The 70537-nt window shown below is 51.9% G+C and overlaps 1 protein-coding gene across 2 annotated transcripts; it reads right to left on the minus strand.

The window, feature by feature from the left end:
- Window positions 1–4211: 4211 nt before the first annotated feature.
- PIGQ (phosphatidylinositol glycan anchor biosynthesis class Q) lies at window positions 4212–34728 on the minus strand. 2 transcript variants are annotated; one of them, XM_042828142.1, is made up of 11 exons: window positions 34661–34728; window positions 31917–32608; window positions 26796–26927; window positions 25494–25614; window positions 19850–19976; window positions 18760–18913; window positions 15749–15860; window positions 13971–14051; window positions 12907–13021; window positions 8910–8971; window positions 4212–4837 (listed from the first exon to the last, which is right to left on the minus strand). In XM_042828142.1, the coding sequence occupies exons 2-11, from the start codon at window positions 32579–32581 to the stop codon at window positions 4685–4687; spliced, it is 1722 nt and encodes a 573-aa protein (XP_042684076.1). In that variant the 5' UTR covers window positions 32582–32608; window positions 34661–34728; the 3' UTR covers window positions 4212–4684. The 2 variants fall into 2 exon arrangements, with proteins under 2 accessions (XP_042684076.1, XP_042684075.1); XM_042828141.1 differs by lacking the exon at window positions 34661–34728 and adding an exon at window positions 34148–34491.
- Between the last annotated feature and the right edge of the window lie 35809 nt (window positions 34729–70537).

Consider the following 70537-nt stretch of genomic DNA (forward strand, 5'->3'; position numbering starts at 1 on the left):
CGGCGGGCGGCGGCCGAGCGACCCGCGCTGCTCACCTCGCGGCCGGGCGCCCCGGTGCCGGGCCGGGCCACCGCCACCACGGCCGCAGCCTCCGCCTGGCGCCGCCGCGCAACGCCCGCTCGGCAACCGGAGAGGCGCTGCCCGAGCCCCGCCCTCCGCTCGCGGCGCGCTATTGGCTGAGAGACACGTCATCAGCGCGGCCCCGCCCAGACCCGCCCCTGATAGGGCGGGGCCGGCCGAGGAGACCGCAAACTACAGGTCCCGACGTGCCTTGCGCGGGGCGGACGCGGACTCGCGGGGCAGCGTCGGAACGGAGCATGACGGGAATGTGAGGCTGGGAGGGGAAGCGGCGTACGGAGCCCGCGGGTTCCCCGGGTTCAGGCTGGGCCGGACTGGGAAGCGGCGCCTGGCCTCGCCGTGGGACCGTGGAGCCGTACCCCAGATCCCATCTGCTGCCGCGGGTCATTTCCGAGCAAACACGCTTCACTAGCAGGAAGCGGGGCACGGAGCACGGCCCGGCTCTGCGCGGAGTGACGCTCACGCGCGTCCCCAAACCCCAGTGCACAGAGCGGGGTGGGATTCTGGTGGGGCTGCCCGCACCCGGGGAAAGGCTCGGGACCGGGGTCGGTCCGGGTAGGGCGGTCCCATCGAATGCTCCTCTACGGGGAGCGGGGTCACACTGCGAGCGGGGGAACCTGCAAAGGAGGGGGAGGGATGAATGCGTCTGTCCTCGGCCCACTGAGGAGCCGTGGGCACCAAACCCTGTGTGCCAGTCTGGAGATGTGCACGGACCCGCCCCTGCGTGTCCCCCCCTCGGTGGTTCCAGCATCCCTCGATGAGCTCGAGCTCATTTGCTGCCTCGGAGCCACACCATCCAAAGCCCCTTGGGAGGGCTCCTTTAGACGAGGCTTTGTTAAAACAGCGTTCCCGCAGCCACTGAAAATGCATGAGGAAGCACGGAGCGCTGGGCTGGGAGCCGCAGCCCTGATACGCCCATCAATCCACCGTCCTCACCCTGACATCCTCACCCAGCCCTACCTGGGGTGGGTCACCCCAAATGATTCCCAGTACCTGCTCAGTTAACTTCTGCAAGTTAACATACGGGTAAAACACACATGCAGTGCTTGTTTTCTTTGGGAACGATGAGACATTCACACGTGCCAGCAGTACGAGGCACAGCCCAGCCGATGGATCAGGGATTAACCTCCCAAAACTATAAACAGAGCCTTCAGTGCAGTGTAATTACTGAGATTTCCTTTCAGCATCGTCACATGCTTTGCTGGTTAGGAAAGGAAAGTATTTCTCAAAGGCAGAACTTCCATCTAGGATGGAATTTTACGTGCACTGAGTTACATTTTCCTTCACAAAAATCACGCCTGTGTGAAGAGGCAGAACAAGTGTTGTGCCAGCACTGGGAACTGTAAGATGGAATAAATAATAAAGGCAAAATGGGGTATTCAGGAAAAAAAAAAAGGACAAAAAACTGAGCAAGATTATCATCTTTGAATGATGGCTGGCAAAGCCTGCTTGTCGCCTGCTAGAAGGCGTGTGTGGTGGGAGGCAGAGAAGACCTGAAAGCTTTTACTGCTTCTCGTCTGGGGACTTAGCTGGATAATGTGAATCTGAGGGTAAATCAGTGCCACAGCCTCACCAGCAGTCTCTTCCCCAAGGAAATGCCAGCACTGGGCCAGTTTGAATTGCTGTGGAAGACGATGCTAATCATACCTTGTAATTAGGGATGACGTGAGGTCAAACGCTCCCGAGCAGGATCTCTGCTAAGTTGTTGTAATGTCTCAGCACAGCATCAGAAAAGGATGGAGGAAAACTATTTCACGTCAGTGACTGGAAAGGAAGAGGACAGACATGGCACGTGTCCAGCAGAAGAAACTCACAGGCTCAGGAACCATCATGGATAAGGACATCAAGTCCAAAACAGTAAGCAGTGCAGGCACCCGTCCTGCATGGCACTGGAGAATGACGCTCACTGAGAGCCCTTAATCCCCAGCTGGGCACCCAAGGCTCTCAACCCACGAGATCCAGGCTCTGGAGATTGTGCAGAATCTTTTTCCCTCTGATATCTCGCCACCCCTGGTGTCAGTATCAGCCCTCAGGAACAGACCTGGGGTTGGAATGCCTAATGTGTTTGGCAGGTCCCCAGCAGGAAGGTCACATTTGCTGCTTTGTGCTGTCCTCGGGGCTTTCAGGTCACTTGATCCCAAAGGGCAGCCAGGATTAGAACCATCCTGAGCTGTTTTGTCTTACGGATGAATTTGAAAAGGCAGCATATGAGGAACATTATTTCCACAATATCAAAAATAATGAAGTTTCCCTCAGCCTTTAGTGAACTAAGCTATGCAGGCATGGGAGGAAATAGAGGAATGTCATTGAATTACTCCAGTGGAAACATGAGAGGGGCTAAAGTGTAAACCTGCTCTGCTGTGCACCAGGTCAGGATGCCTTTCCACCACTCTGACTTAATGCTGAAGGCAGATACATTACTAAGAGCCCACTGAATGGATCACAATCCAGCCTTACTCAAACCTGGAGTAGAGAGAAATACTCAGGCACTGATGCTGAACAAAATAAAATAGTGGACAGTGTACAGGGCTGTTAAGCACTGATCATTAACGTTCCTTGATGGAGGTGCTCCTCCTTAAGCTCTGTTCCAGTTTCTGCAGCCAGCGATGTCCCACCCAGAACCAGAGGGAGCAGATGGTGGCTGGGGGACTTTGTGCCACGGGGATGAAGGAAACACACCATCACAGGTAGCAGTACCTGTTAATGCTGCCTCCTCTGGTGATGTCCTTAAGAAAGCTGCAAGCCCTCGGCAGCTCCTGTGTTTGCCTGCTAAGGAAAGTCCGGACCAAACACCTACCTACAGAGCTCCATTTTCTTCCCATCATGCTGCAGCTGCAGAGGCAGTGCTGTCAGAGGCTGTGAGCAGCCACAGGCAAACTAAACAGACCTGGCCATGGACAACTGAAAGCGTCCGACATCCCTGCAGCCATAACCCCTGCTCTTCTGTGATGCATCCAAGCACAAGGATGAGGCACGGGGTTGGAACAGGAAACGTATCCTGCGAATGGAGGTGCAGATTGCCAGCACACACACCCTCCTCAACAGTCCTCAGTTCCCTTGGACAGAGCTGAGGTCCCCCTGAGACCAAGGAAAAGAGGGCAGACCCAGCATGCCTCTCTGCTGCAGTTACTGCAGCTGCCTGGGAGCGCAGAGCAGCAGCGGGTGCAGTGATACTGCATTGTTGTTTCAGCCAGGGCAAGAGGAGCAAGCAGACCTGGAGAGTGTGTGCTTTTAGGCAAGGACTGTCTGCACACCAGCAAAGTACCCAGCAGGACATCACACTCCTGTGCACAGAAGCACTCTCCCCAAGGCAGGAATAGCTTGCTTGAAAGGGGAACAGACATCAAAATGAGCATGCTGTCAGTACAGGATGCAGGAAAGCCAGCTGCTGCTGCACTGCAGAGCTACAGTTCAGTGCAAAAACACCCTCCTATGACCAATGTGTCCACAGGTCCAGAGAAAGAAGTGGCTTTTAATACTTCATCTGAAATAACTTAAAAAAGGCTTTGACTACCAGAAAGTGCAAAAGATGAGGCAGCACATGAAGAGGCTCCCCTTTGTGTCCTGAGAAGCAAGGGGTTGTACTGACCCTGCACAGTGCAGCACATGCTTCCCAAGCTGCTTGAGCTGCATACCACCAGGCTGCTGCAGTCCTCTGGCAGAAGCTGCAGCTGGGCTCAGCTGGGCTTTGCAAAGCTGCCTTTGCCTTAGACTGCAGCTGAAGGAAAGAGCCCCAGGCTTGGCAGGGTCCCAGGCTCTCAGCTGCCTCAGCTTGCTGCTGTCAGCTCGGGCAGTTTGGGGTTGTGCACCCTGCACTTCCAATTCTGCTGTCAGCTCAGGGCTCAGCTCTCCCCACATCACTACTGGCTGCTGAAAAACATCGATGAGACTTTTTGTCTCTCATGTAGGTACAGTCAAACAGCAGCATTTGTTTCTGGGCCTGCAGTACCATTGTTTCTAAGCTCAGTACCCGTGCTGGTGCTGCATCCAAGCCCGATACAAAGGAAAAGAACATCCTGCAAACCCAAATAATCCCACTGTGCAGCCTTCAGCGTGTGACCAAAAGCTGCTCCTCTGTGCTCTGATCGCAGGCCAAAGCATTCAGAACATCCTTTGGTAGAACACACCTCCACACTGTGATTTAGAACCACCAGAAGGGCTGTTTTTAATACGGCTCTGTGAATTCACAACAAGATGTACACAGCATCAAATGCTCAGGAGGTACTTCCTTGATTACACTGAATGCTGGTTCCATGAGGCACTGGTGGTTTTAACCTTTTGCTCCAAAAATAATCATTAGCCCCTGGTGCCAGCAGGCAGACATCTCGGGTAGGATGAACACTGCATTAACAAGAAACAGCTTGGAAACCAAACCAGCTCAAACACACAGTAGGGGAAATGGAAAGTTGAAGAATAATATTTAAAAATATTTGTCTTCAAAAATTCAGCCCGTCCCACGTTACCAAAATGTAATTAAAAGGATCCAGCAGCTGCTGGCTCTGAGATACCTTTGGTCCAAAAGCATTAGGAATCAATATGTTTTTCTAACCAAGTCCTACAGTCCTGGCTCTTGTGGTTGCTTTGTTTTTTGTTTTGTCTTGTTTTTTTACTCCTCTTTCTCTCCTTTGTGTTTCCAAGGGTAGATCAGCTCTCCAAGGAACAGCTTCTTGCAGAGGGATGCCCAGGAATCCTTGGGGTAACAGCTGTAGGTCGGCAGCCTGTATGTCTGTACCACATTGCCATATGATAGAGGGTTGATCTGTGAGAAGAAAGAGAGACAGCAGCAGTGAAAATGCCCTGAAGCAGGAGGGACAGGGAGACGAGGCAGTAATTGCAAGTTCTGTGCAGCACTGCCTCTGTTAGAACATCACACAGCTACAGAAGACGTCAAACTCCCTCCCTGCTAGTTAAAGCTATTTAGCCCTGAAACGTTAACAAACCAAGCCTGGCAAACAGTATTATTTGAACAGTTTTCAAGCAGAGCAGCAGATGTAAATGTCAGAAGGATTTGAGCTGCTCACCTTACAGTGAGAGGCAGGACTGTCACCTTGTTGCACTAGCAGCTTGTAGTGGCTGGAGAGATGGGGGGCTTCATTGCACACACCAGTACTCCTTTGGGCATGCACTGAAGTTGTAGCAACTTCTCCATTAAATGTCAGTTAGAATTTCCCTTTTAAGGTGCCAGCCCCCAGTCCACAGCTGTTCTTTAAGCTGAACCTTTCTCAGCACTTGATGGAATCCTGTCCTAGCAGAACAGGATGGATACAAAGCAATACCAGGCAGGGCTGCTCACTATCATTTTAAAATAAACCTCTTTGGCTGAATTCATAGCTTTTCAATGCAACTTCAATCCCTGCCCCAAGAAGGATCTGCCTGGAGTCCCTATGCAAGCTCACAGCCTCTGACTGAGGTCGCAGAGTTTCTGTATTGGTTCTTTGTATGATGGGGACAGTCAGACAGATGGAGAGGGGAACACATCAGATCTTGGAAACTCTCATTCCAGTGAAGTATTTTTTGGGGCAGAGAGAGAGCTGAGGTGCAGAGGAGCCAGTCTGGACAAATTCAGATGCATGGGAAGGATGCACAGCAGTAGACTGACTTTGAAAAGTGAAGATGATTACACAGTAACAGTGGTGTCAGAAAACAGACTGTGAGAGGTGCCAAGGCAAGGAGACGTACAGAGCCTCGGGAAGTCTGGACAGAGGAGAGAGATGGAAGGAAATCCTCCTCTATAAAAGGGTCCAGGTATGCTGGAACCAAGCAAGCAGCTGCGTGATTGAGGAAAGAGGTGAGAATGCATGGTGGAAAATGCAGCCACAGAAAGGACAGGGGCAATAAAAACACACACACAGACACTGCTGTTCCAGAAGCTGAATTTTTCTTTTGTCCACTGATGAATGACCAGTTTTCTGGGAGTTTGCTTATGCCACCAGCCTGCTTCAGCTCTCCTGTGCTCATGGAGAGAGAAGGGATGAATGATGGGTGCCTGCAAAGATGGAGCTTCAAGAAAGAGCAATTAAGCAAAGAGTTCTTTAGAATTAGTCTCAGAGACCTTTATCAAATGTGTTTCAAAGAACAGAAGGCGGAAAATGCTTGTGCTCAGAAGCACCCCTGTGAAGTTTAGAAGAAGGCCAGGGCAAGGCAATGAACAGACCCAGCACAGGGTCCAGCTGCGAGACAGTGACTCAAACAGATTCACAGGAAGCTGAATTCCACCCAAATGAACGTTTGTACCCAAAACCCAAGAGCTGAGCTCAACCCAAACTACTGCAGCTCGTATTTCAAACACAGCCTTATGGCCAGGGATGGACCACAGGGATCGACATGATAACCAACCTCACTGCACTGTGGCTGTGGGCAATTAGGAAAAACAGATGAGAAAGAAGGAAAGAGAGAAAGAAGGGAGGAGAGAAAGAAGGGAGGCGGAAGAAACCATCCCTTTCTCCCCAATTAGAAAACAAAACGTGCACACAAAATAAATAAATAAAAAACCCCAGCACAGTAAAACTCGAGCAATGATCACTGCCTGCTTCCTCAGCTCTGCACAGCACCATTGGAGGACAGGACGCCTCTGGCTATCAGCTGTGTGGGCTGGAAGGATGCACACAATGTTTCCCTGGGCAGGGAGATGATACCATTGGTCTGCTGAGAAGTAACATGTAACCCCAGCACAAGATATTTTGTCTCTCCTATTATAAATGGAAACAAACGAGCAAAAGAAAGGCAACTGCTTATTAGGGAAGCTGCACCATGAGTTCCTTTTTTGCAGCTTCTGTCCTTCAAAGTTACACTACACCCTGATCATACTCATCTGCATCCTTTGTTTCCTAAGGGAGCTGCTCCCTTTTGCTTTCCTCTTTCGCTTAACCCTTCTCAAAGCAATTGCTCTGAAGGATGACATTTCTGGCAGAAGGCGCACAGATGAATTAAACGCTCTGTGTGTCCTCACTGAGCTGAGCCACACTGCCAGAAATCCTTCTTGTGGACTGAAACGAATACTTTTAAACACTAATGAAAACACTCAGCTATGTCAGCTATGGAGAAAATCAAGCAGCATTTGGAATGGGAGCATCACCCCCAGCTGCCTGTGCCTGGACAGCATTCCTTAAATGTAAGAGTGACTACTTGGCTGAACCACAAGCTGAACACGAATGCTCAAACCCAGCATTATTGATTTCTCATCCATTACCAGTGCCTCAAAGGGCAGCTTGGATTGTAACAGTCACCTGCAGCTTCAATTACTGCAGGCATGGTCGCATGCATGTAACCATACTTTGATCACACATGGCATCAGAGGGCCACCATATGGGGAGGGGACACAGCCATCGTGATACTGCTACAAGGGAAAAACCACCGTGCAGCACAGATCAGAATTTCAGCATGTCACTTAAAAGCAGGCTTCTTAGATTTCCCTCTCAAAAGACCTATCAGAAAGCAGCACATTCAGCAGAATTTCTGACAGGAGCCCATTTTTCATTTCCACCACCACAAAGGGAGTAGAAAAAAGTGCCTTTACCAACTCTGTGCTCATTATTACTTGAGCAGAAGGCCAAAAGCGACATCCACTCCAGCGCTTCCACCTTTTGATAAGATGACTTATGCTATATTCTAGATAGGAAAATTCATCGCATTCATATGACTCACTGCCTCTGCTCCCTATCTCAGCCCTGCTATTTTTCCTCTGGAGCAGCTATCCACCTCGGCTCACAAACACACTGCTGCCAAACTGCTCAGCTGCTCCTCTGCTTCACCACTCGTGGCCACAGTTTCCTTTTTATGGAGTTTTTTGGGGAAGGAGAATGACAGATTTTGGTTCTCCCACCGCCATCCTACCGAAACGAAGTGGGAGCAGCGTGCCTTAAAAACACTCAATTTGCCCCAGCAGAACCTGCAGGAGGGATTCCCTTCTGAATCGCTGCTGGATGATGTGCGAGCTTGGAGCTGAGCTGACCTATGCCAAAATGGGGCTGGGGTTGGACCTGTGATGGAAAAAGCAAAAGATCTGGGAAGCCGTGGTTAATTCCATCCCACACACTCTCCCAACGTGCAAATGGTTTCCATAATTCCATCTCCTGACTCACAGACTTCCTTCCCAAGATGCAAAGAGCAACAACAGCGACCCTGAAATACGGCAAAGTCGGGAGAGTTTCACAGAATCCCTCCTGAAAGTGTAACGACAACCTCCCTGCTACCATCACAGCATTTCTGAGCAGAAGAAAACTGGTTTTTTATCTCTGGTGACACAGCGTGGAAACGCAGTCCTACAGAAGCACAGGTAGCCTTGTCCTGTGCGCCCTGACAGAGCAACTAAGGAGAACAGGGGCCCTTCCCTCTCTTGTCCCATCCACACACCTGTCCTGACTGCCTCATGGTACAACTGCAGCTTTTCAACACATCTGGAAGTGAAACTCTTTCCCTAGCCCTTAACCATCCTTCATTCCAGATGGTTCCAGCTGTCTTCTTCTGCTCATCTCAGTGTTCAGCAGTTATTAAGGTGCAGCTGCATGCAGCCACGAAATGTGGCAATACTGACATGGTATTTCATGTTTCTCAAATCTCTCCCACTTCATTTCACATCACACAAGATCCTACATTTTCTCCAAACAGAAGAGTCAGCCAAGGCACTTAGAAGGTGAGAAAGCAGCAGTTTAGAAGAGCGGAAAGCCGGCCAAAAGCACCTCCTTTGTTTCAGTATTTCACAGATGCAATCCTTGAAGCCGGGTCCTTACGCAAAGGGCACTAAGCTGTGGGACCAGTTCAGAGCTCAAAAAGAGGAAAGAAAGGATCTGGGGGTCAGCTGGAGGGCTTTTCCTCCAGCACACACAGCTCACCTGCATAAGGAGTCGAAGAGGTTTTCCATCCTGCTGCTCGAGGACTCTGAACTTCACACCAGCTGAAAAGAAACAGAACACAAAAACTAAATCCATGCTGGAGAAAGGCCCACACCATTTTGTTTAGCTTAGAGAAGAGAAAGCTGCAGGGAAACCTCACTGTGGCCTTCCAGTACTTGAAGGGAGTGTATAAACAGGAGGGGGAATGGCTGTTTGTGAGGGTGGATGGTGACAGGACAAGGGGGAATGGTTTTAAACTGAGACAGGGAGGTTTAGGTTGGATATTAGGAGGGAGGAAGTTTTTCCCCCAGAGGGTGGTGAGGCACTGGAACAGGTTGCCCAAGGAGGCTGTGGATGCCCCATCCCTGCAGGCATTCAAGGCCAGGCTGGATGTGGCTCTGGGCAGCCTGGGCTGCTGGTTGGTGACCTGCACACAGCAGGGGGTTGGAGCTGGGTGAGCGCTGTGGGCCTTTGCAACTCAAGCCATTCTGTGACTCTATGATTTGCTGATCAGCTGTTGGCTGAGTGCTCCAGAAACAGCCTTCCACCTTTCTGAACTGTTAACCCCTACTAATTTTCAACAGGAAGCACAGATATCCCCCAGAACGGCTTTGAGACTCATGACAAACAGTGTTTCTCTGAGCTCCATTAAAATCAGCCCTCTGAGTCCCAGGCTGCAACTGCAGTCCAGAAGAAAGCACAAAGCCCAGAAATCAGGCAGGCAGTGCTGCTGACTGCAGTAATCCTTGCCTTTCCAAACTTCCATCAGAACGGGAACTTCACGTGAACAAGAGGCACGGATCACCTTTGATTTGTGCTCATGGGGCTGCAGCACGTGTGCAAATCTCTTTCAGACTGAGCAAGGAGAGCAGCCAGCCCAGAGGCATTCAGAACATTTCAAAGCCACCACTGCCTATTAATCACAGCACTCATGTTTTTAACACACTAATAACCCCATCAAACCTGACACTTTCATATTCCCTCTTGGACTCGAAACAATCCCAATACTTTAAAGATAAATAAGAAAGATTCTGGGTTCCAATGGTGACATCCTGCTCATGAACATTTAATGCAACATGTCAAAGGATGGTAACAATTAGGGCTGGAGAGGCATTTTTCTTCTTTTCTTTCCTATTATTCCTTCCTACGGGTGAGAAGATGGGTCCAGAGTAATGAAGTGATCTGTCACAGATCAAACAGCAACTCAGGAGTACAAACAGAAATAAAACTCTTGTCTTTACAGGCTCTGCCACTGTGTAAATGGCTCTTACACATTTAAAAACCAAAACAGTTTCTCTTTTCCCTTAGCTCTGAATTGCTGGATATTACACGGTTCATTCTTCCTTTTGGGAGAGAACACTCTTGCCTGGTAAAGAGCTCTTCCCAAATCATGCAGCCCTTTTTTGTACAAGGCAGGAAGGGATTATCTGTTTATTGCTGGGTTACATTGGAACATGGACTCCTCCAATGGCTTCCAAAAGAAGTCTGAGTATGCTGGGTCTTGATGAGCAGATGTGCTGGAAGTGAAAAAGTCTTCAAAGGGATTCACTGAGTTCTGGCTACCAGAAAGCATCAGAGACATCCCCAAATCTTCTTTTCAAGCAGGCAGCTTGTCAGAGATACAACCAAACAGGCACTGGCCTTGCAAGGTGGGTGATGCAGCACTCTGGAGCCTTGTGCCAACATCAGGCCATTAGATCAGCAAATGCTGTTTCTCTAAGTCACAGTCACATGCTGCTCTTTCACAGATGCAAGCTAGTAATCTCTGGAACAGGTTATTTAACTGCTCAAAAGTCTTCAGTTCTTAACTTTATAAGAAAATACAAACAAATTTATTTTACAATGACCTACAGAGTACCACAACGCTCAGAAATCTGAGCAATTCACTGAAGAGATGAAGCAGGAAGACGAGGAAAACTCCAAATCACTCCAGCAGCAAAGAACCCTCAGCCTTCTGTCATTGCCAGCCAACTCCAAAGCTTGGGGTTCGGCACGTTTTTGTACACAGGCATCACCATGAGCACGAGAGAGCTCAGGACATGGCTCCATTTGCTTTGTTCCACACGACAGTGCACTGATGGTTGTTCGTGTTGCAGTAATTATGGGGGAACATCATGACGACAAAACCGTGCTGAGAATGACAGCATTTGCCCAAAGTTTGTGAACAGGCAAGAGGAGGATGGAGAAAATGAACTGACTGCCTGCTATCAGACACGGGCAGGCTGAGACCCCCTGGCCTCACTGCTGTGCCTTCCTTGAGGCTCTGTATCACCAGCACAGTGAACCATCCCAGCCAAGGAGCATCCCTTCAGCTGACACCTGGCAGGCAGAGCACAAAGGGTGTCACTGTGGATGTATTTGCACCGACTTTTTACAATCCAAAGTATTTCCCACCGCATAGAGGAAACAAAATGCGGATTTCATTTCTGGTGTGTGGACGGATCTTCCAACCATTCAGGCCCAGGCTTCACCTATATAACATTTTCTCAGTTCAGAAGCTGAGTCAAGAGACTTGGAAGCCAGCACTGAACTGAGATGAACTTAAACCCTTGCTGATAGGAAAAGCTATCCATTCACGTTGGTAGAACTATCTTGATGGTGCTCAAAATAATCAGATGCCATACATAACACAGGCAAGAAGATTTCTGAGTCTGAAAAGGGAAGCAAAACCTCAGCAGTGGGGACATGAAGCAACGCGTACTCTCTGAAGTCCTTTGAATCTGATTCAACTGCTCCATCTGTCACCACTCCAACGATATGTTTTTATTCTAGAGCAGGAACATAGGCTGCAGAAACTCTCAGAGATACCTCTTCATCGAGCAGGCAGCAGAGTACTGCAGCGTTTGCTTTCACAGAATGTGTAAGAGGAGCAAACAAATAGCCAGCAATGAAAGTTTGCCAAGCAGACAATCCACAGCCTGGGCAGAGGCTTTATTACTCCACAGAGGGTAGAACAAAACTGAGAAGTAACCCAAGACTGATGGGAGTACACAGCCTCACAGCTCCCAGTGCAATAAGATATCCTTCTGCCCTCTGACTTGCTGTCTGTTGGATCAGTTTCCTTCTGCAGTATTTCCTGCTCTCCAAAGACAGCCCTCAAGGGTTAAGAAGTTTCTGCCAGGAAATTGATAGGAACACGCTGAAAGCGCACATGGAAAAGCAACAGGCTTGGTAACATGGCTCAGCTCTACCTTCCCAGAATCAAACCTGGCACACAGAGCTGACAGCAGCTCCCAGCAGCTTCCTTTGCTCTTGATGAGTAGCCCTGGTCTGGTGATGAGCAAATTCCTTGTTTCTAAAATTCCTCCTGTGTGCTCTTATATTGGATGGGAGACAACGATTTAGACCAGCTTGATTTTAACTGGATTAACCACGTCTACTGACAGTTAAGCCCACTTTCAAATGATCCTTTACTCTGATACTAATCATGGCTCATTGCTGTCAAAAAGGAAACAACAACAAATAGCTCCGAAATGGTGATAGGTTAATCTCAAAAAGGGAATGATGATCTGAAAACCTGGCCAGAACTCTGAATCTGACCCAAACATCTCAGTGCAGGACTCCAGTTAACCAAGTCAGCACAGAACTGGAGCTCCACTGATTCACATTCTTTATGATGCAGATTTTCCAAGTACTTTTGCAATTTGTTTCACAGCCAAAAACGCCAGTGTTAACAGAAGTTTTACCTGATCTAGTATGCTGTAACAGGAATAAAAAATAAATGAATTGATTTAAATGGTGTTTGCTTGGGTGTCACTTTTATTTATCACAGGCTTCGTAAGGGCACTTCTGATTCTGATTCAGCATCAAATGCCTTTCCACTGACATCCAGCTCCTTGCAGCAGCTAGTTAAATGCATGGACAACCACATTGCTTATGCTCTGGGTCGCTTCCCAGCCCTCTGAATTTTCTATTCAGAAGCTATCAATTGCACCAAGACAAAATGCATAATGCAAAAACACTGAACTTTTGCATATGGAAGCGCTGAAGGACTTACCTGCCAGTCTGTAGGATCTGCACAACCGAAGGATGACTGAGTAAAGAGGCAGAGAGTCAATCAGGTCAACCAGCAAGTGGATCAGGCCTTGCACAATCACCACCAGCAAACGGAGCTAAAGAGAAACAGCTCAGTAAGCAGCAGGAGAGAGCAGCCCTGCAAACTCAGGAGTTGGCCTGCACTCTGACACTGTGCATAAGCTGAACTCTCCTGAGGTGAGCTTAAGAAGTCTAACAGTGCTGGGTATCCAGTGCCTCTATAAGGTTTCTTAAGGGTCTAACTGTAGCGAAGCCTCACGTTGGTGGATGCTGTGAGCCGTAAGGACACAAGAGCAATTCCCCTTTCAGCAGGCACAGTCAAAAAGGGAGATTTCATGCTCACAGTTCCACTGAACTCCATCACCCTGCATCAGAGAATGCAAATTTCCCTTCCCAGCAGTGAGCTAAAATGCTTTATTTCTGTCTGAAGAAACCCCACGTAGAGCATTTAAGCAAGAGCCAAGCAGTCAGAAATGAGCTTCCTGCTTAGCATTGTGCTGACTAAGGCTCCTTTTGTCAGACTGCATTTATTTTTGCTGTCAAGCCCATCTCAGAAGAGAGGGCTCATAAATGATATTGAAATCCTGTGTGAAGGCCACTGCGTGTGGAAAATACTGCTCCAGGCAGGCCATGGACAGGACTGGTCATACTGGAGAAAGAAAAAGAAGGAAGTCTAACCCTCTTAGCAAAGCCTGGTGGAGAGCATTTAACACAGCAGGTTAACTCCTTGAAGAAGCTGTTCTGGATCAAACTGGAGACGTGGGATGGAAAGACTGAAATGACTTCTGAGGGAAAGACAGGGGAACAGCGTGTCCTGCTGCCCTGCATTTGCTGGGAATTCCCTCTGGAGAAACACAGCCACGTACCCTGAATTCCACTTCCTTGGTCTGCACAGGCTGTGTGACAGCTCCTCCTGGACACTCACACAGATCTTGTGTTTTCTTTGTGGATGACAGTAAATGACGAAGACACCCTTATATATCCATATATCTCAGAAAACAGCTACCTTCAAGGGTTAAATCTTACCAGGGTGAACACCAAATAGTACAGTGCAGTTGTAGGCAGAAGGAACAGCAGGATGGTAAACAGCAGCGTGCCAATAAATAACTAGGGGAAAAAAGAAACAAAATCATCAGCAGAACAATGGCAAAACAAAATAAAAGTAATAGCAAATGCTGAAGCAGAGAGTTTGCAAGCCTCTTAACATTTTCTTTTAAATTCCCTACGTGACTAATTCTGCTAATATTTTCAGTAATTATTCTCTTTTTGGGCCTTTTATATGACTGTTTGAAAAGATCCTGAAAGCATTTGTTCCTTTATGAACAATGCTCAAGATTTCCTATTTTAGGCTGGCTTCCTTAGGAAGCAAAGTTTCTATGATTACACTGTTCAACCATGCCCTGCCTCTGTGAGTTTTAAAACCATTGGTCTGTATTTTACTGGGAAAAAAAGGTGGAAAGTTGCAAAGAAGTAGAAACTGGGTAGGGGATTCTATAGACTTTTTTGTTCCTCCTTGGTTTGGGAGAATTGGGTTGTAAGTCTTTCAATGGGCAGCAACTGGCCGGCCAAAGGACATCAAGGCTCTTGCTCTCAGTAGGTAACTGGGAGACAAAGAAGATAGTGACTGGGTAGGATGATGTGATATTTTGAGAGGAATAAGAAAAATCCATAGGAAAGCAGATGTCACTAGCTCCACTGCCCATGGAACTGGTTATTTTAGTGTCAGGTTGGCCCAGCTGGCATAAGCCAAACTAATCTCAACTGAAACCAACAGAGAAATACAGATTTATGATAAATAGAGACCCAACTCTTCAATTCTCTGTTCTGGTGACTGGGAGGACACAGGACCAGGGGGCACTGCAGGAAGAGAACACGGCCACGATGTGTTAAGGAATAAAACAGCCCTGTTGCAGAGGTGGATTGATGGCTCAGCTTCATGCACAGAACCAGACATAGATGACAACCTGACCCATCCCCTTCACAGCTGCTGTTTCTCCCCTCCTCTGTCACTCCATGCAGTTCCTTAATGTCTTCTGAAGACTTTTAAGGTCAGCTCTGAGTGTCTCATCCCACCCAAGCCAACAACACAGCTCCCGTGAGCAGCAGGATAGAGCCAGGAGGGCCAAACCAACCCTCCTCAGAGCACACAGGGAGAGCCTGATGTAAACCATCATCCTGACGGACACTCTGACTTTTCCATCACCAAGGAAAAGAGAAAACCTTCTGCTGCGGTGGTGTGAGAAGCCAGAGCTCATCTGCTGAACACAGAGAGGCACCTGGGGGTCACCAAACATCACTTTATTATTTCAGTGATGTTTGCAACAGGAGGTGTGGCCCAGCCCTCCTATGGCTCTGCCCAGCCTTCCTATGGCGTTGGAGGATTTCATAAGAGGTTATAGCATCTTACAAAAAAAAAAAAACAACAACTGCCTCTGCTGTTTGAGTGAGAAAGTGTGGGCCACCAGGCTCCAGCTTAATGTGAATGAAGGGGGGCTTTTTCATAGCAGCACTGGCAAGCCAAGTCAGTTCCTATGGCAACACTGCTGGGCACTGCCTCCCTCCCCCATGTCTACTCTGTGCTGAGAGCATCTGTAGCACCCACAGAGCACGGTGGGCACCCAGCACCTGCCACAGGGCACACAGGGAAGCATGGAGCGCTGCAAACCCAGGAGTCACACAGCCATAGGATGCCCCAGGTTGGAAGGGACCCACAAGAATCACCGAGTCCAATCTGCTGCCTCTGTAACCAAAGCAGCCAGGATCACGCTGCCTGCCTGCAGCAAGCCCTGATGCTGCAGCACTACCTGGTCCAAGTCATAGGAGCAGGAATCCACCCGCTGCCGCAGGACATTCCACTTCTTCCCACGGAACAAACGCCAGAGAGACGACAGGCCGTAGATCTTCAGGCAGTAGAGTCTGAGTAAAGAGAAGATGCCACACATCAGAGCTGTGAGCTCCTCAGCCTCAACACAAAGCAGCTGTCATCATGACACCCCGTGCCCACCCGCTTACTGATGTCACAGAACTCGGGTTGGCAAAAGAAATCAACCCGAGAACGACGCAGATAAAATGTTGATTGCTCAGTCAACCAACTGGGGCTGCCCCCTGGTACAGGCAAGGAAGGCTGCTGCTGGCAGTTCTGGACAACTGTGGGGCAACCACTGTGCCATGCCCCATGGCTACAGCCAGGCTGATTCCCTGCTCTTGGTGATGAAGAGGTTGGCATGCCCAAAGTGCCAAGTTCTGCTGGAGGTGGCCGCTATGAGCAGCCATTGCTACCATCCTCCCTGCAGCAGGAGCTGCAAGTTTTTTCCCTGCAGCCCACCTCTGTTTATTCAGATTTCCTCTCTTCCCTTCACTCCACCCTTTTCCATGGCAGGAGCATCCAAGGCCTTATTGCTTGTGCTTGAGTCAGCACCATTTACTTTTGCCTCTGCAGCACTGAGGTGAGGGGGAGAAATGGAGCACTGCACCTTCATCCATAAGAGTGGGAAAAGATCAACTGAATGGCTGCTGGCACCTCTACTGAATCCTTTTCCATGGCTTTAGTAACTTGGTACTATGACATAGGAAGGCTATGAACTACCTGAGGAAACAGCAATGGTGAGAGGCCTGAGGTGATGAGAGGTGAGAAGTAGAGACACCTACAGAACAACACAAAGGAAGAAAGAGTCCCTGGAAGGGAAAAAAGGGACAAAGAGCCTCAGAGAGCAGGAATGTAAGTAAGGGAGACCCAATCTACGGAGCAGAACAGAGCTTGGGAGAGCCTGACCTACAGCAGCCAGCCTGGTCAACCAGCCTACACAAAGCACCAAGGCTGCTCAGGCTTCAAGATGGCATTGTGAAAGCAGTGGCAAGGAGTCTTATCCCAGAGAAGAATTTGGTCTGAGGAACACCGGCTGCTTCAAGGATGAGGCAGGTGCCCAGACTGCACGGCTCAGTGCACTCATCTCCAGGCCAGAGGGTTCCCAGCAGGCTCCTCCAGCTTGCTGCTGCACACCATCCATGGCTCCTGCCTCTCACCCACATACCCTGCTTTGACACCATGCAGGTGGACCTGATGGAGCACCTGCCCCACCTTTGCTGCTGCCTGTGCACACATGCCAGCTCTTGTTTCACTGGAAAGTCTATTGTGGGTGGGTGCTCAGACTTCACCAGCACCCAACCCAGGAATTTGTTCCTCCAGCTGCAGGAAGGCAAGGTGTTGTGGTGATTGTGCTGATGTGGGTGAGCGGTACCCCGTCCTGACCCTCCATAGGGGCAGCTGACACAGCAGGGACAGCTGGGTGCCAGCAGTAAGATAACATTTAGCTGTTCCACACTTCTAACACAGCCCAGGCTGGTAGACTGGCTCCCTGCAGCTCACAACAGGAGAGCAATCAGCAGAGAAAATGCTTTTCCTTCTTTCCACTCACAAGCAGAAGGGACCAAGACCACTCCTCACAGCCCAAACGGAAATTCCAGAAAACTGGAGCTGTTCATGGAATCATAGAGTCAGAGAATCACAGCCTGGGTTGAAAAGGACCTCGATGCTCATCCAGTTCCAACCTCCTGCTGTGTGCAGGTCGCCAACCAGCAGCCCAGGCTGCCCAGAGCCACATCCAGCCTGGCCTTGAATGCCTGCAGGGATGGGGCATCCACAGCCTCCTTGGGCAACCTGTGCCAGTGCCTCACCACCCTCTGGGGGAAAAACTTCCTCCTAAAAGCAGGAAACCCCTTTTTCTCCTGCTGAGAAGAAACTCTGTGTTACCAACAGTACCGATCTCAGGTGCAAGTCCTACACTCACAACAGCACCAACTCATAAATTGTATCTCAATACAACCATTCCCTAAGCTGGCTGTAACTCAAGTTCTACCATTTCTTTTGTTGTTTGCAACATGAAGGCCTCTGCTCACAGCCTGCAGAGGAATGATGGCAGTTCTGCACTTTATCAGCCAAAGGTTCCCCTACTCATTACTTTCTCTCTCATCTTGGCAAAAGCAGCTGCTTTTCAGTGGTCTGCGTGATGCTTTGCTGCAGCACTTGTTAATGGAAGGCAGGAACAAAGCATGTTAGCAGGCACAATAATTCCAATGTGCCCAGCACAAGGCATGCCCCAAAGTCCTCTGCACTCCCACATGCTCCCTCAGAGCCTCTGTCCTGCTTTCAGGCAGCGGGGCCCTGCAGTATATCCAGAAAATGCCACCAGGATGGTGGCACAGCCATGCTGCACCCCCAGAGTTGCCACCCATGATGCAGACTGGAATCCCTGAAGCCAGGCAGAGGCAGAGACTTCTGGGCCTCTCCAGAAGAACAAGGGTTCATTTCTCCTCCTCCTCTCCTGTTCTGAACTGAGCAGGGTGCCACTGAAATGTACCGTGAAAGGTTAGGCTGAACTTGCCCTCCACCTATCACAGTTTTATTTTTCCAGGTCACTACCACAAGTCAATATTTAAAGATACAAAAGAATCAAAAGGCAGATTGTTTGCACTGCTGTGACTATCATTTCTACATGCATTAAAAATGCAATAAATTAACTTAAAGTGTGAATTCAAGAGTACTACGCTAGGATTGAATGCCACCAATATGACACTGGGCTTGGGATCGGAGTGCTAATTGTCTCACAGATTCCAGTATATCAACTTGTAAGTTTTGTGGATTCCTTGGTGAGGAATCAAGCCACAGCAGCCCCGTGTATCCCCAGTACCTGCTGTTTGCTTTCTGTATTTTGAGGGTCCATCTTGTAGCTGACTTGTATTATTGACTCCATCTTGGAGTCAAAGGTTCTTGCTTTGACTACAAACACGTCCAAGACAACCAAGAAGACGAACTCACCTCGCTCCATAGACATAGAAGCAGTAGATGTGGAAGGTCAGAAGTGCAATGATGTCAGAGAGGATGCAGAGAGCCACGGTCAGACCCAGACAAGCTGACAGACCAACGTACCAGAGGATCATCTCGATGAATGGGGACATCAGGTGAATGTAGCCTAGTGAACGTTGCAGTGTCAAGATTTCAGTGAGACATCTTCCCCGCTCACACTTTCAAAAGCCTCATTTTCCCTTTGTCCCATTTCTCCCCCCTGTTCAAACATTGCTCCAGAAATCATAGCCACCAATGGATGGCCATTTTCTGCTTAGGAGAGCCAGCAAAAGCTCTTTCCCCCTAGGCTTACATCCAAGTATAGCAGCTATGTAAGGACAGGCTCAGCTTCAATAGAGCAGTCACCTTGCTCCATACAGGATTTACTTCTTTAGATCTGCATTCAGTTCTAATCATATTTTTAACCATGCAAGTCAAGCTTTACTGAAGCCATCTCCTTCTCTACCTATTCCCACAAAAAACCATGACAAATGAATTCTGCAAAATAAAAATCTGGAGACATACAGTGTCTTTCATCACTGATGTGGAGCAAAGTCAATATAATATCTAAGGAGTTTGTTCCCATCATAACTATTCTCCTTCATCAAGACATTTATCAAGAATAACTGGGGCGTGTTACTTCAAGGAAGGAATACATAGAGAAGAGCTCTAAAATCTGTGTAGCAAGTCAGTGGTAGGACAGGTTTGCATTTGCATCCAGAGAGCACACTTCTCCTTCTGATCAAAGGCCATTTAGAGGGCAGAGCTGGCATAAGACCTAAAACCTTCTCTTGGACACTCAGTGCTAATGGCACCAAGTAAGTGAGGTCCACTGCGACTTGCACTTCTTGCAAAACATCAGGACAAGCACTTTATTTCATATGCATGACTTCCTTGTGTGGGAATCCAGCTCTGGCTTGAGTTCCCACAGCAGGAAGACTCACAGACAAGTCCGTACTTGCAAGAGTGCATTTTGATTCATTATTCACCTCTAGGCAAACATTAAGCACTTAGGAGGGAAGAGATGAAAAGGGAGGCTGAAATGTTGAACAATTGCACTTACTAATCCAGAGGTGGATGTGGTAAAGGAAGAACCGACCCAGCACCTGATCCAAAGCTCGGTTCATTTTCAGTCCAGCTGGTGCCCCCATCAGCCACTGGAGCAGGTCCTGCAGCTCTTCAGCTACACGCTGCAAACACAGCAACAAGCACTGAAACAACCTGAGATAAAAGATGTCCATCACACCAAACAGGTCCAGTGTATGGAACGTGATGCCCTCCACCAAATATTCTCACCACATCCTTCAAAGCAGTGGGCAAAAAAACCCAAACGGCTGCTCTGTAGACAATGACTTACCTTAGGAAGGCACCTTTATTAGCAAATGAGTTTTTACTGAACATGAACATAACAGCAGAGAGGAAGCTGAACTGCTTAAATGGTTCCAGTGCTGGCAGCATGAACTTGTGTTTGCTCATGGCCACGGCTGGTAGACTCACAGTGTGGATTTGTGGTGTACTTGAAATCCACGGCCAATGCTGGAGTACAAACCAACTTCATTCAGCAGACAACTGAAAAGTCAGAACTGAGGGAGTAATCCAACCATGGGGAAAGCAGTTGGGAATTAAAAGGGGGCAGCATGGAGTGTGCTCATGGACAAAACAGGTGATTTTTCAACGGAATAAACTGTGTGTGTACAGCAGAATAGAAAACACAAATACGTAAACATGGTTCAGTATAAACAGATTCCCTTCTACCCTGTGGGGCATTAGGCAAGATGAAACACAGTGTCCCTGGCATCCTAGGGAAAAAGAAGCCCTCAGTCATTGAGAACAAAGCTGATGGAGTTCATTCCCACATCGCTGAAGGCTTTGGCTCGCTCTTTCTGGTGATTTAATACCTGTTTACAAGGGTGGACAGTGGTAGGACAAGGGGGAATGGTTTTAAACTGAGACAGGGGAGGTTTGGGTTGGATATGAGGAGGAAGTTTTTCCCCCAGAGGGTGGTGAGGCACTGGCACAGGTTGCCCAAGGAGGCTGTGGATGCCCCATCCCTGCAGGCATTCAAGGCCAGGCTGGATGTGGCTCTGGGCAGCCTGGGCTGCTGGTTGGCGACCTGCACACAGCAGGGGTTGGAGCTGGGTGAGCACTGTGGGCCTTTTCAACCCAGGCCATGCTGTGATTCTATGACCAAATTATTGATGGACTTTCTCTCTGTCACACAGCAATGTGTGCCTGAACGACCCACCTACACTGAAATACATGGTGAAGTTCATTCACCAGGCTGAAAACAGTAACCTCCAGCAAGCAGATGGGAACACACCTGGAAGAAGGGGCCTCGCACACTGTTCCACAGAGACTGTGAATGAAATTCCACCTCTGAAAATCCCAAATATAACCAGGCCCACGTGAGCTTCAGTGCAAACTGTGCACATGCAGCAGAATCAAGACCTGAAGCGGATGTGCTGCAGCCTACCTTCCTACCTTCACAGGGGAAATGTTTTCCATGGACCAATTCCATTTTATTAACCAACTGGATCACTGCAATATGGGTTTGTGCTCATTTACTCTTAGTGCAGTGTAAAATTCAGAGCTCTACCTCCAATCTATCCCAGTTTCCCCTTACTAGCAGGACTGCCTATTTATTTCATTCACTTTCCCTCTGTCTCAACATCTCGCTGCGCGTCGGATCTGATTTGACCCCACAGATCTTACCTCCATGCAGAGCACCGTTAGCTGCTTTATAAATAGACTGGCTTTAATATTTAAAGCGTTGGATTTGTAACTTAGAAAAAGCATTTGAGGATTTTAATGAAATATTTAAATGCTTGAAAGCAGTCCTTCAGCAGGAAGGCTTGTTTTCCAGCACTGAATGCTTCTGGAGGTTTCCAGTTCCAGAGGTGCCACTGAATTCTGACAGTGGCACGTAGCTCTGGGAAGGTGCCCAAGCCTCCTGCTATTTAACTGGGCAGAGCATCTCCAAACACAGCCCTAAAGCATAACCTTGCAAGCTGTTTTGCAGCTGGATATTTTAGGACTGATCAATAGCAAGCAGAACAAGAAAAGGTGACTGGGAGCCTAACCCTCTCGTTGGCATGCATACTGAATGTGACCAGTATTAATAAAAGAGGAACAGTGAATTACATGGAAGTGGTTTCATAAAGGAGGGTAAGGACGTCACCAAAGCAGAGACCACAGCTAACATGGCTCAGATGAGGTGGCTGTGGAAATATTTCCTTTGCAGCCACGCTTTTCTTGTTTGTCTCCACACGTGGTGTGTGATGGCAGTGTGATACGGATGGAGAAAGACACGTAGCCCACTGGAGAGGGGCACTGGAAAGTGCAGCAAAAGCTTCCTGAGTGGAGCATCTAGTGCAAGGCAGAGCAAGCTGAGCCCAGGCACTCCCCACCGGGCACCTACCTGTGATTTCACCAATTAGCATCTAAGAATATTTTCCAGGCTGCATCCTCTCTGCTGGCTTTGTTTATGGATTACAGAACAGAACTGAACAGGAACTCACATCCAATTATCTCTAAGCCCCAGCAATACTTTTGGAGGCAAGATCTACGATAAATATTTACATGTTTCAAGGAGATTACAGCTTAAGGAAAAGAGAGATCAGTTGGGATGCAAGAAGTGAAGGAGGAGAAAGAGAAAGAGGGTTTGTAAGCAGCTCTTCAATTTAAATCCAGAAAAACGAAGCACTTTGAATTGGGTATTTTTGTGGAAGGCAAAAACTGGGACTGCTGATGGGAAGCCTGGTGGGAGGGAGAGGAAGGAGGAGTTGTGAGGGCACCCACAGAGAGAAGAGCGTTCGCATTTTCCATGCTTGGTTTTGAAAGCCTGCTCCAAAATCAGCCCTTTCTATTGCATGCAGCTACACCCCGGTTACTCCCTAGGTGTCTGAATCACATCTGCTTCAGTTACCAACAAAAGCAACTTGTTATTACAGTCAGCACAGCACAGCTCATCAAGCTGTGAAAAGTGGGAGCTGCAGTCAATTGCCAGCAAAGTGCTGATTTGGAAACCATTGTATCAGGGCTTGATGAATGATGGCTAAGGAACATGGCTCCATCTTCACGTCAGCAGGCTGGGCTTGTGAGCCTGGCAGTTGTTGAGAGTCAAAATAACCAACGTGCCTCTGTTTCTTCCCTGAGATGGAAAAGTCTAGGACTAGGAAAAAAAAGAAGTGCACTGTTTCCAACCCCCAGACAGCTGAAGGTTTATCAGTATTAATATCAATGAAACCAGTAAGGTTTTAGATTATATTTTGTCAAGATTAAAATCAATCAAACCCATAAGGTTAAAAAAAAAAAAGTTGTACCATATTATGACATGATTATTAATATCCATCTATCTATCCCATGTTCTGTTTATTAACATATACAGAGATGTAAGAAGGTCAATATCATCAGCAGGTCTGGGCCTCACCAAAAGCAGAACAGCAAAGAGCATCAGGGAAGAAAAAGGGAAAAGTAACTCCTTCTGCACATGGGAAAGTTAGCACTGCTGAACTTGGCAACACAAAGCACTTGAGAAAGCTCAAGTGATGGGAATAATGTGTACCAGATGGACACTCAGCAGCAAAATGGAAACCTACTGTTGGATGGCTAAGGGGAGATTTTGCTGTCATGCTGGAAAAGAAGTGGTGCTGGCTTGCATACCACATGCTGAAGTCATTGGTATATTTTGGGATTGCTCAGAACTGCATTTTTTAAGGCCTGCACATAATGCACATAAATCAATGCCCACCAAAGGCAGGAAAAGAACTCCAAGTGATTTTATGTCCACAATCTAATATGTTTGGAAGGAGAAAGCGAGGCTGGAAAGTAAGGGGAGTTAAGTGGCCTGAAATGATAAGCTTGGTGATGGAGCAGAGAAGAAAGGCACAAACGGACTGCCAGCCACCTGTACAGAGGGGAGTGAACTTCCAGGCAAGTAAGTAAGCAGCTCCTGGTGATACTGAGGTAACGAGGTCTACTTGTGTAGAAGGCTTGATGAAAATAAGTGACGTTACGATATTTGTGCAGAGTGACAGATGAGCTAAACTTCTGAGAGAGGAAAGAATGAGCAACTCTCACAAGCAAACCTGTCCAGGCCAGGTGCTGGGATCAGATACACCTTGAGCACAGAGAAAGCCCATCTGCCAAAGACACTGGGCAGATGGAACCCCTCCTGGAGCCACCTGTGCAAACAGGAACGCTGCCAAGAGCCACTTCCTTGCAGACTTGTTAAGAAATCAGATTTTTGAGAGCTGGACACTTGCAGTAATCCCACAAGGAGAGCTTTAGAGAACTTCAGCTTTTTCAGCTGAAATATCTGTAAGGTAAGCTGAAAAACCTGAAGATTTAGGAATAAGATGTAAAGAAGATCTTTAGTTTATAGCTCAAGTAGCTCAAGAGCAAACGTGTTGCAGAAGAAATGTCCTTCATACCCCATCACTGCTGCTGAATAGGGTCTGCATCAATCCCTAAAATGTGCAATCCTCTGAAGTTTGGCTACAACAAATAGCAGAAATAGCAGTAACATGACCCACAGCTATGCTGGATCTCCAGACACACTCCACACACACTCTCTGGAAGCACAGTGTGCATGAGAATGATCAGAGACATGTGGCTTGTGACAACAAGAGTGTGGATCCATGGACCAAACAGATCATTGTTGAGGGAACTACGATCTCCTCCCAAGAAAGACAGGACAAGTAGCAAAAAAGAAACTGCTGACGGAATTCTCTAATCAGAATAAAATTCCTCCCTGGAATTTCCCACTTTGCTGGAGAAAGAGCAAAGATGATGACCTCCAGCTGCCAGAAAAACCAATGGAAAGATCCACAATCTCTTCCAGAAGTGTAGGAAAAGTGGGCAGAGAAAGTATTAAGCTGTGCAGCTCTATGGCAATGCTTGACCCTAGCTACACATGTATTCCCAAGACACAGAAGCTCTAAAATCAGAGCTAACTTTACATTAATAGTCTGGCCTCCAGCCTCTGAAGTGCATTATCTGTTCCTTACTGCCACTAAACAGATATATTGGAGTGATGCACTTAAAGCAAGCCACCAGAAAAGCAGGATAGCATGAGTCATGCTTGTTCTTTGTGAATTTATGCTGATGCTGAGGGATCTCAGCGGGCAAGAAGAGTTATGTCTGAGAAGAGCACAGGACACAGCAAGTTTTTCTGGTTTACCATCTGCACATCAGAATTCTTAGGATTTCAGGTGTTTGCATCCTGTCTAGCTAATGCCTTTGGATTTCCCCATAATTTTCCTCTTCACTGGCACACTTGCATGCTTATCAAGTTTGACTTTTCAGTAGTTTATCAGACTCAGTGCAGGTTACAGCTGGCTTTTACCAAATACCCCATAAAGCAACAGCTTGAGGATACTTCTGTGAACTTGATAACCACTCCAACTTGCAGCTGCAGAACTCTGCCCAAGCCATAATTGTTACTTTGGGAACTAGAACAGCCCTCCAGTAAGCATCTAATTACTATTCACTGCACACTCAAAGCAGAGCTGTGTTCCTTCTGAGCAGCCCAGCAGGCTTGATTTGAAGATTTCACTGTTCTTGAGGAGACCCAATTTACATGACTTCGGACCAGACTCTCTGAAATCCTTGTGTGTAAGGCAGTGCCTCCTTACAGCCACCCCAGGCACCAAGAGCTGGTCAGGACCCAGAGAAGGTGAGAGAGGAATGGCTCCAGCCATACTTACATCAGCCACAGGGATGAGAGTGTCAGCAAGGTGACCGATCTGGTTCTTTCTGTACAGCCAGGACATTAGCAGTATCCCCAGAGCCACATCAATCAGCAGAGAGACAAAGATGTTGGCTTTCCTGCATGCAGGATAAAAAGAAACAACGTTAGAGCAAAAGGAAGGACAGCACCTAAGGTTTCAATGGCAGCTGTTGGCTTCACTTACATGCTACCTCTCTTGTCCCAGGGACACTAGGACAACTTAGGAAAGAAACATGGTACAGACATATTTTGACTTTCACTGACTTTTGACTTTCACTTTTACTTCTGTGGCTGAACACCGAGCCACTCTGAGCATGCCACACCATGAAACCTCTTTTAGCAAGGGAAGTGAATAGCAGGGCTGAAGCTACAAAGCAGAATGTTGGACAAGGTGTACATGTATACTCAGTGGGAATTCCACAATCCCAAGGGCACCAGCACTTGGAGGATCCCCATGGAGATCAGATGGCTTTCCAAAAGATGTAGTTCAGTTGCAGTCAATGCAATCAGTTGCATCCATGGGCACGTAAGCAACTCCAGCAGGGCTGCAGAACTGCCCCTGACTGCTAGTGGGTCTGAAGGAAATCCTATTACGTGAGTTCTTCAGGCAAAACAACCACAATTACATCTTCAAATCTGCTAATCTAAGTGTTCTCTGGTAGTCCATTTCCCCAGGCTCAGAGAACCACCCAGAACAAGACTCGCTGTGTAACTGCCATAGCACATTCAGTATCTGTGTCAGATCCCCGCCTCTCCTGTTCCACTCACTGCACTGCACGTTTGCTTTTTGTCACACTGACTTCCTCACTGCTTTTGGAGCCTCTGATCTCCAGTTACTGCATGAAAGGAGCAGGCAAAAGAGGGCAGCAGCTAAACCTTTCTGCTCTTTTGGAAAGTGCTGCTGAATAACGATGGCAGCTTTTGGTTAACCTTGGCAGCATGCATGCAAGCAATGAGCTTGTGGAAGTACTGACAGCAAGGCAGTATCCACAAGGGTGCAGTACAGGCTTTCCGTGGGCAAGATCCCAGCCGTCCTTCCCAGAAAAAAAAGCCCACGCCTGGCAAAAGACATAGGCAGGATAAAAGAGAGAACAGGGAAGATATCTGCAAAGTACCAAGGAGCAGAGCAAGGTAGGTAGCACGACATGGCACAGCAAGGATCCTGCAGTGCTGTTCTGTCAGCCAGGCCAGTCTCAGAGCCCTGTGGCAGGCGCAGGATCCACGGTTTGGGTTCTCCAAAGGAGAGGGGGCCATATGTGTCATTGTGTGCATTCCATACCTCATTAGCTGGGTCTGGTTTTGAGCCTTCTTGCTGCTGCTGATGACCTGGAGGTGCTGCAGGCGGTGGCCCAGCTGCTCACAGGTTGAGAGCTTGCTCCACAAGAAAGACAAAGGCCAAAACTTCAGAACCCTGCAGAAACACAACAGGAACATCCCCTTTGCCTTCTGCCTGCATACTGTTTGTACAAGCTCCATGCAAAACATTTAGTGTAAAGTGAGGGTTGTGTAACCAGAAACAGCACTGACATACTCAACGTCAACATCCACTTCAGGCTCAGAGGGGAGGCAATACTCACGTGTTGTTTTTTTCTTTGACTGAGAAGCAATGCACTAGATGATGCTCAGTTATCTTCGTTGCCACACAATGCACAAAAGAAGGAACAATTTGATTTGCACAGCCCAGAATGACACATGGGATACAGGTTTGTCAGAGAGTGCCCAGCAGCGGTGCAGTGACGCAAAGCACCACGGCTGCTGTGGGGAATAAACTGATGCTGATATAATCAGGATCACTTCTTTCCTGCCCACAACGGTCATTTCACTCACTAGAAATCCACCTCCACTTTCAGTTACCTCTTTCACCCACTCACTTGCACTGTGCTGGCACGCTCCTCCGGTTTACATTCCTTCCAAATGCTAGAATTATTCCTGGGATTCTGCTTCCCCTATGAAATTGGACAGCTGTTGGGACCATTAGTGAGTGAGGCCCGGAGACTTCCATGAACGTCTGCATGCCTCCCCTGGCCCCTCTGGGAGGAAATCAGCCCGCAGCATGGCAGCAGAGGCCTCCAGGACCAGCCTCTGCCTGCTGGTACATTTTACACAAATTGCAGCATTACAGCTGGTTCCAAATCCTGCTTGGTTTTGGTACGGTTGCTCTACCTTTCCTCCTCACACCTTCCCAAGCCCTTTTGTCCAGACTTCATGCAAGGTTCCTCACTTCAACAAACAGTGCTGAAGCCCTCATCCCCCTCCCCATTCAACTTTCAGACATTGATTCCAAAATGCACGCAGCATACTGTGAATCATTCTTTTTAACTTGAGAGTTACTCAGCTCTCCATCTCAGCCTCCCACCTTAGAGACAAATGAATGCACTGTTGTTCAGCTGACTTACTTCATCTAAAGCGATGGAGAAAAGAGCTCCATACAGGAGAGATGCAGCATGGGCACCTGTGCTGCCCACCTCAGAGACCTCTGCAGACCCACATAGGCTGTGGACCCTTCCTTTCCTTTTCCTTTTCCTTTTCCTTTTCCTTTTCCTTTTCCTTTTCCTTTTCCTTTTCCTTTTCCTTTTCCTTTTCTTTTTCCTTTTCCTTTTCCTTTTCCTTTTCCTTTTCCTTTTCCTTTTCCTTTTCCTTTTCCTTTTCCTTTTCCTCTTCCTTTTCCTTTTCCTCTTCCTCTTCCTTTTCCTTTTCCTCTTTCTCTTCCTTTTCCTCTTTTCCCTTCCTTTTCCTCTTTTCCTCTTTTCCCTTTTCCTTCCCTTCCCCTTCCCCTTTCCCTTCCCCTTTTTCTTTCCCCTTCCCTTTCCCTTCTCCTTTTCCTTTCCCCTTCCCTTTCCCTTTCCTTTTTCCTTTCCCTTTCCTTTTCCCTTTCCCTTTCCCTTTCCCTTTCTCTTTCCCTTTCCCTTTCCCTTTCCCTTTTCCTTTCCCTTCCCCTTTCCTTCCCCCTTAGTCCAGTGGCTCCAAGTCCCAACCTGGAAAACCTCTGCTACAGCACAGAATTGTTCCACTTGCACTCTTTCTTTGTCAAGTCACTACGTACACATTCATTTAAATAAAAATACAAACATGCTGCATAAAGCTTGATATAATAGTTGCAAGATGTGCTATGGAAACTCCCATCTGCAACAGTAATGAGAAAGAAAGCCAAAAATATTTCTTGCGTGGTCTCCTTCCCTATGCATAGCAACTCTGCATCGCCGTAGATGCTCCCACCTGTTTGTCACACAGTATATGCACTGGTTTTTCTAAGTGCAATGGAAAACCAAACCGTGCACATAAAATATGAATGATATATGTTTGCCTTATCTAAGCAGGAGACCTTTGGGGTACTTCCAAATAGAAGGAAATAAATTAACATAGCCTGCAGGAATAAATCTTCAGTTTCCAGTATTATTTCTGAGGGCTGAGGGATTCTCCAGATATCCCAAGGAAAGCAGTCTTTGGGGCCCAGATCACACACAGACATTACAGCCCCATTAAGCAGAGCCCCCGTCTTCTTTTTGCTCTTTCCTAGAAACCACAGGAACAAAGCCTCCCTTCTGGGTGAGGCATCAGACAGAGGTCCTGGTGTCATTAAGAGCATGGTAAGAGGGCTTTTAGAATAAACAAAGCACGGCATGCAGTTTATTACCCCAATACAAACCATCCTGCTGCTCCAAACAGCTCCCTGGAGCCCTGCCTGTGGTGGGGAAATTCTGCACGCTCTGAATGCTGAGCTGCACTGGGCACTGCTAAGCACAAGGTGGTGCTGAAGAAATGCTTTCATTTGAGATCAGAGCTCTGTTTGGTGAGGTCGGGTTGATGTCAGCGCTCACTTTCTCTGATTCCTAATGCTACCTCCCCATTTACCCAGCAAATATACAACACAGGGCTCTCCACAGCAGCTCCAGGCCTCTGCAGCCCGAGCAGATGTCACTGAACTCCTCCTCCTGCTCTTCAGATCCAACCGTCCCTTAGGATCACAGAGATCTGGGGACAAAAGTGGTACTGCAATAACTGCAGACAGAGAAGTTGTCAGAGCAAAGGGAAAAAGGAGACTTCAGAGCTGAGAACCCATCACCAAGCTGCCCATGGGAAGGACCTTCCTCTTCCCCAGGCAAACAGTGACCTGTCCACAAGGCACCCAAAACATGATGTGCCCCAGTAGCTCGTTTTCTCTAAGTCAAAGCCTGAGTGGCACAAAACCTTTGAAGTGAAAGCAGGCACCCAAGAAGCCTCACTGGGGAATGGCTCCGTTACCAACCAGTCCCATTTCAGGCTGCCTCTGCATGTGGTGCTCAGAGAGGTCTGGGCAACAAGGCCTCCTCCACTTCCTCCCCCAGGATGATCCAACCCCCACACAAACCAAGGAAACCATCCAAAGCAGCTCTCCTGGAGCAAGTGGTGCTTCAGGAAGCATCCCTGATCCAACAGCAACACTACTGCACAGGGAGGAGGGGAATGGTAGGACGCTTACACATGCCATCCTTGAACCCCTCTTGCACTGCAGATACTGGCACGATTCAGCTGTACTATACCAAGTGGTAAATGGAACTAAACTGCACTGAATGACTTAGAAGGTCGAGCAGAATCTCTGTCATAAATCAAGAGTGATACTTGAAACCACTGAAAAATATCATGCAGGTGCTACAGGTGAATAAAACAAAGCAGAAATAAACCTCCATCTATGTCCCAAGGTTAAGAACGAATTCAGCTCAGGTCTAAGCACAGCGAGCCTTGCATTCTGCCTGCTGATATGTGCAGCTGGCTGCTGGCAAAACTGCTGCTTGGGCTTCAAACATCCACACTGGGCTTAGTAAAAGCTGAAATTATAATGGCTGCTGATAAACACGCTGTGGCTTTCTGTGTCCAGCCTGCCAGGCTGCAAGGAACAGGCTCAAACTCCCATGTTATGCTTGGGCTATGGCCTTTTGGAGAGCTGTGAGGCTTGGGCTTAAGCTGACCATAAATCTGAATCCCGATGGGTCTGGATAGAAAAGGATCACCCTGCTTGTTAGCTGTTGAACACAGCCCATGCACAGCCAAAAAAAAGGACCCTTGGAGCTGACTTCAATACCTTCTATCCAATCACAAAGCTCTGCCTTCACTTCCACTTACAGCCAAGTGCATGGTCAGGTATCTTACAGCCACCCCAGCAGGCCCTGGTGGCTCCTGATTACAACAGGTTGTATTCTGACCCTAAATCTCTTCCAGCAGAGTAGTCCAAAAATGGACAGCTTTCCCCTCATGTACCAGTGCACATAACCCAACTGCTCAGTAAATCTCTGCATATGAAGAGCTGTGCTGTAATTTTTCATGACAGCATCATACAATTAGAAACCTGCTAAAAGAGTCTGCTCCCCATACCCTCAGGCTGCACTTGAGAAGATTTAACCATGACTACAGCAGTAGCTGTTATCCAAATCTGATCAATCAAAGTGTCCCCTTGCAGCTTGGAAGCTGATTTGCAGCACCCGCTCTGGCACGCTGGCACTCACCAGGCTGGCTGCTGGCTGACCAGCCGTGTTATTCAGCACTGGATGCAGAAGCTCCTGCCCTTCAAATCTGCTCAGAATTCCTCTTCAGAGCACATACTTGCCACGCATTACATTTCAAGCATCCTACTCAGTTTCGCCGTTGTCACAGTGGGATCCCACCAAGGCGTCACACAGACCAGCTCTGCCTGCAACCTCCTATGAGGTCCAAGAGGTGATGGGTTCAGACATACTATTAAATGATGTATTCAGTCAGTGAGGTTTCCACAGCAAACAGGGACTGAAGAGTCTCAGCTATCAAGCCATTAAGAAAACCCTCACATCAGTCTGCCAGCCACGTAATAGTTGGAAAACCATTTCAGCCGTGATGAAACTGAAGCGGGACTGAGGTACCCCTGCTGCACATGGGCAACGGCTCACTGCCTCCCCAGAAAACCTCCCCACACCTCCAGGTGTCCGAGGGTTTCTGCCTTGTGCTTTCAGTGGAGCTCCCCATGCTTTCAGAGCAGCTCTGCAGCAGCCTGTTTCCAACAGCAGGTTTATTCAGGACATTCTCAGCCTGCTGTTGTCCACAGAAGCTGACGTGTGACTGGTTAGCATGGGGTCTGCAGATGCGGTGGGACTGCCCAGGACGTCCACCAGACTGACCCACAACCTGCCACGGTTAGAGAGCATGAGAGGAACTGTGCCACAGTTGGCACTGCCTGTCACCATGAGCCCATCCTTTTGCACACTGGTGATCTCAGAGATCAGAAAAGTATTCCTCTTGGCTGCCTGCAAGGTACCTGAAACTAGAAGCAGCACCAAGAGACGTACTGTGACTAATACTGATGGAGTTTTAGCAAGAACCTCACAGTGTTCTGTGATGCCTACACACAAAAACTACATCTCCTCACCAGATGCAAGCAGGCTGTAGCACTCACCTGCTGTTGCAGACCCCAGAAACAAGTGAAAGCAGGAACGTCAGCAGCATGCAGGCAGGCACCGAGGCCTGCTTCATCAGCTCCACAATGATACTTGCTTCAACGCCATCCGACTGCCAGTGGGTCATCTTAATGGGCCCATCATCATATCTGTCTGTCATGAAGAGCACCTTGCTGCTTGCAACTGTGTTAAAGATGGCAGAGAGCTTGGAGGCATCCTCTGCCCCGAGGTCAGCCGTGTCCAAGGGAGGGTGCAGATGGGACAGCATGACTTTACGTTGGTCATAATACACTAAGATGATTTCTTCTTCTCTGTGGTTGTCAGACTGTTTCTGAAGGGTAGAACAGTTCCAGAATTTGCTGTTTCCCTCTTTGCTTATCTGAATCCATGGCTCATGAGAAAATATCGTCCCAAGGTCTTCCAAGAACTCACTCAGGCTCTCTTCTTTCTCCTGTTTGCTGTTGTTCCATGAGCCGAGCACAGAAATGCTGACCTTAGTCACCTGCTGGACTTCCCTGAGATATTGCTTCACCTGAACAGGAATAAAGGGGAAATGGACCACGGCGAGGATAACAGCAGAGCTCTGTTCTGGGATCCAGCGGCCGATCAAAATGCCGCTTTCTGCCGAGGAGCAGCACGAAGGAAAGAAGACCTTAAGGACCATGCCAGCAATCCCTGGAGGATGGGACACCTGCCAACAGACACAGAAACAGAATTTGGAGTGGTGATTACATGCAAGGAAAACATGAGCTGGCCAAAGTCACCAGCAAGGAGGTGTCCTGTATCACCCAGGAACCCAGAGCTGAACTCGGTAACAAACACACTGAACAGCCCTGGCCACAGCACTCACCCCCTCCTCTCACCTAGAAACAAAGACAAGAAGTTTGTTGCAAGCAGACTACAATGACTGACTGATCGAAGCTTACAAAGCAGCTTCAATTCATTAGATGCAAGATCCCAAACCAGGAGAGGCATCTCTGCTTTACCACTGCTCCGTACCTGAAGTATTTTTCTTGATGTCATTAAGAAAATACCTCAATGGCTTCGTAAGACTTTTATTAAAAGAAGCTTCAGGGCAGCTGACAATGTCTCTTTAAATAAGGTGAAGGTTTCTAACAGAAATATAATTGCTGTAAGGAGAGCGCTCGCACACAACAATCGGCATCTGGCACCCGTTGTCCTTTTCTGTCCTTCAGTGCTTTGTTAGAGATGTGAAAACTCCCCAGCCCCCGAGGCTGGCTGCTCTGCGAGGGACCCAGTCAGTCGGAAAGAGGAACAGAGTGTATTTATAACACAGCACAGAGGATGCACAGCGCGCAGGTCCCTGTGGTTTGCTTTCTTTCCTCCCTTTTTAATACAGGACAATTGATCGAGTAAATCTCAGCACTGGGCAATCTGCAGTGGAATGGAGTAGGCGATGGGGCAGCAGCAGAGGCATGTGGTTAAGCAGCTTCCAGGCCCACAGCCCTGCAAATATGGCTCACAGAGGAGCACTGAGAAGCTCACCCCAGGCATTCCCTCTATCAGGGTGCTCAGGGAGGTTCTGCTGCTGAGCACAGCATCTGCAGGTACTGGGAGCTCCGGCCCATGGGGAGAGCAGCTTTGGGAGCCTACAGAGGGAATGATGTCTCCTCCTCTATGACCAAGGATAACTGTAGAGATGTGGAGCCTGAGAGCATCTTGAGAGAACCTTTAATAATCTGTATTTTTTCCAAAGGGCTTCGAACCTCCAGCAGATTGGGAAGGGAAAACATATCAAAAGTAGAAAACTGGGAGGTGTGACATCCTGAGACTGGAAAGGTGCAGCACCGGGCATGGGAAAGATGAGGGAACTGCAGTCCAACTGAGAAACAGCATCACCAAACCCTAACAATCATTAGACCCAAACAGACTCAAAAACAGGACATTCTGCTTATCCACTCCTATTGACACAGCCCAAATGAGGGTGGTTTTGCTGTTTGGGGTGGAAAATCATGAAGACAAAGGACAGACACTCAATTAGAATAACGCCTGAAATGCACAGGAAAACAGTGAAAATCAGCTGCCAATTAATTAGACTGGTCCTAAAAAAGTCTAAAATAAAACCTGTCCCTGCATCACACATTTGTTTCTTTTGGAAAGAAGTTGCTGCTGTGCTGTTTGCACAAGCACCGTCCCTTTGCTAAGGGTCACATACACCCCAGGTAGAAGGAAATAAACCAGGGGCACGACTCCCACCTCGCACCCATACCTCTGCAGCCAAAAATCGAGCCCCTCCTGCTTGCACAGCACACAACCAGCAGACAGCGACAGGACGAGGGGGAACGGCTTTGGACTAAAAGAGGGATGATTTAGGTGCGATGGGAGGAGGAAATCCTTCACTCAGAGGACGGTGAGGCGCTGGCACTGCTGCCCGGAGCAGCGGCCGCCCATCCCTGGAGGCGCCCATAGCCACGGTTGGGTCCTGGGCAGCTGAGCTGTGGGGCTCAGACCACGGCAGGGCCTTCCTTTGGTGACAAGGCCATTCTACGCATGCCGGGCCGCTCGGGGCGCGCAGGGGACGAAGCAGCCCAAGCTAAATCCCTGCCCGGGAACCCCGAGCTCTTTCCGCCGGCCTCGGTGCCGCCGGGCCTGGAAGCGCAGCACACAACGGAACGCGCCCGCGTCCCGCCCGCAGCGCAGCGCTCCCCGCCGGCGGCCCGCAGTTGTAGCGCCCCCCCGCCCCGCGCCGCCCCGCGCCCCGCTCCGGCCCAACGCCGCCTACCGCTCCGCGCCGCCCGCTTCCGGGTGCCGGTTGCTCGGAGACGCCGCCTGCGCACCGCGCTGTGCCCGGCCGGCCCCACAGCTCGGCGTCCCGCGTTCCGCCCGCTGCGCTGCTCGTTTCGCCCCTCTCCCCAGGCCCCTCTTCGCGCTGGGTTTCCAGGACCTCGCCCCGCAGCACCGACCCGAGGCGTCCTCGCAGGGCTGGGAGCCGTGCGGTGTAACCCGCAGCTGCTGCTGAGCCCGTGAGATAAGCAGCGCCAGCGCTCGGTCCTGCTATCTCTCGTGGCCACGGCGCTCGGCTCCAGGGCCTCGTGGTGCCTCGCGGTGCCTCGCAGCCTCTCCCCGCACTCTGTCCCTGGCTTACCCTCCTGCTGACCAAACGCGATGGGAAGGGGCATCCAGTGGGGCGTGCTTGGGATGCGGGATAAGAGCCTTTGGCAGCTATGGGGCACAGATCACAGCACTGTGTGCACAATGGTGCACCCAGCACAGCCAGGCTGAGCGCCCTGGGAGCCCGGAGGCATCAGCTGCAGCCTCGGAGCTGTGGGGCAGCCTGCACTGCCATAAGCCGGAGCAGGAGACGAAAACAGCCTTCCCTGTGCCACCACACCTTGCTCTCTCTCTGCTGATAGCGACGTGGCTCCTGAACTCTGCAGCCCCAATGTTGTGCAAGCAATGGGACGTGCAGATAGGAAACGCGCTCTGTGCAGTAGTTGCTGCTTCCCTGTAGAGGTCAGGAATGTGGCATGGAATTTGTTACCTTTCTTTTAATGTTCTCCTGGAGGGTACTGCAAACTCAGCTCTGTCCTGGCCTTACCCCTCTGGCTGTGCTCTGCCTTGGACATCAGGGAGGCAGAAGCGTGGCCACGTAAAATGGGTGTGTGTGGGAGAGAAGGAATTATTTCATTGGAAAGACACACAGGAGGATGGTGGTAAATTTCCAAAGCACCAACTCACCATGAATTTTATAGAACCAGAGAATCATTCAAGTTGGAAGGGAGCCATAAGGACCATGGGTACCAACCCCTGGCTCCACACAGCACTGGCCAAACCCAAACCCTCTGTCTGAGCAGTATCCCATTGCCCTGGGGAGGCTGTTCCATGCCCACCATCCTATCTCAGCCCTTCAGCTACTCTGGTGGATCCAGGAAGGGTGGAGCTGAACCGTTGTCGCTGTAGTCCTTGTTTCTGCCATCTGGAAAAGCTGAATGGCAACAAGGTGGTTGAGTGCAGGGACAACAGGAGCGCCTTCATTTGCAACCCACCAGCGGACCCAAAGCTCAGCAGGGTTGTGGTGGAACCGGCCCCACTCTGAAGGTTGTCACAGGGTGCCCAAGGGCAGCCGGGGCCTCACGTGGTACTTGAAGACTTTCACACAGTTCTCACCTGTGTCTGCCACGAAGAGGTGCCCAAAGGGGGAGCAGGCCACGCCAGCCGGCCTCCGCAGCCCTGCGGACACCAGGCAGATGGGAGCCCCGCTCTCTGGGAACAAATGGACGGTGCGGTGCTGCTCGTCTGCCACCACCACACTGCCTTCTGCATCCACACACACCCCCGCCGGGTTGCCAAACTGGTGTCCATATTTGCTGCTGAGGGAGCAAACGAGTTTATGACTGCTCATGAACACCTTGACATCTCCGCACTCCTCGCTTACCACAAAGCCTCCATGGGGTGCCGGGCTGACGTAGCGAGGTCCCTGCAGGTTGGGGACTGAGCGAATGTTCAGTGTCCTGAAAGCATGGTCCAGTGCAAAGCTGCAGACTTGGCCTTGGGCGTAGTCTGCTACTAAGATCTTGCCCGTGGAGTCCACTCCAACACCCCTGGGGGAGCCAAACTTCCCGATCTTTATCCATTCTCCTTTGGAGGGGGTGGTGTGAGGATTGAAGACCCAGACAGCCCCATTTGTCATGTCAGCTATGGCCACCGTTCCTGCCCGAGTCACAGTCACATCCTCCGGCAAAAAGCTGCCACCTTCCCTCCCCGTTTGCCAGCAAGGCAGGGACTTCAGCACTTGGCCTGTGCTGCTGAGGACGTGCACCCAGGGAGCACCCTCGGCTGTCACATAGATGGAGCCATCCCGGGAGCAATGGATTCCACTTACACACCCGTAACGGCTGCCAGTGGGGTTGGGGATCTGTCGGACCAGCTCATCCTGACGATAGTGGAGGAGGTTCTTGATGTTGTCCAGGTCTCTACACAGGCTTTTGGTCTTGTCTGCCAGCTGGTGGACTTGGAGCTGTGTCACCATGCCCATGCCCTGCTGGCTGCTCAGCAGCGGGCCGGCAGTCTGGAGGGTGGTGTTTGACTTCAGCTGAAGGGTGTAGAGGGCTTTCAGAAGCTTCTCCTTCTGCTGGCTGGTCTCCAGAGTGGAGTCCATGATGAGACTCTCATCCCTGTTTAGAGTAAGTGGAAGGCCTATTACTGACCAATCTCTAGGGACATGCTCTGAGCTCAGGTGCTTGCTGAATACACAGGACCAAGGTGTTGGTGCTAGGCTGGATTCACGCCAAAGTAACAGAGAACAGCTCAGTCCTGCCCACTAATTATGTGCTCAAAATGTAAACAGGGACAATGGTACAAAAATCAAAGGGGAGCAAAGCTGGATCTGCAACCAGAACAGTGCATGGGCTTCAATGCCAGTTTGAGTGACAGATCTGTCCTGAGGGTTTACGCAGAAGGGACAGCCCTGTGTGTAAGTGCACTGGGTCTGAACTCCATCTCTCCGGTTCTTAAGATCAGCAGCTTCTCTCAGGTCCTTCACACTTCTTTACCCTATTTTCTTTAAGCCATATCTCCCCAAGCCATGCTCAGTCCCTGCTTGCACTGGCTGAGGATAACTTTTCCTCCACTCCTGTGTGGGTCAGATTTCACACCTGGCCAGGGCGTGTGTTTGCTAAGGGCAGCCTCTTTCCATCCAAACCAATGTATTCTGGAAACAGCCAATGCCTTAGCAGGAAGAAAAAGAGAGGTATTGCTCTGATTCAGCCTCCACAAACATTTCAGAAGTGGGTTACACCTTCTTTCAGATGTGAGAGCCAGCACAGCAACCACAATTTCTCTTTTGCCCACGCTGTTTTACAACCACAGATATGAAGGTTGGGTCCTGCAAAACCCAGAGTCTACAGCCCTGCTCTTCAGCAGAGAGGAGCTGCTAAGAGAAACGTGACCTTGCTGAGGATCCTGGAGAGGCAGAAGCTAACCTTGCTTTAAATGTTCTCATAATTATTGTTATAAAGGACACATTCAGCTGTTCTGTTTGCAAGCCACTGCTCCGCCTTGATTGCCCTGCGTCCCATGGCTGGCTGCTGTTCTACACTGCCTGCAAGAGTAATACTTCCCCAAGCCAGCACTGGAGGGTTGTGCTGGGCTGAGGCATACTGGGTGTATCCTTCCCAAATGCAAACACTGCAAATGTCTGAAACATCATTCCCCAAGTATCTGTAGAAATTCCAAATGCAACTACATGAGAGTGAGTGTGAATCTGGCTCCTGTTGGATCTGTGGCTTGAGGACAAATTTCTCATCTTCTTCCCTCAGTGCAGGGGAAGTGTGCTTCAGCCCCTGACAGCAGGGAGCTGAGAGATGGCACCAAGCCTTCCTCCAGCCCTCACACTGCTGATGCCATGGCGCATCGGGGTCTTCCTGAAGAACTGAGCAGAGCTCAAATCCAATAAACTGGCTTCCAGAGTTGGTAAAAAGCAAGTTACTAGCCAAGAGGCTAAGCTGCCAGCCACCACAACCCCAAAAACACAAGTGGACACTTTGCTGGCCGTGACCCCACCCCCAGCACAGCTCAGTGACTGTGCACAGCCGGGAGCCCAGCTCCTACCTCTAGTCTGGATGTCCTGGGGCTGCCTGTCCTTCCCAGCAATGCTGCCCTCCTGCTGGCTCTGTCCTGCTCCCTGGCCAGGCTTAGGGTGGTGGGGCTGATGGTGCTGTGTGTGTTGTTAGTGACGGACAATTGCCCTTGAATGTGGGTAAACACAACAGCTTCTTGTGCTGACAACCAGAAGCAGCAAGACAAGGGCTGGTGCACCCAGTTTTTATTCCCTGCTGGTCTGGTGCCCAGACAGAAGGTGTCTTTCTCCCAGGATCAGAGGAGGAAAGGCCCCAAGGTGCCCAGGTGCAGTGACAATTAAGGGCTTTAATGCAGAGCTTCAGACAAAGGGAGCAATATGCAGCACCTGAGTGAAACATCCTTTGGGAAGTGGGGTGGGGACACTCCCACACCTTGGGTCAGGACTCTTAACTTATCTCACTGCTCCTCCACCGCTCCCTGTGTGCTCCCAGCCTGGGTCACGTGCAGTTGGGTGCCCCAGTTTATGGGAGGAGATGGGGATTTTGGCAGGGGTCTAATGGAAACGCTCTTTATCTCCATGTCTCTCAACCATGGCTCCCTGCTGCTGTGCAAGGCTGTGTTCTGACTTGGAAGTAGCACTGATTGGTTCAAGCAAAGATAGTGAAGAGTAAATGCAGAACCGGTGAGGTCCCACCTGTAAGGCACTGCTCAGCACTGGATTTGCGTGGATTTTGGGGTCCACCCTGGCCAAGGACGAGTTCAAAGCATCCACCTTAAATGTGGCCAAGGTTTTTCTTGGACTTAATAATGTTTGTGTCTGTCCGTTACCCAGATGAGCCAAAAGCAATGAAGTTTGGATCAATCTCCCCCATTTTTCCATCTTATGGAGTGCTTGGAGGCAGTTGGGCCCTGCTGGCAGTAGGGGCTGCAGGATGGGGAGCTGCCTCCGGAGCCCTGGGCTGGGAGCTCCTGATTTAGTGCTTGGGGATCTTCTGGTCCTATCAGTGCATCCCTGAAGCTCACAAGGTCTGGAGGGCTGCTTCAGGCCTATTACCAGACAAAACTACAAAATAACCTGACATGACAAGCACTGGGGCCACTCCATCCAAGTCCCAGCAGGACATAGGCAGCTTCAAAAACCATCTCCCAGGGCAACAGGGTCTGACCTTTTGTTTCACTGTTGTGTGCTCCATCACCATGATAAACAAACACAGCCTGGCCCTGGGGCTCCTGTTCACCTTTCCAGGACCGTGCCTCTGTCACAACCCGTTTTGAAGCCACCCCTGGACCTCAGGAGGCACCTGTGTCGTGGTACAGCCCGTGCCCACGCCAACACTGGGAGCTGCAAGGTTCAAAGATGGGGGCATGGTCTGGCTGCCCACACTACAGATGTACCAGATGAGGAGAGCTTGGGTGCAATTCAGGTTTTCCCAGAGCATGGCACTGGCAGGCATTAGCACTGACCTTCAGCCCTTGGGGTTTTTTCTCCTCTTATCCCAGGCCCATGAGTTCTGGCCTGAGTGTGTACATGGAAAGCTCTGTGCCCAGCGGATGGGGCACAACACCTGCCTAGCACCATGCGTGTGTGCTGGGTGGCTTATCCCATGAGATTACTTACCTAGAGGTAGAGTTGTGAAAAAAAAATAACCCAAACTTACTTAGATCACATCTGCAGGGATGGGGGGAGGATAAGGGGAACGTAGATGGCCATGGCATCCATGGAGGGTTTCAGTTGCCTTGGAGAGATTTAGGCTGAAGGCTGGGACTGTTCTCAGACGGACTTGAAGAAGAACAGCAGTGTCTCAGACTGCTCTGAGAGCATTGGTTGGGAAACCCTACAACTGTCCTGCTCCTGGCCCCTGGAAATATGTTCACCCTGTGAGACACCAGAGTCCCCATTGTCAGCCACCTAACCTATGGAGAAGGTTCTGCAGTGTCTGATAGGGACTGAGCTCTTTTGGCAGAGCAATAGGAAAGCCCCATCCCTCCTCTTGCACAGCCTTTTCTCCCCCACGAGGCTCACCAGAGGATTAATCCTGTTTGGGACATCTAGCTCTCTGCTGTCTGACCAAAAGGGCCAAAGGCAGTGCAGATCAGCGCGCACTGGCAGAAAGCCCCTTCCCTGCAGGAGCAGACCCATGCGCTGCCCCTTCCTCATCTGTCCCCAGGCTGTGGCAGCCCAGTGCTGGGCCATGAGTGGCTCCTAGGGTGGCACCGGGCCCTGGTTCCCGGCATCATCTGCATCCCCTGGAGCAGAGGGAGGCCCACGAGAGGCCTGAGGGAGACCTGCTCTCACTCTCTCTCTTGCTCACGCTCTCGCTTTTGCTCTTCCAGGCTGCCCTTGGGGACCACGTGCCCCCGAGCCAGACCGCGGCTCTCCTACATACTCCCAACATCACTTTCAAGTACTTAAACCCTCCCTGCTTCGCTCTCTGAGCCTTTTATTCAACTCCAAAGCCAGAGTGGTTCTGCCCTGGGCAAACACCCAGGGAACTAATCTGTTCACATCCATTCGGAAGTATCCAGGAGCTGGGAAAGGAAACCTCCAACTGGAATAATGGATGGGCTGGGGAAGAAAGGCAGCAGGGAAATGTTGTCGGCTTTTCTACTCTTTTTTTTTTCTCCCACATAACTGAAGAGGTTGGCTGCCTCCCCCAGCTCACAGTTCAGAAACCAGCTCCTTGTTCCCTCCTGCTCAGACAGAGCAGCTCTGCTGTAGGTTGTCTCAGCAGCTTCACGTATCTGCTCAGAAATCTCCTTGCCGACCTTGGCCCTTCTTTAGTCCACGTTCGGTAACTTTCCACTGCTCCGAGCTCTGGCCTGCCCGTGTCAAGTTAGGAGAGAACTGGTTGTGCTGGGCAGGAACCACTTCTCGTGCCCAGCTGGTTCCACCTGGGATCCCACCGCTATGAATGAGTGCCCAGCATCCCTACCACAATGCACATGGTCCTACCATGGCACAGCCTGCATGGCCATCCAGCAATGCTCCAGGCCCAGCTCATTGAGCACAGGGCTATGCCTGCCTCTGCTTCTTGTTGCTGGTCCTCGTGATCAAGACACCATGGCTGGAAAAATGGGTTGGGATGCAGCAATCCCACCCATTGCATCCCAGCTCTGTTCCCAGAAACCCTGGAGCCACGTCCTTGTGCCGGAAGGTTGCAGAGCCATAACTTCCTCCTGCACAAGTTACCCTGAAGCTTTGTCCCTTGCCTGAGAGAAGCCTTCCCTGGGGGGTTGTTTATTAGAAAACTTCAAACCTCCCCCCCCTCCCTTAGCTGTCCTTTGCTCTTGAACCCAGAGGAGAAGGAATACCTGAGCAGGAGCAGCTCTACCCACCCAGGGTAAGAAACCCATAAAAGCCGTGCAGCTCCATTGAGCAGGAGCTTCTGGTCTCAGTGCTGAGCCAAGGACCTGCTGTGACCCAGCGTCTCTCCGCCACGCAGAATCGACCAGGGAGGAATTCAGCCTCATTCAGATGGGTCCTCCGGGGAGTGATGGGATCGAGCCTTGGCACTGCCAAGGAACTCGGGGGGATGTATGAGCAGGGAGGCTTTAGTCAGCCGTGACAGAGGAAGATGGCTATCGGGTGGGCCGGCTGCAAAGGGTGGGTAATGGCCAGCCATCAGATGCCTTTAGGGTGACCAAATAGCCGTGTAATGGGCCCCGCGCTGGAGTGGGCTGAGGGCCCCAAGGGCACAGATTGCAGCCTGGATAAAGCACCCTGGTAGTTCAACTCCCATCCATTATTTAAATGCAAAGGTAAATGCTTCCACCTTTGGAGCTGGAACAGTGCCACAGGCTGCTGCCTCCTGGAGGCACTCATGGCCATTGCAGGAGCGCCAGGCAGCTACAGCAGGCAAGGATGGGGTCTGTCCCCTTTGCGGGGTGCCACAGGCACCACTGGGGCAGGGAGGCTGGGTGACACTGAGGACGTGGGACTCAATCCCACACCTTCCCTTCTGCTGCTTCCCACACTGGCACTCTGGAGCAAGAGATGCTAGCACCGTCTTGCCAGCTCTGAAGACAGGGACAGCCAAACTCACCGTCCCCATAGCAGCTGGCTTCAGTCATAGCGAGGGGACAAACCCTCAAAACCCAGAGATGCACGGGCACTGGGATGGAGAGCCCAAGTGCATGCCCTTGGCATCAACACAGCAGACAGCAGCAGCCCTTGGAGGTTTTTCTTTTTAATGGTTTGGTTTTCGTTTTGTACATTCGTAAAACTGTGAACAATAAATAGTGTGTGGTTGGCCTCTACCTCCTGCCTGCCCCCCGGCTTTCTACAGAGGCAGGAGAGGCCGTGAGTGATGCAGCAAGGGCTGCGGGCACCGGCTGCCACCCCAGGCACCGGTGAGCAGGGAGGGGTCCCAGATGGGGGAGGTGGGATGGAGCCAGGGACTGGTGTGGGGAGGCAACCCGTGCTCGAGCAATACATCAGCTAAAAGGGAGAAAGGCAGCACTGTGTGGTGCTCTGGGAGCTCGGCTCCTTCACTGGTGTCTCAGACGTCCAGGATGCCCAGGATCTGCTAGGAAATGCAACGTGCTGCTTGGGGCAGGGAAGAGATGGGGCTCTGGAGTGAGCAGGGGGACCCAGAAGTGCTGTTGTTCCTCAGAGGAGGTAAGGGATGAGTAAGCAGGGATGGACAGCACAGAAAAACAAGACTCCAGCCTCTGTGTGCTCTGCTGGGGCAGAGCAAGGGTCCTGGCATGGAAGAAGGCATGGGGGAAAGAGCCCTGAGATGGGGAAAATGGGGTGATGCTGTTGTAGGGGAGATGTGTGGCACTGAGGGAGACAGGAAAGGGTGGATTGACAGGAGGGGCACAGAGCGGAGAGAAGAGGCTGGAGACAGGTGGATAGGCTGCTGGCAGTGGGTAGTGTGAGCAAGGTGCTCGGTATGGAGGGGGCTGCTGCGCTCATAATTTTACAGCATCTGAAGATCACAGCACTGTTCAAACATGGAAAAAAAGGCCCAGCTCCACCTCTCCTGGGCTCCAGAATCAAGGATCCTGAGCCCAAGCTCTGGGGTTTCTTGTGGCTGAGTCTCATGGCCGCCACTGGTCTGATGGAGCCAGAACAATGCTGGGAAGCAGCAGGACATGCCTCATCAGGAAGACCTGGAGCTGGAGCTGTGGAGCTGAGCTCAGCAGTGCTTTCCTTCTCTGCCCCCCTCACTTCTCCAGAGAGACCTTCGGTGACCTGTGTGCTCTGAGCAAAGTCCTTGAGTGAGAAATAACCCCCTTTGACGTGGTGGAAACCTTGTCCAAAGGGCCGTCAGGTGAGAAGAGTCAGCTTCTTCTGTTGTCTAGGTCCATCAAAGTACCTGGGAGGCTGCACATGGGGCCTTGCCTTCTTGATACTCATGGTAGCACTGTCCACCTTGTGCCCAGAGAAGTGCCAGAGCCTCCCATGCTGTGCTGCACAGGCCCCTTATTGGCGGCTTTGCTGTCCTGTTTGTCCTGCCATCCCCACCCCTCAGCTGGGCTCTCTCTTTGCAATCCCAGCCACAAGTTTGAAGGACCTTGTGCTAAATGTGACCCCACCATTTCTTGAACAGAGTGTGTGGATGAAAAAGGGCTGAGGAGAACATGTTGTACCCACCATGGCGGAAGGAAAACCATGAAAACCCTGACCCAGGCACGGGGACTTCTCGACCCCAAGCAGACCCTGCCCAACATGGTGGAAGGGGACAGACTGATGGTTGCTTGGTGTCATTCCAGCTTGGGGCAGGCCAAGGAGCTGCATATCCCAAAATTCTTTTACAGTTGTCTTCAGCATCTTTGTGTCCTGAGCAGAGGAGCTCGCAACACCACCATCTCACCCCTTTTACAGTCCTACCTACCATCATTTGGGAGTTTAGGACTAGCGGGCAGGAGCTCTTAGGGGTGGTACCCTGCAGGAACACGGGCTTTTGTGAGGAGCATGCATCATGTCTGCATGAGGAGAGGCCAAGGGGACAGAGGAAGGGAAAGTCATTTCTGTGTAAAGGCAAGAAAAAGAGCCAGACGCTGGAAGAACGATGGGCAGGAACGCATCCCCACAGCCCAGCAGTACCCATGCATGGCAATTCCTCTGGACAGAGAGCTCAGCACCTAAGTGTGGAGCCACGCTTTGAGGCAAGGTGGCTATTGCATCTTGTTGTGGCTGGGAAGATGTTCTTGTCTTTACAGTGTGGGAGGTACTTGGCCTCTGGGTCAGTTCATCTGGGCAAACACTTCCCTTCTGTGACCCTGAAGCCACCGTGGGATGAAGCTGTCACAGTTCTGCTCTGTACAAAGGTGACAGCCACAGCCTCTTTGAGCACAACCACTTCTGGACCCAGGTTTGTTCTTACAGACACCCCATTTGTGGTCTCCCTCCCCTGCCTTGGGAGCTGGGTTGCAGAAGTCCCTGAGAGTCTCTGATGAGAAGTTGGATGAGCCTTTAACAGAAAGCTTGTTGCTTTTAGCAGCTCGCATTTCTTGCCTGCTAGTGACTTCCCTTCCAAAGGGAGCTCCAGGACCAGGGAGCTGAGGCTGTTGAGCATGCAGAGCCCAAAGGGACAGTGGGGAGGGAGTCACGGGCTGGTTTCTTACACTTTATGGAGTCAGGCAGTGGTGAAGCTTTCATCTGTGGGGAGGTGGGACACTAGGAAGGTCAAGCATGAGGTGGCCAGTGAGATCCAGGAGCTTTCAAGCCAGGTGGATTTAGGGGTCGGCATGCAAAGGGCTGTGGACACACACCGCGTCTGTCTCAGCGGGAAGGCTGCAGGACAGGGAGCGCTGCACGGCCCGGCAGCCCAGCGGCCCGTCCTCGGCAGTGACGGGGAGCGGAGGGCCCTGGGTGGTGCCGGATCTGCCATCAGAGCACAGCAGGACGCTGGAGTCCGCCTCGCACTTGGTGGTGCGGCTGTAGTAGGGCTCCATGACGTGCCGCAGCTCCAGCGGCACAGCGAGGGGCAGCACCTCTGCCTTGATCACGGCACCATGGTGGGGCTCGGAGGAGGATGCCCGCAGGCTCTCGGAGTGGCTCATCTTGATCAGCAGGTCGATGGTTTTGTTCTCGGCCTCCAGGAGGCAGCTTGGCAGCCCCTCCTCGTCTCCAGCCTCGGCTGGGGCTGAACATTTGTTGAGGGCCCCTTGGTCTTTGCCGTGGAGCTTCTCCATTCCCAGGCCTATGCCGCACGTTTCCTTCTTGGTCTGCGGACACTTCTCCAGGCCCTCGGAGGATCTCTTCACCGAGAGGTCCAGGGGCCCCTCGTGGGGTTTGGCGGCTCTCTCCAGAGCCTGGTGGATGTGGTAGAGCTCCCTTCGGATTTTGACTAGCTGGTCCCTCAGCTCTTTTTGCCCAGGAGTGTCCTCCTTTGCCAGATCAGACAGTTTCTTCTCCACCTCCTGGTACTCCTCTAAGGTTTTGGACAGGTCCCCAATAAGCACGGTTGTAGCCTCAGAGTCTGTCATGGTGGCAGAAGGTTCTTGCGGTCTGCTCTGCTTGCAGAGGCCGTGCTCAGGGGCAGCACCTGCGCAGGGCAGGCCTTCAGGGTCTTTGCCCCTCTCAGGTTCCTCAGGCCAGCCCGCCAGGACATCCATGTGCCAGTGATCCAGAGCCCTGGGGATGTGGCCGGCATTGGCCCTCGAACCACTGCAGAAAAGAAATGGATACAATGATTAGGGAGAGCACAGGCAAAATCTTTGGATATGGCCAGGACCAGCAGGTTCAGCATGAGCTCCTCCGTGCGCGCTGCCAGCATGAGGACCTTCCAGAAAAGGCTTTGGTCTGAGCTTGCAGAGATCTGGCTGGATCTGCTCCTGCCTTTGTTCTCCCAGGGGAGAGATGGAGCCTAAAACAGGCTGTTTTGTGCCTCTCCCCAGTGCAAGTCTACTCTGGGAAGATTGTGCTGGCGAGCGATGCCAGCTCAGATGGCCAGACTTGTTTTCTTTCTCTTTGGAGCACTGAGGGACAGATGGACACACACACTAAGGCATGTCCAGGTGCAGAGGATCTCTGCAGCCATCCTGAGAATGGCGAAGAGGCAAGTGCAAGTAGAAAAGCATAGAGTGCTTCTCCAGAGAATGCTCCTCTGGGTGCCAAAAGCTGTGGTTTTTGCAGTGACATTTTTCTTGGAGCCACAGCTGGACTTGCACAATCAGGGGAGGAACTGAAATTTTGTTACAAGGAGCTGTGCACATTTCTAGCCCCAGGTAAAAGGAAATGTTTGGAAGCGTGACCCTCCCTCTGGGCTTTGGAACCAGAAGGCAAATCAGAGGAATGCAAATGTGAATGTTTAAACGATTGTTCCAGCAACTGTGAGATACTTGGGGACCCAAAAGAAGATTCCTTGGTGCCTGGGGAGGCAGGTCCACGCTGCACAGACCCCACTAGTTCTCTGCGAGTTGGGGGAAATCCAGGAACAGCAATGACACAGCCCAGCTGCTTGGATGCACCTGCAGGGCCAAAAGCCCTGCTCTGGATGGGTGCTAAATGCACTGCTGGCTTGGAGTGAGCTGAGCTCCTGCAGCACCTAGTGGGAAGGGGTCATCAGGGACACAGCGGGGTATGAAGATGGTGTTTAAGGGACAGATGTGGAGAAGAAGGAGACCGAGGACACCTTACCTGCTCTGATAGCTGACTTTTCCAGGCATCAGCATTTCAGATCCTATCAAATCCAGATCATTGGAAGGGAGCTTCCTCTTCAGGTTATTGCCTGTGGGACTGCCGTTCTCCAGGCAGGTCACTGCTGTCAGCTCTGCCTTCTGGATGCTGCTGGGGGCAAAAGTGCCATCCTTCATCCCCACCAGGTTTTGGAAGATGTCAGTGGTTGGCTTTTTGCGCAAGTTGTTGAGGCCCAGCTCTGGGTTGCTCTCCTTCTCTTGGGACAGCCACTTATCTTCTTCCTGCCCCAGCATGTGTCCGTGGCTGAGCTCAAGGGCTGGCTCCTCTCTACCACTTTTGGGCCAAGGAAAACTCGGTTTCAGCACTGGTACCTTCAATAGCCCTGGTTTGGAAGGCTCACTGGGGGTCTTGGCTTGGGGAGGTGTGGGCATGACCGAGCCCACCAGCTGCTGGGCCTCTGGTTTGCTGGATGACATCTTGCCTTCAGTGGAGCTGAAGGTGTGCTCAAAGAGCAAAGGGTAGTAGAAGCGAGGCAGAAAGGCAGAGCGCTCGGGGCTCTGCAGGGGCTGGAAGTGGGAAGCATGCGGGTGCATCAGCTGGGCCGTGGAGGCCAGGAATGGCAGCTGAGCCAAGTGCGGGTGTGTCGTCGCACTGTTGGCCATGGTGGGGCTCAGGTAAGAGAACAGACTGGGGTTCAGGGGATAGTTGATGCCCAGCAGTGAGAGGTTGAGGCCCTGAGGTTCGTGGTAGTCACTGTAGGCTGGAGGTGGATAGCATGGGATGATGTTGCTGTCAGTACAAGGCGGGGAGACCTCAGGTGTGCTCCTCCTTTGCCCATTTGCCACCAGTTTCCACTGCTCCATGAGGATCCCACCACTGGCCAGGCATTTCTTTGGCACTCTGCAATGCTTTGGCTTAGCTTCTAGGTCCGGGGAGGCCATTTCTCTGCTTTTCATGACATGGTTCTTGAGAGAGAAGACATCCGTGATGATGAAGTCGGGCTCCACCTCCTTGCAAGGCTTATCTCTCTTGTTCTTGAAGCCAAAGACCAAAGTGTTCACTTCTGGTTCAGCTGGATCACCTTGGCAACCTGCCTCTTCATTTTTCTCCTTCTTTTCCCCCGCATCCATCTGCCTCAAGAGGCCAGCCACGTCCTCCTCCTCCTCTTGGAACGGGCTGCCTTCCTCCCCAGCCCCTTCGGCAGGCAGGATCTCCACTCCTGATGCCGTCTTCTCCTCGTGGACAACCCTGCCAGGGGTCTGCTTGATCCTGCCCGACCCTCCCGACGTGGCCGAGGAGTCGCAGGTCTCCGGCTCGTCCTGCCGCCCGCGCAGCCGCGTGGCCTCGGTGGTGTGCAGGAGCCGCAGCTCCGGGTGAAGCAGGTTGCCCTTCTTGTAGGGCCAGTCAGACTCGATGAGGAGGGAGAGGGAGTTCTTGCACAGGCTGTACTTCATGTGGTTGTAGAGGTGTGATTTCTCCATGCACGTGAAGGGGCACTGGAAACACTTGTAGTTGTAGGGCTTGCCCCATGGCCTCGGGATGTAGTGGGGCTTTTTGGGCTTCCTCTCCTTGTGTTTGTAGACAGAGGTCAGCTTGCAGCCCACGTCGTCCTTGGACATGGCAGTGGGTGTCTGGTGATGGCTCCTGATGGGAGCAGAGGGGCTCAGTGCCTAAATCTCACTCCACCTCCCCAGGAGCTTCTGTGTGCCCTGGAAGGAGAGAACATGGGAGCTGGTGATCTGTCAGCCCTGCCAAGTCCTGCTTGCATGTGAATACAGTCAAAGAAGGTGTTCGGACAGACAGATTTGGTGGGGAGAAGCTACAGACAGACTGAGTGTACCCCATTCATTATGGGCAGCAGCATCTGTAGACTGCCACAGGCACCTGGGACCATTGAAGGAAAGGAACAGTGTGGTCTGAGCCTACTGGGGAAGTGAAGGCCACAGCTGGGCAGCCAAGACTAGAGCTGCCAGGGAGCTTCAGGCAGCCATGGGCATTTCTTCCCACTGGACCAGTGTGCACCCAGCCCAGCCCAGCCATAGCCTGGCTGCAGCGCTTGAGGGCTGTTTCAAGGTGGTTGCAGTCTCAAGCATTGTTAGCATTCACAGGCACCCTCTGCTCATGCCTTGTTCCTACAGTGGCCCGGCAGACAGTGCCAGCAGCCCCACACTCAGCTGCTGGCTGCTGGGCTGGAGGATGCTCTGTGTGCTGGGGGACTTCCCCGTGCTCTGCTTCCTGCGCTTTCACCACTGGGACCATAAAGCATCACATTCCCACGTTGCATCCTGCCCTCTTCCCCAGCACCATTCCCAACTCCAGCCCCTGAGCCTCACACAGATTCATGAGCCCTGGTCATGGCAGCATCCCAGTGCCACACTGGAGGATGAGGAACATGGAGAGGCCGAGCGGGAGCCGCACAGCACGCTGTGTGTTTGCAGGTCAGTTGAACAAACATTTGGTGTTTATACACCAGAGGCAGATTAAATCTGTGCTGAGAGACTGGAACTGGTTGTTCCATTCTTGCACGCCCGACCCTCCTCCAGCAGTGCTGCAGAGGTGCGCGGATGCCATGGAGCCGTCCCACATGAGGACAGGGAGCGACTCCACAACACAGCCAAGTCCACCTCCCCGCACCGCAGAAATGAATGGCAAGGCAGGGAGCAGGGGAACAGACAGCAATGCGATGGGAGAGCGCCCCACGTGAGAGCCAGGGGCCAGGGGAGGAAGTCTCAGAGCAGCAGAGGCATCCCCAGAGCTGGATTGGGCTCTGCAGAGCTGGGAGCCAGGCGTTGCAGCTCCTGGTTGCTGAGCAGTTCCCGCACCAGCAGATCTTCGTGGTCTGTTGAGTCTCGCTCTGCCACAACGCATTATTTCCAGTGGGCTGTCAGCTGCGGACGTGCGGGGCCGTGCCTGGGGGCAGCGCTCGGCGGGGACCGCACACCTGTGCCTGGGAATTGCAGCATCCCTGCTCTCCTCCTCAGGACATGGGGAGGGGGGCATGGTCAGATGGAGGCAGTGGAGGGGCGAGGGGAGAAGAAAGAGATGGAGAGACAAAGGCAACGAAGGAGGGAGAGATGCTCAGAAAGGGGATCTGCAGTCCCCAGTACTCCAGCGCTTTAAAAATCCCAAACCCAGCCTGAGCTCCAGGGATAGAAGCAGTACGTAGAACTCTAGGGGCAGCTTGACTGGATCACATCAACAGCCTGTCCAGCTCATGTCTCTAACAACAGCCAAAAGGAGGTGCCCAATATGTAGGGCAAGCACCTATGGTACTGCTCCAGTTTCCCAAACCCTCATTTCATCTCCACATTGGACATGGTGCCTCCAAGAGCAGCACGCACCAGTGACCCTCCCATCTCTGGAAACCGTGGAAATATCCAGCCAAATCATCCTGCAGTGGGGATTTCCCCACCTCAGCTGCTCAGAGTGCTGCCTGCTGAGCTGGCCCTTCCCACAAATTTCCTTTGACGCCTCCAATTCTGTGGCTCGCCATGGCAGTCCTGCTTCACCACCTCCTTTCCAGGCAGAAGGTGGGCAAGCATAAACTGCTGCAGACCTCTCTCCCTATATGTAGGTATAGCCATGTGCTCAGGGGAGGGAGAAACATAAAGGCTGCCAGGATTGAGTGGCCTGGTTCAAAGACCAAAGCACGGGTCCACTGGAGAAGGCCTGGCACTGTGAACGTATCCTGATACCTGCTTCTGAGACCCCCATGAGCTTTTCTGGTTGGAACGAAGACCCCATGTCCCAGACTGATGTCCTCCTTTTGCCCCTCGGGTCCTGCCATGCTGCATGTGGGCTGCCAGGGAGCCACAACACGTGGACATCAGTAGCCATCAACCTTTCCCAGCTGGGCGTGAGACATGGTGTGGAAGTAGGGGCATGGGAGAGATGCTGAGCTTCCTATGGTCTCAAGGGCTGGTCCTGTCCTGCAGGGGGGGACTTCAGGGATGTGTTACCCCCACAGCTACATTCACTTGGCTGCTTCCCCCTGCATATTCAAACCACTTGAGCTCCAGAGGCTGAGCATCACAACAATCTCAGTGTTCCCTACTGCCATTTGCCAGCAGCGGTTTCTGTAGCAGGGAGCTGGCTGCCCAAATGACCACGGATGGTCACCAGGATGGCACAGAAGGGAGCATGGAGGGCATGGCTTTCCTATGGGGTGTGACATGCTGACAGCCCCAAAGACCACCCCTTTCCTGCGATTACCCAAAGCCTTCTGTTATACTGCTTGCCATTTTCACCACTGCTGAGGCTGGAGCAGGGGTGGATGGCAGCGGCGAGCCACTGATCAATGCAAAGCACTTTCCCTACATGCTTTTGCTGCAGGGGCTACTTAGCGGATATTGGGACCCTTTTTATTTTCATAGCCTGGGGTTGCACGATCTGAGCTTTTAAGCATTTATCAGAGCCTGGGATGAGGGCAATTGGCCGTGGCAAAGCAGCAGGCGCTCAAAAGAGGGGGGAAAGCCTGGTTGATGGAGGCCTGGGAGCTCCCAGCCTCCCCACACCTCACTGAAATGCCCACACTTGCAGTTAAACTGACAGTGAGAAGCCATCCTTTGGTGTCCCCACGTCGGGAGATTTGAAACTATTCCCACCTTGAGATGTGCCTTACGCTGGCTTGGGCTCCATTGAAAGTCCTCATCTCTAAATAGATTTTCCACCTTTATGTGCCCAAAAGTGCTCTATAGGCAAACTGTCCAAACCCATCTCTCTAAAAATTCACCACCATTTGGGTTCCCGAATGTTTGGGTTTCCAGCATTTTGGGAGATCAGGCGGTTTGGTTCCCATGGCCCCATCTCGGTGAGCACCTCTGCTTCTGCCCACCCAACATCAGAGAGTCCTCCAGACTGCTCCCCACAATGTGCCACCCCCAGCACCTTCAGCACGCAAGTCTCGGACCCAAATTGTGGCTCCAAGTTTTCTCCTCCCTTTTTTGCCCTTGTTCAAGAAGCGTTCTGCATCTCCCACCTCTCCTCTGCCTCCATCCCCAAAAAGCAGCCGCCTCTCCCCGCTCTGTTAGCCTGAAGACTCCCCGAGGCAACCCCAGCATCCTATGAGAAGCACACGCGGTGGCAAGCGTTCAACCAAGCGACAATGGGTTGGAGTCGTCGTCTCCTGCCCTCTGCCCATGGCACACAACTCGAAGCCTCACGGAGAGATGAGATCAGGCCGTGAGAGCCTCCGGGCTACTCTCCACAGAGGCGAGTGCCCTCCACCGCAGTGGCTTTCCTCCCACAGCCCTTCCTGCCGCAGCCCTCTGGGGGAGGAGGCAGGTCCTGGTGAGGAGATGTAAGGCTGTCTCTGCACATTACATCAACCACCTGCACAAGCTTGTGCTTGGCCCCCGCTGCAAGATTTTCCTGCTCCTTCGTCCACCTCCACCTCTACCTGCTAATGGAGCCCCGGGAGACCGCAGGCTCTCTGTGGGATTTAGTGGCTCCTTTGCAAACAGACCTCCAGACGTGTGAAGACATCCATCTCCAGCAGCTGGATAGAGAAGAAACTGTGTGCAAGCCACGAAGCCAGCAGTGTGGCTGGCACCCAAAAGTGCACAGAGGAGATGGTGCCCACAGCTAGCATGGTGACTAAGGGGAGAGGATGAACATCTGGAGAGAGCTGGGAGGGCTTGAGATGTGCACGCATCTGGATAGGAAGGTACAGCACAGCTCTCCTACGTGGTGAAGTCTGCATCATGCCTGTGATGTGCAGGGCTCCCACCTGCCAGCCTCTAGGGCTGGTGCTGGGAATGGAAGCTCCTTCCTCACGGTGCCCCAGCCCCATCTCCTCCCCTGTGATGCAGCACACAGGCAGCAATGTGGGGTTCAGCTCCACGCCAGTTCCCACCATCCCATTGCCAGTATTCCCCCTAGAGGAGCAGCTGCCAACCCGCAAGGCCCTGGAGCCTGCTGAGGGATGGAGATTTTACTCTCAGCACCAAGAAATGTTCTCCACCTTTTTGCTTCCCACGTATCCTTGGATATTTCACACTTCTTAAATGCACCAGGGAGAGGAAGGATAAGAACTGAATGAGATCTCCTCTCTGCTTTGCTCTCGCTGGTCTGACAGAGGTGAGCTCCTGCAGTGCCGTCCAGGGCTCCCCAAAGCTGACTGGCAGTTCCCTTCCCCACAGAGCCTTTCTCACACCCCATGCTTCAGCTGGCTTTCTTTCTCCCACAATCAGCGTGCTGTGTGTATGAGCTGCTCAGGTGTCTCCCTCCTTTCACAACCAGAAAATTCACTGTATTCCAGTTCAAATCCATGCAATTTGTTTTGAGGTACAAAGCCTTTACTCCTCCTTGCCTAGCCTATCACCTCCCTCCCATTCCAGCCTTCTTCTGCTCCTATACATGCCCATTGCTGTACTCTCACCTCCTTTCCTTCTGCTGCAGGAGAGGATGGGCCCCTGGGCAACTGGATGGGGCTGTAATCATCCTGATCATGCCGGGGGAGACCAGCCCATGGCATGGGGCTGGAACTCGATGGTCTTTTAAATTTTTTCCAACCCAAGTCTTCCTATAATTCTGTGATGATTCTATGATTCTGCATTTCTACTCAAGGCAACAGTGATAAGTTAAATAGATATCTGGGGAAGGGGATTCTTCAAGTCCTCAGCATGCAGCACAGACTGCAGCACCAGTGCTGAAACCTAGGCAGGGGCCAGTGCAGACTGGAGCCCACATCCCAAGAAATCCAGTCCAAGCAGCTCCAGCTTCTGAACTATTCCAATTTAGTCAAAAAGGCAAAAGGAAAATGCTTTGCTGCTCCCAGCTCACAGCCTCCATCTCCCAGCACCGCTCTCCCACCCCAGGCTCTCAGCACGATTTGGGCTGCAGCATGGTGATGAGGTGGCCCTGCATGGCTAGCAGTGCTCGCCTGCAGAACAGCCCACCCAGGGCTGTATGGCCAAGCAGTGACCAGGAGGAGCAATGGCCCAAGGCAGAGCCACCAGGACCATACATGGGGACATTGTTAGCAGGGGCTGGGGACGTTGTTAACGGTGTAAGCCAAAAAGGCAGCTTAACAACGCCCTCATAAGACCATGAGAAACGGTCACAAAGCCATAGCTGTGCACATCCCAGTCTGGGCACAGCCACCCTGCACCGTGCAGCTCCAGAGGGACCACTGTGTGCATCCCTGCTCCAAACGGGGTCCCCACCAAAGTGCTGTGAGCCACCCCTGTAGTACCAGAAAGGCTCCAGGGCAAGGTGAGAGGACACAGGGGCAGCACCCAAACCTCCCTCGGGTTGGCCATGGGGTTTGACACCGCTGTGACACATTTGGGACCTATCCACCTCACGTCCTTACCCCCTCTTTTAAGAGCCTTAGAATGCCCATGAGATGCTCTTCACTGCACGACTCATTAATTTAATTGTCAAAATTACTGCAAACACACATCTAGTTGGACTAGATGACCATAGAGCTCCATTCCAACCCTAATGGTCGGCACCGTTGAGCACTGCAGTAACCTGCAAAACTCAGAGCAGCTCCGCTTTGTTTCTGCGTCTGTTGAGCAGAATTTAGAGAGGAAAATTACGGATGCTATAAATAATATTGTCTTACTGCCAACTCTCACCCTGCCCCTATTTGTGCTTCCCTTTCCCAAAAGCAAACGCTTATCGCATCTCTAAGCCTGCAGAAAACCACTGCTCTTCTCCCTTATTCTATGAATGCAGGGAGGTGAATTCAGTCCTTGGGAAAGAGCACTCAGAGCAGCTCCGTGCAGCACGCAGCGCTCCGCAGCACACCACACAGCGCCGGGGAAACCGTCCAAAATCCTCCACAAACTTTCAATTTCAAGGACTTGCGTGAGCAAATCCCCAGCAAAGGCAACTGAACATGTCATTAGGAGAGCCACCCAAGCAGAAAGGCCCCATATGACCTCCCCGGTGCCGAGCGCCTTTAATAAGATGGAGCCGCAACACTTTGCAAAGATATTGGTGATGGGATCAAAGAGCACCGCTGTGGAAGGACCGAGCCGCACGCCGACTGCTCTCCGTTCTCCTGCAGTTTGCACGGCTCTTTCTGGTACCCATTCATCCCTCCTGCCCCAACCCCAAACTCACAGCGCTGGGCCTCCGGTTCCACCAGGCTGACTTTTTAAGGAGGTACCAAAGCAAAGGGAGACAGCAGCTCTCACCGTGGGAGAGTGTCCCCCTCCGGGTCCTCCGTGGGGTCCTGTCCCTGGGGTCACCCTCAGCCCCTGCCCACCCCTTCACGCCCCAGAGGACACCGGCTCGGCCCCACTTACAGCTCAGCCCGTCCCCGTGCTGCAGGCTGGGAGCAGGGACAGGTGACTTCGGACGCCGCTCCTGAGCATTTACAGGGCTGTTTGCAGACAACATCAAACTCCGGAACAGAAGCGCCAACCCAGGAGTCATTCCCCCTCCTCGCTGTCCCTCCCCACCCTCTTGCTTGGTCTCATTTGTACCGATTTGCCCCGCAGGCTTCTCTCTGATTTGCTATGGCCCTGGCAGAGCAGTGTTGGGGAGGAGGTGCGCGGGGCTTGGGGGGCGGACAGGCCAGTGGAAGCCTGGATTGCCAAAAGCAGCTCAGTCCCAGAAACTGCCTTTATGCGCCGACGGAGCAGGCTGGGAGCGAAACCAGCTGGGCCGGAGGAGGATGTGCTCAGTGAGCTCATGGCTGTTCAGGGCTGGCTGCATGAGCGGCTCTGGGCTGCCTCCTTGCACCATTGCTCAGCCCCATGAGGTGGCACAGGAGGGAGGAGAGGGCTGGAGGAAGAATCCCCCCTCCCTGCATCACCTTTTCCTGTCGGCAGGCAATGCGCTGAGTGCCAGTGCAGCTCTCTGCATCATTTACCATTTACCCACTCCGTCCCCATCCTGGGATCCCCGTGCATAGTCGAATTCCCCCAAACCAAACCTTCCCCAGAATGCCTGATATTCTAGACCAGCTCCTCTCTTTGGGGCCAAATGAGGGGATCATGTCTCTGCACTGCTGCCCCACAGGCTCCCCATCACCCGCTCGCATCCCTGCTTCAGCATCTCACAGCCTGGCAGGTTCCCGGTGCAAGTGCCGAAGCTGTGGATCCAGAACTGCACACAACAGAGCAGGGACTTGCAGCCATCTCCAGTGCCCCCCTCATCTCCCCACTCCCCGCCTTCACTCCTGTCCCCTTCCCAGGCGTGTTGCACGCAGCCGGCCCCAATCTGCCACGGCGCAGGGCCACCTGTGCTGGCTGCCCACGCCATCTGCGCATAGAAGGTCGGGGACAGACGGCTGCCACCCCCAACTCCGGGCCAGCAAGAGAGGGACGGCCAGGGGGGCTGAGCACACGGCTGCCTCACCGTACCCCACGGTGCTGGCACCCGGTGGCAGCATGGCAACAGCCCCTTCGTTGGCTGCTCCATGGGTCTGCAATAGTGGGAGCGATTGTGGGTGTGATGCGGGGAGGGTGAGGGGGGGGCTTGAGCCCCTTGGGGTGCCCAGAGGGGCGGCGACAGCCACGGTGTGCCCTCCTACCTGTCCCATCTCAGCCCTGCGGTGTGCTGAGAGCTTGCGGCCACGCCGGGCAGCGGTGAGTTAACTCCTGACCTCGGTGAGCCCCACAGGCACTGCAGTGGTGGCTGCCCGCTGCCGGCCGGGCACGCTGATGAGATGATAACAGAGCCTGCCCGGCGCCTTGCTACAGGTAGCCGGAAAGTTTTCTTCATTGCTGGCTGCTGGAAAGGTCAAGGCGTCCTCCTCCTCCTCCTCCTGCATTTCTATTCCTGTCCTCTGCCCTTTTGCTGCTATACACCGGACCGAGCTGTGCCATCTTGTGCCATCTCAGAGTGGCCACGGCCCTGAAGCGCATTGGGAGGGCTGGGGTATGGCAGTGGAATGGTTGCGAGCACAGAGCTGGGAGCATTGGGGGCCAAGGGGTGCTGCTGGTGTGCCCAGGGTGGGATCCAGTGCTGAGTGATGGGGACAAAGAGGGGAGTGCAGGTCTGGCAGCCAGGATTGATGAGGGGAAAGTGCTGGCAGCATGCAAACCATCACAGGTGTTACCCAAAGCCAGGTTGTGAAGAGGGAAAGCCCCAATATGACAGGATGGTGTTCTCACAGAAAATCTCTGCTCACATACGCACTGCGGATTTTTAATGGAGACCTTCATGGGGGGACCAAGCCTCAGCCCCAGCCTGGCCCTACCACACTGCAAGGTCTGGGCTGTACAGAATCCATCCTAAAGCGCTGGGCCAACCTGGAGAGGGGCCCTGGGGAGCTTCCTCACACCACTTTGTTCACGGAGCAAAGATATTCCCAGCCCTGAATTTATAGATTGGCCCTTAAACTAAAACAACCTCCGGGGACCAGAAAAACAAAAGTAGGTTTTGGTTCTGTTTTGTGTTGTATTTTTCTTTCCTGCGTAGACAGCCTTTGCCCAGGAGGGGTTAGCATGAAAAATGCATGTGGGGATTGGGGGAGAGGGAGGGTGCGAGGAAGCAGCTATCGATCAAGCAGCTCTGAAAGCCACACAGCTGTGCGCCTCCGCTGCACTCCCCAGCACTGCCCTGCTGCTGCTCCGTGCCGGGGAGAGCTCCATGTCCAGGTGGTGCTATGGGCAGAGAGGAGCTGGAGGCCCCCCAGCCCCTGTCCTATCCATGCAGGTGAGCTGCTGGGTGGCTTCTCTCCTCTCCTTCCATGCTTTTCTCCTTCCCTGCATCCCAGAGCCTCGGTCACCGCATTAAGAGATGGGGAGCAGCAAGGGGCTGGAAAGGGGGAAAACACACTGGCAGCTCTGCTTCTCCCTCTGTGAGTTTGCATTTCAACCCCTCTGAGGGCAAGCAGAGCTTCTGTCAAAACCTTAATTCTCCTCCAGCAAGAGGAGAACGAACATGCTATGGAAATTGCTCAGGCAAATTGTCAGAGGGTTTAACAGGGTTTGGGACCTCTCCACAGTGACACTCTGCACCACCCGCTTGCCACCATCCCCAGCTGTCTCTGCAGAGGGGAAGTGCTGATTCTGGCAGGGCACTGAGCGGGGCCAGCACTGCAGGGAGGGGAGAGCACTGGATCAGGGTTTTTGCCACCAGGGAGGGTTTTAGAAGGTAAAGCCCCAGCAGCAATTCCCTTCCTGCTGCTATCTCCCCTCAAATGGGCTCCAAGCTGTGGGCATGGGAGAGGGGACTCCCTGAGCACTTCCAGTACTGCCACCATCCCAATGTCACCGACCTAACAAAGGGAACTGGATCTCCACCTTCGGCCAGGAAAAGCTCCTGGCAGCAGGAAAATGCCAGCACAGCTTGGCCCAAACCAGTGGCACAGCAGGGTGCCCTGCACGGACCAACGAGCCCCAGTGCCCCTCTGCACCTACATCGTATGGGCTCCAACAAATGCCTTCTTGGAAGTGCAATTTTAATTATGATCTGCGCTGATTCCCCAGCAAAAAGCCAGAAATGAGATCCAGAAATGAGGCACAGCAGGGTGCGGGCAGGGGAAGCGCATAGATGGGGAAACTGAGGTTGGAGCACGGGAGCAGCCTCTCAGGCTCAGCCTGCCTCCACCTTGTGCACTCACAGCAATTTGATCACCTACACAGAAATCCACAAATTCATCATTTTAACCGTTTTGCCTTTCTTTGACCCATTCACCCTGACAGCGTGGTTCTGGGACCGCAGCAGCATGCTCAGGTTCCTGCAAGTTCCCCGAGGTTTCCCAGCCCCGAGCGCAGCTGTGCTCCTTACTCCAACCCCCCAGCTCGACCCCCACTGTCAGACACAGCCGGGACCCAGCAAGCAACAGCAAAAAAGCACGATGCAAAGCGCCCAGGCTGCGGGATGCTGTCACTGCTGCTGGGAATATCACCATTCAGCGGGACACAAACTGTCCCAGGCACAAAGTTTGTTCCCCAGCGCAGGGACAGACGCACGGCACAGCGAAAGCCCCAGCAGTTCTATATTGGCTGCTCTGTACTGACCCCCAGCAGACAGACAGGCAGACACCCCCCCCCCCCCTCCCCCCCGTGCTTTGTTCGCATTTTAACCGCGTTATCTCCAGCTCACATCCCCCATTCAGTCCCAGCCGGGAACAGTTTCCTTCACAAGGGAGATTCCAGCACATGAAGGTGAAGGCATCCAAGTGGATGCTGAGGGATGAGGGATTGGGAAAAAATAATAATAATAATAATAAAGAAGGAAACTTTAAAAAAAAAAAAAAAAAAAGTGCTTTTTAAAGTTGTTTGCTCTTGTTCTGCTCCTTTGGAAACGGCAGAGAGCAGGTGCAGCTATCTGGCTGCGATGTCCCGGCGTAGCCAGAAGCAGGGATGCTCACATGCAGGGAGCGGGACGGGCAGCAAAAAGGATAAACCCCCCCAAAGAACCGTGCCTAAATCTGCCTGCCTTACAGCTGCACTGCCGGGTGAACGGCCCCTCTCACCTTCCCCCTCCCAGCAGGGATCCCGGTGGGTGCTGCAGGGACTCACCTGCACCAGGGCTGCTCTCCCAGCACGGCTGCGCTCCGCCTGATGTTCGCGCTGTGAAAGTGGGAAGCGTTTCAGATCGTGCAGTAGGTTATATATTGTCTGCAAGTCTGGCCCTAGGGCGTCCATCAGTTGGTCTTGCTTTGCTCCTGCCCCTATATGGAAGGCAGCATCACATGCTCCGCGGCTCCCAGCTATCTGCCTGGCGAAAGGGGAGACGGAGATGGAGAGGAGAAAAAGGGGAGAAGAAAATTAAAAGGATCTTCATCATGAAAGAGACAGAAAGAGAATTTCCCAGTGTAAAACCAACCTGCCAGAAATCCCCGCCCGAGCCCAACTTTCCCCGCTCGCCGCCTGTGATCGCGGCTCCCAGCAGCCCCTTTCATGTGCTCTGCAAGGCCTCCAGACATGCACGGCTCGCCTTGATCCCGCTGCCTCGCTGCCGCAGCAGGTGAGGGGAGCCGCGGCCCCGCTCGCAGGTGCTGACTGCAAAATGCTCCTTGCCTCCCTGCTGCTGCCTGCGGTTCTCCAGCCACCCGGCCCCAGGTCACGGGTTTTAGGGCCACGTTCTCCTCCACGTCTGCTCCAGGACAGGGGCAGCCCCGCGTGCACAGGTCCCAGCGCCCTGGGGAGCAGGCAGGGCTTGCACCCGTTGTGCTGCCGACGACCCTGAGGACATTCTCTCCTGAAGGGACGTTCCCTCCACCACCAACCTCCCCAGCAGTCAGGATCGTCTCCACGTGGTGCTGAGCATGGTTTCTTGCGGGCAGAAAACCCCATTTTGTGCTCTTCTCCACCCAGCTTTAACTGTCAGCTTCTCTGCCCTCTGCCACTACTTTTTCCAAATATTTCTATATTCCTTTAGCAAAGGTCAGAAATAAAGCATTTTGCATTATAGACACGGTCTGTTTTGCCCTTTCTCACTGCTCCCCCTCCCCCCAAAATACCCCACCTTGCGCTGCTGGGCTGTCATTCCTCTGCACGGAGGGACCACAGTCTGAGGTCTGAAGGTTTGTCCACAGGGCCTGAAGTCCTGCTCCCAAACCTGCATCTTCTGACAGCTATACCTCCCGAAAAACATTTGGAGCAAAAATATAACATTGTGCTCAAAGCTGAGCATGGGAGGGGAGACTTCCATCTCCAGCTGGCACAAACATGGGAGAATTTGGCTTTGCAGAGGAATCTGGTAAGTCCACCTAATGCTATGGCACCTGGGGAAGAGCCCCACGAGGGCTGGTGAAGATCTCTTTATAACCACCTGGAGAGCTAAATGGCTGAGATCAGGCTGCCATGCATCTGAGTGGCACCTGATGCAGGCACGGGGCAGGGCTCTGGCTGCTGCCACTCTATCAGCAGTCTGAAACGTGCAGCCCTGATGCTGGAGTTCCTTGCCGCATCCTTACTTTTCCTAAGATTTTGCCACAGATGCAGATGTCCTGCCTGCTTTTCTCATGGGGTAAATGCTCCCTCTTGCTCTGGGACGACCTGGCTCAGTCCTACCTGCCTGCAGCCTGCGCTGATGCTGGCTGGACACAGGCTCCTGACAAACCAGAATTATCTTTTCCCCTCTAACAGAGCTGAATTCAGCTTTAAAGCTCAGAGCCAACATACGTTCACTGAAACCCTCCATTCCCCTGATTCTGCTGCTCATAAAGTGAGTTAAGACATTTTGGACACCTGCACAGCCTTCACAGCTAGCTGAATGGAAGCCACATCTCTTGTTGCTGAGGAGCCCAGGAAAACTGAATCCTGGTGCAAACTCACATGCTTTCTGCCTGTCTTGCTGAGCAGGCCCTGCACAGTTCTGTCCTTGCAGATTTATACATCTTCCACTGGCCACTGATTGCTCATAAGGACCTTGAAATAGGATGGCTGAGCAGACCTCATCAGGCACTGCTGGGATGAGAACTTCACCCAGAGTTAGCAAACACAGAGGGATCATGTTTGGTCCAGAAATTCCCCAAGCTGAGTCTGTTTGGGTGCTTGGGAAGTACCCAGATGAACACACACACATTTACTCTGCCCTTCTCCTCTCCCTTGGGCTTCTATTACTGAATACCATCCAGGAAACATATAGTGTGACCTTGTGCAGGCACTGGGTTCCTGTGTCACGTGGCATAGGGCTCAGTTGCTGAGCAAGAAGGAGAAGTCTCAGGCCAGTTCCCAAAGAGCATAGATGATGTTCTCAGCTCCAACTTTCTGTTGGGAAGGCTGATTCCCTTGGCCACAATCCCCCTCAAGTCAGATGACAACAGATGTATGTATCAGGTTATTTTTGAAGGAAAGCTTTTCTCTTTTGTGAGCCAAAGGCATGGCCAGATCCCACTCCTGCTGAGTCAAGCATCTGGAAGTCAAGCGCCCTTCTGCCCAGAGCTGAAGACTATTTCCACTGCTTCCCTTCATCTAGCTGAAAGTCCCACCAGAAGGGTATTGTCCACGTTGGAAACTTAGATGTTTGTATTTCAATACTTAGAGTCATAGAATCATTCAGTCACAGCTCATTAAGATTGTAAGAAACCACTACCATCATCCAGTCCAACAGCTGACCCACCCCCATCCTACCCACTGATCCACAGCCCTCAGTGCCACATCTCCACAGCTCATGAACACCTCTGGGGATGGGGACTCCACCACCTCCCAGGGCAGCCTGTGCCTCAAGCCTGCAGCTGGCTTCAGGGTGGTGCGAGAAACCTTCATAGCAAGTGCCAGACCCATTATGGCAGCCCGTCCCATAAGGGGAGATGGGAGGAAACCCTCAGCCAAGGGAAGGGATTTCCATATTGCTGTGACCTCATCCTGTGTGGAACAGAGATGTTGGAGACAAGCATCAGTGATGGAAACCATCATCAGTGATGGAGAGCACTGCGGGTGATGGAGAAGGCAGAGGCCCAGAGGGGCTGGTGCTGCAAAGTCTGTCAGTTTATGCTGCAAGAGAGGAACTCCAGAGACTGGAGGCAGCTGCTCTAGCAGAATGAAAACAGAGCTCACATCCCTCCCTCCTGCAATTAGAAAGATGGAAAAGGGGAACAGAACAGCTTCACTGATGACCTTTCCCTCTTGCAAATCTCAGCCTGCCTCGCTTCGTACACCAGCATCAAGAGCAAACAGCCGGGCTGGGACCTGGCAGGCCAGTGGTGGCACAGAACTACCCAAGGAGGTTGGCCGTGCGTGTGTGCGTGTGTGTGTGTGTGTGTGTGTGTGTGCACACCAGAGTGCTTGCTTTCTTCCAGCCTGCAGGCTGCTTCGGGGAGGAGGGGGAGCAGGAAGGGTTAGCTTGCCAGCTTCTCCCGAGGTCCATTGAGAGGTGTCTGTAGGGCTCATCTCGAAGAATGTCAGAGTGCATGTGCTCCGCGAGACGGCCTTTCAGAAGGCATCAGTCCTGCTGTCACACAGCGGACCGCAAATCAGGAGTGACAGCTGTCTCCGTGTGCACCATCCATCTGTGGCAAATGTGTCAGCTAGCTGAACACTCCCGAGGAAACTGCTACAGAGCTGGGGAGAGGAGGAGGAGAGGGAAAAGGGGAAGTGAGAGAGGGGAAAAAGCAGCAGCACCAGGGGTGAAGGATGGCAAGGTGCAGCTCAGCAAGGCCGAGGGTCCCAAGAGGTCCTGGAAGATGGAGGTAAATGTTGTTGTGCAATGGGCACCATCACCACTGCATGGAGATGCTTCATAAATATCAGCCCTTTGCTCTTCTGATCCATGAACCTCAATGCTCTCCACAGACATTCATGATGCCATAAAGCTGTCCCAGTGGGTGGCATTAGCTATAATTGTCCTGCAGTAGAGGGAACAGGACAAACGGACTGGGCCAAGACCAACGGCTAAAGGTGCAGCAGGCTTGGGAAGAGGATGCAGCAGTGCCCACACAGCCAGCCAAGGAATGGGTGAGGCGTGGAGGTCATGGTGAGACAGCACAGCTGTTCTCTCTTCTCCTTCTGTACGTATCATCTCCCTCTTTCCTCATCTTTCATACTCCTGCCCATTCTGTCACAATGAATTCTTCATCCTGAGCGAACGTGGGAAATCAGGGACGTGATTTCTACAACAAACAGGCTGTTCCAACAAACAACAGGCTGTTGTTTTATAGTTCCTGTGGGACAGAAACTGGATGGCTAACAGAAGGAAGTCATGGCTTTCCTTTACTCTCTCCACTCATCTAGTTCTTCGAGAAAGTAATTTCTTGGGATGTAAGAAATTTGGTGCCTATGAACCACTCACGCTCCAGGGAAGATCAACCCAGCTTGCTCACAAGCATTTTTGATGCTTTCCCAGTAACACCCATTGAGATCCCAACCTTGGGATTGTTGCACCAGCTTTGGGGAGCTACCAACTAAATCACATCTACTACCAGAAAGCTCCCAGGGATGTTATGCATGTGAAACCGAGGAACCCAGGGCGCCAATCAAAGCTTTCCCACCAGCAGAAACACGTCTCATCACCATCCTAGTCTTGAAAACCAGCACCACGAGCCGTTCTGCAGTTAAAAGGCCAGTCTTCATTATTGGACCATGCAGTAATCAGGCAGGACAACACGATGGGAAAGGTTACAACAGAGGTGTGATGACAGAAGGACTGGCACGATAGAAAGGTGCCATAAAGGAAGGGAAGAACGTTGCTCACCCATATCTGAAGTTCCCAGGTTTGCACAGAAAAACTGCACAAAGGAGGGACCTCCAACCAGAGATCCTTCCCTCCCAACAGTCAGCCCTTAAATGAGGTCTGAGAGGTGCAGCCAGGCTCCACTCCTTCCCCTCACACAGCTGAATTGCCTTCACCTGTGCTCCCAGGGCTGACCAGGTCCTTTCCCCAGGTGCTCCATCAATGGTTCAGGCTGTGATCCAGCAGTTCCCATTTACACCAGAACTAGGTGTAGCACCTCTAGGGCTGTTTAGAAGAGGGTAGAAGACTTTTTAGCCCCATCTGATAGGGTGGGAGGATAGAATTAGAAAAAGGGTGCATAGCGATGAAGCTATGCATCTTTCACAGGAGAAAACTCTCCATGCTGGTCTCAGCTGTGGGCTGCAGGCTTCACTAAGCAGAGCTCCCTGGGCTGCTGCTGGTCACGGATGGGTACATGGGAGCGATTTTGTTTCCAATCTTGAGATTTCTGGCATGACGTTCCCACTGTGGAGAGAAAACTTCAGCACAGACCAGGCCATGAAATGTGTAAAAACACTCGTTTCTCCTCCCAGCTCCCAGAACTGGGACAGACTCCTCTGACAAAGCAGGGAGGTGTCCTGTTCTCTGAACGCCATCAAGCGTTCATCAAGCAGCCCTTCCAAACTTTCAGCATGATGAGATCAGTTTCCCCCTGAATTCACCGGAGTTTCAAGGAAAACTTTCCAACTAGAGAGGCATGAAATCCCTGGCACTGGTTGGAACGAGCAGGACATCTCCCTTAGCAGGGTGGCACTGATGAGAAAGCCCCCAAAGCGCGGCGGTGACATTTCAGCTTGGCAGGTCCTGCTCACGGCCACCGGAGCTGCACACTGCACTGAGCACCGCTGAGGGTCGATGATCTCAGTGCTTTGCACAATGTCATCCAAGAGGCTGAGAACTCAGCCAGTGGCAGCCAGTTACATTTCAGTTGAGACACTGGGGTAAGCAACCTAACGCTCCTGATGGATTTGAGTAAAAGCCTCCCGTCAGCGGTGCTTTTTTATGTCATTTTTCAGCACCAAACCAGTTAGCATGGCCATAGTGCTATGTATGGTTGGACTAGATGGTCTTCGTGGTCTTTCCCACTATTGATGATTCTACAATTCTCTAATCACTTGTCTAGGTTACGAGCTCAACCAAGTAAGTCGGTGGAATGTGTTTCCATAGGGAAAGCACAGCAAAGACACAGGGAGAATTCCCAGCTGTTTTCTGGCCCCCTGCCTGAGTAGAGAATTGCAGTGATGGTGGATAGCTGAGCTCAGTGGCTGGGCTACAGAGCAGCCAGGTTTGCCAGGAAGAGGTGAACCTCTATTCAAGAAAAGAAGGAATTAATGGATTAAAAAAGCAAAGCAATTTATGGAAGGGTCAGTTTCCTATTGTCTCTTATTACATGGCCAACTAAGATCAGTTGGAAGTCAGGGCAGACAAGTTAAAGACAGCTGCTTCTATGGGTTCCACCACCAAGAGCCATCTCCACTTTGTCTCACTGTTCATTTTCTGATTCCTTCTTACAAAGGCTGTGGTCAGCAAGTTGTCTGAGTCGCCCATCCCTCACTTTGTCTTCACTGACATTGGAATGACCATACATCCTCACTGTTGATGGGCTGAGGTTGGGATTAGATGGCCTTAGTGGTCTTTTCCAACCTTATCTATGATTCTATGTTGGTTCTTTCTTATTTCTCTGTGAAGCAGACTGACTGCCGTGCCAATGTTCAGGTGCTGGAGTGCATCATCCCCACCTCTCCTTTGCTGTACAAGTGGTTGTGGTATGGACAGGTCTTGGGAGTCACACATGGAGCCAGCCGGAGCTGCTCGGGGGGCTGCTGATGAAATCTCAAAGAGAAGCTACATATTTTCAAGGGACTCCCAACACAGCAGTGACTGACATCTTAATTTGGGTGGGAGGAACAGAATGAGAACAGTGTGGCAGTGCTCAGGAGGGAGGATCCCCCTGAAATCAATACAGTGAGAACTGCTCCAACCGAAGAGCTCTGGGACACCAGAACGGAGCAAAACTGAGCTAGCAATCTGTGTGATGTTCAGCTGAAAGCTGGAATCTTTGTTCTGTTGTCTCACCTGGCAGGTAGCCGGAGTTCTTTCACAATCAAACCCAGCCAACAGAGGATATGCACCTGCCTGGAAAACTCACCAGCAGCGTGGCCATGACGTGCCCAGCGCCTCAGGGAGAGGAGCTGCTGGGTTGGTGTCCTTCAGGTCCCGGAGCCCTGCGGCAGTGAAGGAGCTGCACCCTCACTGCATGCACCCACATCCACCTGGCTGCCCCGTCATGGCACCACGGCATCCAGGGATGGGGCTGGAGAGAAGATCCAAAGCATTTATTGTTTTTTGCCCAGAATCTTCTGTTAAACCCCTTCACAGATGTCCTGGTTGCCACAGGTCTTTCACTGGCAGAGTTTCACAGGGGCATGTGACTTGCATATAAATAACACTGCTCTTGGCAGCTCTTTTAGCTGCTCACTCTTCCTTTCTCCTGAAAGCTCTCCCAGATCTGAGCTTTGTTCTGTGCTTGGTGGCTTGGCCATTTGCTTGGCCAGGGCAGACCAATCTCACTCTCCTGCTTCATCTCTCTTGCTTTTCCTTTTCCATCTTTCTCTTTTTTTATTTTTCGTTTTCTTTTTTTTTCCTTTTTCTCTATTTTTCTTTCTGTTCTTCTTTTTCTTTTTCTCCTTCCCCTTCTTTTTCTTCTTTTTTTCTCCTATATCCCAATTTCATTTTCAGGAAATGGGTGTTTCCCTCTTTCCAGCTTTGCATGCAGCCCCAAACTGGAGCCTCAACTCTCTTCCTCACCAAGTGCCCTTCCTAGGGACGATCCCAGAGCCACGCACAAAGGACCTCTTCTAAGTGCTCATTTCCATCCCCTTCCACCAGAGATCTCGCTGGTCAACCGATCTCCTGGGGTTGACCAGCACACAGCTGCAGCCTCTCCATCCCGAATCCCAAATCCCAAACCCCAAAGCAGAGGCACAGCAGCAGAGCCCCGTCCATCAGCGGTCCCATCCTGCCCAGCTCACCTGGCGGCCGCTGCCACCCGCAGCCATGTCACCTGGTGCTGCCTCGCAGTGACAGCTGCAGAGCTGCCCCACACGCACTGCCCAGGGGCAGGGATGTCCACTTGATGCACAGGTTTCTCTGCGCTGCCTTATGGGCTCGGGCTGCCTTCAAGAGCCATTAACACCGAGGCAGGGAGAAAGATGCAACAAAAAGGCTCTGCAGCCGAAGCTTTCACTTCTGGGAAAGTCCTCTTGAGGTTGTGGAGGGGAAGGACCTGGGGGGGGTCTGGAGCAGGAGATAAAGAGATGAGGCTTTCACAGCTGAAAAATCAATAATCTTTGGGTCTTTCCTTCTGACTGAGGCAAAATTTTAACAAAACCTGTTCACACTTCTGCAGTTTTGACCATTTTGTTCTGCGTGATTGAAACGAAAGCAAGCGTTTGGGGAGACAAAAAGCTTCAACCTCACGCCTTCATGGCAGCCAGGTGAATCTCTGGAGTCCCATTAGAGCTGGACCAGGGACTGTGGCAGTAAGCAGAGCTGGGAGTGGGAGCTGCTGATCCAGCACCAGAACCTGGCAGGGCCAGAGCTGGACAGTGAGGAGCTGAAGGTAAGCCTGAGCCAGCAGAGCTGGGGAGAACAGACTTCCTTTGGTTAACCTGACACATTTTTGGAGAGGGTGGAAGGTTTGGCTGTTGATGGGAATAGCACTATGGGAAGCTGCTTGGGAAGTGCCTGAGCTGGCACTAGTTGGTAAACTGCTTCTGAAAAGAGGGAAGGAGGAGGATGGCCTGTTGCACATTGCACAAGCCAAGTCCCAGCTTGGGAACATCTCCCAGGCAAGCAGTCATCTCAGTAGCAAGCACTGCGTGGTGTGTCTTCACTTTCTAAACTGACCGTGGGGATAAGCACAGTGCAGTGTGAGCAAAGGGCACTTGGCTCATAAGCACAGGGATGGTACTGAGGGGATGCAGAGGAGCAGTGTGTTCAGCCCTGCCACATCCTGGCCTCAGTCCCTGCTTCTCTCTGCTTCTCAGTGGCTATTCTGTGTGGCAGAGCATGGAGCTCAGCTCCAGCACTGCAGGCAGAGCAGCACCAGCTTCAAAGGAGAGCACTGCTATGAGAGCTGCAGCATGGGGAGCGGGCATCGCTCCCAAGCAGCTGAGGAAGAACAAAATAATCAAGCAGCTGTGCTGGCTGGAAGGTGCTTTACAAAGTCTTTATGAAGTGTGCTCTTTAAAAATGGATAAGGTGTGCAGAGCACCGGCCTTCCCTTGCTGCGAGGCCGTGGAGATGCTGCATGCATCGGGATCTGCCAGAACCAGGAGGCGTGGGGAGGCAGTGCGTGCATCCTTCCATCTGTCCATCCGTCCGTCCATCCATCTGCACCGCTGAGGGCAGCGCTTGTAAGGGACACTTCCCCACATCTCTGCTCTGTGGGGCCAAGCAGCCCCCTGTGTCCGGGCTCACGTCCCACCCATCCCGTGCTGCAGCTGTATCCTGCACACCCGCTGCCTGCTGCGCGACGCGATGTGATGGGGAACAGCTGCTCTGTGCAACGCAGCTCCCGCGGGCGGGCGGCCGGCGGTGAGAAAACGAGCAGCGCTGTCAGGGCCCATCAGCACAGCCGGGCTGATGGCAGCACCCGTGCCACTGGGGACGTGGGGACCGGGGCGGTGCTGGGATGCTGCTGCGGTAAGGCGGGGGGATGGTCGGGGCTCCCCACTGTGGGCAGAGAGCATTGGGACCGGAGGGGTGTGGAGGAGGCACGACCGGAATGGTTTAGGATGCGTGGAGAGGGAGGAGGTGTCCCCCAGTTGGTGTCTGCAGGGAGGGGGATGGCAGCAGAGCTGCACAAAATCAGCTGAGGAGAATGAACAGGGATGGTGCAATGTGCTGGAGTTCTGCTGAGAGGGTGCTGGCTTGGCTGGGAGTTGCTGAGCGCAGGACTGTGCAGACTGAGTCTTTCCTTGAAGGTTGGACTCCTTGAAGTCTTTGGAGCTAAACCTTTAAGGTGTCCCATCACCACAGGCACAAGCACACCATTTCTCTTTGCTTCTGATCCAAACAATCTGCTTTGGTTTTGGACAGTGAGTCTCAAGGAGCCCCTTGGACCTCTTGCCTCATCTCAGAATCCCCCTAGAGACCTGTCCAATCTCCCCTGGACTACACTGAAGTCCCCCAACAGGGCAGCTCTGAATGGGTTCTATGGATCTTATAGGAGATGGTTGGGTATGGAGTTTGTATGAGACGCTGTGTCCCATGGCACCAGAAGAGAAGATGCTTTCAGCTGAAACAAGACCATCATACTGGTGAACCCATAGGCAACACTCAGCATGCAGGCAGCCCAGTCAAAACACAAAGGAAGCAAATGACGGCTGAGGGTTTGCCCTCGGTGCACTGGTGATGAGAGGGAGCTTGGTGCAACAGCTGCTGTGGCAAAAACAGGGAGAAAGAAGGGAGCATCTTTCTGCAGCAGGGAGCTGGATCTGGGCTTGGGAAGAGGACACAGAGAAGAACCCCAAGGCTGAGCCCGGTCTTAGACTGGGAGCAGCGGGGCAGGCAGGCAGGCTGTGGGATTGTGTGGCCTTTGCAGCTCTGCTCGGGGACTGTGGGACTGCTGAGGTCACTCACAGCATCCTTGCAATACAACCTTCTCACTGCTGAAAGCCAAAGGAGAAACACTCAGAGGAGCCAGCAGAGCGACAGTGCAACCACAAAGCATGAACACTGGTGGTTGCAGGGAGTGCAGGGCAAGGGATGCTGGAGTACGTTTCTGCAGGAGAGCTTTTTCTGGTGGGGTTTGTGTGGAGATGAACAAGAGCAGCTGCTCAGGGAAGGTTTGAGTCAATGGAAAGGAATAGTCTGATTTTCAGGTGGCCCTGTGTGAAATCGGGAGTTGGGCTCAATGATCCCTGCAGGTTCCCTGCAGCTCTACGATGCTATGATTCCATGCTCTGTTCCCCATAGGAGCATCTATTTCCCAAGAAGTGCCCCTTCGCAGGGCTGCTCTCAGTAGCAAGTCACAGCCCCCACACACAGACCCCAGGAAGACCCCCAGATCCCTTCAGAGAATCCCAGACTCTTTGTTCCATCTTCACTCAGGCAAAGGTTCAGCTCTGGGCAGTTGTAGAGGGAATTTAGACTCACAGTGGTGCCCCATAAATTACACTTCCATAGGAACAAAGCAATGTCCTGCATGTATCATAGAATGGCCTGGGTTGCAAAGGAGCACAGTGCTCACCCAGTTCCAACCCCTGCTGTGTGCAGGTCGCCAACCAGCAGCCCAGGCTGCCCAGAGCCACATCCAGCCTGGCCTTGAATGCCTGCAGGGATGGGGCATCCACAGCCTCCTTGGGCAACCTGTGCCAGTGCCTCACCACCCTCTGA

The sequence above is a fragment of the Centrocercus urophasianus genome, unplaced genomic scaffold (genome assembly GCF_019232065.1).
Source record: "Centrocercus urophasianus isolate 14NV4802_14NV808 unplaced genomic scaffold, USGS_Curo_1.0 seq_29, whole genome shotgun sequence".
Taxonomy (NCBI): domain Eukaryota; kingdom Metazoa; phylum Chordata; class Aves; order Galliformes; family Phasianidae; genus Centrocercus; species Centrocercus urophasianus.

What these genes read in the sequence shown, in the direction of transcription:
- PIGQ (XM_042828142.1), bottom strand. Translation starts at nt 32,581, where the DNA reads ATGGTCCTTAAGGTCTTCTTTCCTTCGTGCTGCTCCTCGGCAGAAAGC. An exon ending in TTCTATGTCTATGGAGCGAG is followed by an intron (nt 15,861 to 18,759) that starts GTGAGTTCGTCT and finishes CTCTTTACTCAG; the next exon opens with ACTCTACTGCCTGAAGATCT. An exon ending in ACTATTTGGTGTTCACCCTG is followed by an intron (nt 13,022 to 13,970) that starts GTAAGATTTAAC and finishes GTTTCTCTTTAG; the next exon opens with CTCCGTTTGCTGGTGGTGAT.